Here is a 61961-nt window from a genome sequence, read left to right as displayed (position 1 = left end):
CAAATTTGAAAACCAACGGTTGAATTTGAAACGCTCATATGGCTTAAGAGTTGTCATGTATAAAAATATTTATCGATATTCCCAATTCCAATTAACTGTAAAATAATAAAATTGTATATAAATTATATACATATTTGATCACAAATATATATTTAAATAATCGCTTTGGATCATCGCTATAAGCGATTAGGCCACAGACATATAAAAGGATTAGGCCGCCTTTGCATATTTATTTGTTTTGTATCTAATGTTTCTAAATTGTATCTTTCTTTTTGTATGCAATAAAGTTTTAATAAATAAAATAAACAAGAAGATTATTATTAAGAATTCTAATAAGAAAACTGATTTCCACACTTGTATTTATTAATTGTAACAATTTTTATAGCAGCAACATTTTATTAGAGTTGTTTTTGACCAATCGACCACAATTCGATAAAACTGTCACGTATTTTGAATTTCCATAATTATAGTTTGCTATTAACTTAATAATTACTAAATTTACTTTTAAAGTTTTTCTTTGATATCCTTATATGTACTTTAAAAATAATGTTGTTTTTTCTTCTAAGGATTTTTGTTTTTAGTAATTATGAAATTTTAATCAACAGAATTCAAAAAAGAGAAATCTAGTTAATTCATTTTATTATATTTGGCTTCGATCGTTTATTTAACAGGCTTATCCTTGTAGCTTTTTAGCCTTTTTACTATACACGGGTAGTTTTCGGGTGTCATAGAGACAAAGAAGTTAAAGCTTAATAGACTTAACTTTATTATTAATCAAACTGCAATGCGACTGGACGATCGCATTGAATTAATGCAGTCGAGACGGTGATCTGAAAAATCCTGAATAAAATAAGAAGAAGTAGGAGGCGCTTTTACGACAGATATTGAGTAGTGGGACGGGCCTAACATGCGCAAAGACGAATTACCCTACATTATTACCATGTTACATTATTATTAACCTCTGCTACGACCGACACTTTCATACGGTGACCTTATTATGCTATGCGTTTGTATATTAAAGTTATTAAAACAAGTTTACAAGCAATCATGAACATGTAATTACGCAAAATGTTACGCCGCTGGGCGTGACATTACAAATCAGTCCGGTCGGTCAGAAGACAACACGTCTACTGTCTGTCCCTTTCTAAAGCTTGCGTTAGAGCGAGAGGGAATATCCGAGCCGGCTGGTGCTGATCGTATTCTGTCGAGGGTGTCGCTGTCGCCATTTTCGTTTTGACGAATATTGACAGCACGGCAGACAGACACGGACAGTGGCGCGGTCGTCGACGCAGCGTCTGCCAGACTATTTTTATTTTGATTGTGATCATATAACGAATTGTCTTAAATTATTTATAGATTATAAACGTTCGATTGTGATTAGTTCAGTATCGAAAAACTTATCGTGATAAGTGATATACTGATTTCGGTTCCGATATTTGGTGCTAACCTCTTTCTTTTTTTACTTGTGTTTTTGAGAACTGCAAGACGTGATCGATATGTGCAAGATGTATTACAGATGACTCTGCATCACATTTGACATTGCGTTTATTATCTGGTAAGTGTTTATTTGATAAAATACCATATTTTAAACTATTTATACGCGATCGTTTGTACGTTTTATTGTTCTTTTTTTAAATGTTCGATTTTTTCAGAATTATTAATCGATAAGGAGAATTTATGTTAATTTTAACGTGTTAAATATCAGATGTTCATTGTTGCGGTAGCTCCAGTTTGTTTACGAACTGTCACGGGCAGTATACGGCCTAAGATATATTGCCTGGGTTGGCGACTATGCGTGGAGTATTTGGTTGGAGTAATATCGACCTTACGATTTGTTGTTAAGGTTGAAAGCTGTTTAAAATAGAGTGCGATAACAGCCCGTGGAATTAATTTATCACACGCCGCGCTTGACAAGTTGAAAACATAAATTCGACCTTGGCGCACCACGTGGTTTCAAGTCGATTTGCTTTCTTTGTATATCAAGGTAATTCAAAATATATTTTTTTCGTTTTAGAAGTAAATTAAAAACGTTGTTATTTTGTTGGCACATCACTATTAAAAAAAAACGTCAATGTCAAAATTTAGGACATCTTTTTGTTCGAAAATTAATATTTATAAATTTTATGACGAAAATTGAAAGGCATAATTTATTGGTAAGTTACTGTTTTTGTTTTTTTAATGTGTAGTAAAGTAAGTTTTTTTTATGAGTAAGACCTGAGCATTATTCGAAAATAAAAATTTATAAATTATATTACTATTTTCGAAATTAAATATAGGTATTCAAGATTTATGCAAAATATGCACATACCTACATGATAAACATTTTATATAAATAAATGTATACAATATGAAGAATACTTAAGAAAATATTTATTTTATCGATCTTTTTGACTAAACTATTTTATTGCATAATTAAAAAAAAATATAATTTTATTACCATTATAAAGATTAGTTTTAATGGTACATGATAAAAATATATTTCAAACTGATGTTATCTGTCTATTTTGATTATTTTACAGATGTGTTTTTAATTATAATCATACACATTCATATGTTTATAAAGCTATCATTTGTTTTTAGTGTTAAATTAAAATGTTATAATTGGTACAATTCTAATAACATTTAATTTTTTTTTTAAAGTTTTTGGGCCTGTTTTGCCACTTGATAATGCTATTTGACGGATGATGGTATCTAAGAGATAAAAGTTTTTTGTATATTAATCTTTTTTAACATCATATTCCTCTATATTTACAAATTATTTGTATTTGCAAATAAGAATCAAACCGGGTCTTAGCTCTAAGGTCAAAATGGCTGATATTTCAAGTTATAAAATTTGGAAAATATTGTAATTAAAATGATTGATATGAGATAAAGAATAGACTTCAATGGCAATTTATATAAAAAATTTAAGCCAATGTCAGCCAGTGACTGTCATATCTAGTCTAGAACTATAGGTTTTTTATGCACTAAATTTGTTTTAAACATTTGCTTGATATTTGTCTAATTGTTATGGAGAAATCCAATACAATTTAAGGGTCTAGATTTGAAATAAAAATCAAATTCATTTACATGAGAAATGTAATATAAACTAAAAATAATTTAAAATACAATGGTGGACAACTTTAAAAAATATTTATACTTATACTGTAGATTGACTTTCAAATCCGATCATTCAATCTGTTCCAAAAGAATATATCAACACATACACAGTATATAACAGACATACAAACAGTGCAACTTTTTTTCAACCTCATTTAGCACTCCATCCCTTTTTGCAGTTACAAAAAATTGTGTTCAGCAGTTTTTCTGGCGCAGGTGGAAGTAGTTTGAACTGGTTCTAATGTATTGTTGACCAACTTCCAACCCTAGTCTGTAGGGTCTAGCTGATAACCAAGCCACACTTATAATAATATTAATAATATACCCAATACTTATTAATAATTACTTATTATAAATACTTATTAATAATATACCCAAAAAAAGATGACTGTGCATATTATGACGGTTACAACATTTATGAATATTTGAATCGTTATATCTCAGAAACGGTGGTTTGTAGGAAAAAAAGTATTCAAACATTTTTATAGATAATTTTATGATCTACAATTTTTGTCACAAGTATTTTTATGATAAAACTTACCGTTTTGCTGAAAATCGCCGAAAAACTCATTTCTGTTACCTTTGACCTTGAATAAAAAAATTCCCATACAGGAGAAAGATGAGGAACTTTCAAATTTTATTTATAATTTTATATTTTGATCATGATGTAGCTTCGAATGTCTAAATTAACCAGAATATTTTTATTATTATTGACTGTTCTGGCAAAAAGAAGCCAAAATTGAAGTAGCCCAATTTTATTTATTTATTTTTAAATAATTTGTAAAATATTTGTTACCTATGTTTTTAATTATGTCACCTTTCAGCATAATTAAAAATTTTATTATCTTTATAAGGTATTCTTTAATTTTTTTTTATAATTTTAAAAATATTTGTTACCTATGTTGTTAGTGAAGTCATCTTTTAAAAAGTTTAAAGAAAAAACAACAAAGACTGATGTATGATTGATTTATTTGATTCACTTCAAAGTTTATGAGTTTATCTTAGGTTTGATAGTTTTTTTTTTGATAATTTGAAATTTTTTGTAACCTAATGTTCATAAAGTTTTGTGTGCATATCGGGTAGGTCTGAGAATCGGCCAAAATCTGAGAGGGTTAATAACATAATTATGTGGTAAAACAATGTTTGCGGGCTCAGCTAGTATAATATAAATAAGTTCATAAAATTTCATTAGACATTATGTTACCATTAAAATAATAAAGAACAAAAATGTTTAGAACTAGCTTTTGTGACAGAATGTTTGTTTACAACATTAAATCTAAATTAAAAACGAATTTTTTTTTTTCATTCAAGCTGGCTCTATTTAGCAAGAAACTTAGCAGAAGTCACGTAATAACTTTTCAGTTAAATTATAATAACGTTTTTATCATAGTTGATTTAAAAGTGTAAGACTCAATTGTATTTTGGCTCGTCCATTTTCTCCTATTAAAATATACTCTTTGTCGCTTAGTGAATATGTATATATCAACTCCCCCTGAAAGAATTTTTTAAATATATACAACATTCAAAAATTCATAAATATAAATCTACCCTCTTTATAATGTTAGTATTGAAATACAGACACTGTAGATGAAATGACTATGTATTTTTAGATAGACTTTAGGGAATTCATAAAGACCTGTTTAGCTTTTAACTCCGATATTTTTTTGTTCTTTTCCATTTTTAACATCTCTTTGTTGCGTGTAGCTTCCTAGAATGAAGCTAGTTTTAAAATTATTAGTGTCTTTTAGATTTACAAAACAAGCTCGAAATTAGTTTTTTATTTAGTTTCAAAGCAGATTAAAATTACGTTTTTGCCCTAATGTTATCTAATATATAAAATTCTCGTGTCATGGTGTTAAACATTGAACTCCTCCGAAATGGCTCGACCGATTTTAATAAAATTTTGTAGGCATATCGGGTAGGTCTGCGAATCGGCCAACATCTATTTTTCATACTCGTAAGTTATAAGGAGGGGGGGGATTAAGCGGGTTAATAACATATATGGCAAAGAAACGTTTGCGGGGTCAGCTAGTATTTATTTGAAATAATTGTGTCAAAACAAGTCTATAGACACTTGTGAAACGGAAACTATGATGCTTTTGTAAATTTTTTTTGAAGTAGAACTTCTTTACGCACGCTTGACTTGGGAGTAAGCTGGTGAATGCGTGACGGGAGCGTTACGAAAAGTGTGATCGGGCGAGGCGAACGCAAGTTGAGAGGGAGATGTAATTTAGTAAACATAGAAAGAGAAGAGAGTAACGTTTGGTAAATTACTGTAGGGGCAAGTAAAGCAGTTTTACTTGAGTCATGGTCTGCACATTCGTTTTTTTTAAATTTAGGGCTTGTTACGTCGGTTGCCGTTAAAGCTATCTGATGTATGACGGCATCTAACAGATAAAAGATTATGAAGTATTTTTTTTTTTACCATTCCCCATGTATAAAATATATATAAAACCGTCAAAAGGCATGGGCATTTATAGCCCGTGGATGCTAATTTTAAATTAAAAAAAAAATAAAAAAAATGGTCTACTTTAGCTGCTGTTAAAATCTATTCGTAACTTAAGTGACAGGATAAACTTCATAACATTTAGTGAAATAGGCCCTTAGTAAAATAGCATTTTGTTAACCGACATCAAAAAAGGAGGAGGTTACTCAATATATATATATATATATATATATATATATATATTTTTTTTTTAATGTATGTTCGGGGATAACTTCGCCGTTTATGTACCAATTTTGATAATTCTTTTTTTGTTGGAAAGAAGATATCCCTGGTGTGGTACCGTGATAAGGAAACTAGGATCTGATGATGGGATTCCACAGAAATCGAGGAAAACTCGAAAATCCGCATAACTTACTCTGTATACCGATTTTGATAATTTTTAATTTAATCGAAAGCCGATGTTTATCATGTGGTCATATTTAAATTTCATCAAGATCTGAATACAACTTCGATTACTTGACTAATTTTTCGTCTACCTACGTCGTATTACTTGTCGATATAATTGAAGTCGGTTTTTCTTCGTTTACCTGTAAACACAATTATATTTTATCTATCCCGTATTCCTCCTCCTATATTTCTTTTTTGATAATCATTAATGCTAACATAAAACTAAAATGAACTTACTAAAATTCTTATTTGTTTAAAAAATTGGTTTTATTCTTCCCCGAATTACGTCTTGCTTTGGCGTAGACGATTTTAAAATATTTTTAAGATTTCTCTGGCCATTTTTATATATTTTTTGTGGTCTTTTAAGTCGCCTACAGAACAAAGGGAAGCTCGTAATTGAAAACGAAAAGTGTTAGCTAATTATGTTCATATTCTAAAGTAAAATTTTATAACAAAACTTTTTGGTTAAATTCGATTACAATCTTATTGTCCTTCTCTTACGTGGCGAAAGAGACTTATGCCCAGCTGTGGGATGTTTGGGTTCAGTCAAGTGTACAAATACTTATATAGATTTAATCTTATAATTTTTAAAAGATTGAACTCTTTCGAAATTATTTTTGATATATATGTATAACTAATTTTGGCTTCAGCCAAAACGTTATCAAAAAATGCTAACTCTGCATTGCAATAACCGCAGGACTTTAAAATTTTCTAACAGAATATCTTAAAGAACGTGTGGCGTTTAATAAAAAATGTATGCGTCGGTTGCCTACTAGCTCACTTTTAATGGACATTTCTGCAAGAAATTGCTGATGTAAAATTTCATTGTATGTTTAATCTTGTACAATATACTGTACTTGATTAACTGATGTCAGGCACATCAGGAAATATCCTGCTCGAAATATGGAGCAGCACAGTTAAATAATACGGTTTTCAAGCTTTGTTGTGTTCTTGTTGGTGAGTAAGGTGACCAGAACTCCTGGGGGGAATTGGGGGTAGGGTCGGCGACATGTTTGCAATGCTTCTGGTGTTGCAGGCTTCTATAAGCTATGGTAATCGCTTCCCACCAGGTGAGCCGTACGTTTGTTTTCCGACCTAGTGACATAAAAAAATAATAATAATAATATCAAGATGGTAAATAAAGTAGCGCCATCTATCGCTATTAGAAAACAATTTATTAGTCTTTTGACGTTATTAATTTAGTCATATTTTAGTCTATCGACGACCTTTTCTCGATTTTTGATAGATGACGCTGGAGCAACATATTATTTATTTAAGTGCTATAAAATGTGTTCTTTAAAGTATGTTATTTGGTTCTGTAATAACTGTATAATCACGTGAGGCTTAAAAGAGGGGAACTAGAAGCCACACTTCATATCTCTGCTTCTAAGCAACATATTAACTTGTAACTTTACACAAATTAGTGACGTTATATTATCTAACTATGGAAAAAGATCCAAAGGGTAAATTCCACCCCTTCTATTTTTTATATTTAAAAGGGGGGAACTAGAAGCCACACTTCATATCTCTGCTTCTAAGCAACATATTAACTTGTAACTTTACACAAATTAGTGACGTTATATTATCTAACTATGGAAAAAGATCCAAAGGGTAAATTCCACCCCTTCTATTTTTTATATTTAAAAGGGGGGAACTAGAAGCCACACTTCATATCTCTGCTTCTAAGCAACATATTAACTTGTAACTTTACACAAATTAGTGACGTTATATTATCTAACTATGGAAAAAGATCCAAAGGGTAAATTCCACCCCTTCTATTTTTTATATTTAAAAGCCCAAAAAAGGAGTTTAATTTGATATAAAAGCCAAGGGAGGTAGGGGGTTGAAAAAATCGCTAAAAAGCAGCACGTGATTAATGGACAACCCCTAATGTCGAGGTAACCCTTTTAGGAAAATTTGACAAAATATTTTCAGTTTGCTCAACAAAGTATAATGAACTCCTTTTTTTATTTTTTACGTACATTGTCTGTCTAGTTCATTCAGTTAATAGTTTTGCTATTTCGATTTTTGTAATTGTGTAACTGACTGGACCTATATTTTAACTCTTAAAGTTTACGTCAATTTTTTTTTTTTTTACGTCAAAAAAGATGACGTTGTAAGTAATAACCAGTGATGTGCCGGATCGTTAAAAATGGATATCCGGAACATCACTAGTAATAACTAGTAATAAAGGCATCAAAGAGTAAGTTATCTTTAAACGTGGGTTAAATTAAAATATTTAGATGTTATTAAGTGTTAGCGTCAAATGCTAGTTGAAAATACGTGTATGTCTGAAAACATTTGTCAATTCTACTACTTAATATTGTAATTGCCAAAGATTGGACCAATGTTTGTTGGTCATTCACGCAAAATAAATAGATTTAACTATAATGAAAGTTATTGGGTCTATACCATGATGCCCAGAATAATAACTATTTATGATATAATCTTGAAAATTCTAGGTTAAGCGGCTAAAGTAACAAAATGTGGCTAGTTTTTCATAAATCTACATTCCAAACACAAATTTTGATACTAAAATCAAATGACATGTACAAAAAATGAATGAAATTTTGATGTGTTTTTGTGTGTTGTTTTCTGACAAAAGATGTCATTTGTCCTTCTTTATGTTGTGATTTGTTAAGATGATATAATTATTGTAATATTCCAGTTCAAATATATGATTAATAAATTATTTTTAATAATGTATAATTAGTAAGTCAATTTATTTCCTGCGCGGTCTTACTTTGCTGTTGACTGGCAACAACCAATCAGAATTGAGTGCGGTGGGCAATGTCAGTATTTTTTAGTTAAAAGATCGGAAGAAGGTGGAAGAGGCTCTATTCGGTTACCAGAGAAAAAAGCCTAGTCAAATCTAATCAGTAATTATATCAATATATTAATACGTGAAGCAAAAACTTTGTACCCTTTTTATGAAAATTGCGCGGACGAAGGAGTTTGAAATTTCGCACACTTATAGTTTATGTACAAAAGGAGTGCAGAATGCTAATTTTTTTTAATTATGCATAAAAATTACATTAAATCAGTAAAAAAAAAGAAACATTACACACACTACCATGTATTTGACACACGCATATATACTCTTTTGTTTATTATTATAGAAAGTATAGTCTTTGATAACAGAACCTTAATAATGTTTAAACTTAATTATGGTCGACCACCTTGCGACCACTAATTTGTTATTATTTACTGTAATAAATAATGAACTCTATGATTTCTTCACAATTATAATTAGATACATTTACGGGACGAAGATCGATTGGTACATACATGGGTTACCTGATGGTAGAAGATGATCTATGATTTAGGGTATACTGTTTTTGTAAACATAATCTGCTTTTGTATGTATTATCTAATTTGCGTATACTTTGTAAGCTAAAGAGCGTTTTTTGTTTAAATGCGGAAACATTTAGTCAGTTATCTGGCTGGTTCGAAGAAATGTTTTTTTACTAGTTTTTATCCTGTTTTCGTCTTGATTAGTCAACCTTATAAATTCGCTTTTTGTTAACTATTAAGTTTTATTTGTGCTGGGTGTTTTCCCCAAAAAATTAATAACTATCACATACCAATAAAACCGACAAAAATAATTCGATAAATCCATATATGTGTGTGTATTAATATATATAAACTAGCTGTTCCCGTGACTTTTCCGCGTGGAATTAAAAAAAAAAAGTTATTTTTCAGTTCGCAGTGTTACAAAATAAATAAATTTATAAAATAAAAGTAGCCTAAGTTACTCCTTACTACATCAGCTATCTGCCAGTGAACGTCCCGTCAAAACCAGTCCAGCCGATTCAGAGATTAGTCGGAACAAACAAACAGACAGACAGACAGACCGACAAAATTTTAGTTGTATGTACCATGTATGCATCTATATGCATTTAGTAAAAAGCGGTTATTTTAATACTAAAAACAGACACTCCAATTTCATTTATTTGTTTAGATGTATAGATTAAATATAAGAAAAAAAATAATTGTGTTTACTCGTAAACGAAAAAAAAACTGACTTCAATTACGCCGACGAGTAATACGTAAAGAAGCGTAAGTAGACGAAAAAAAAAAATAACAAACGCAGTAGTCGTCACTACTATTTTCGAGGGTTTGCCCCCTTGATTTCTCTGGGATTCCATCGTCAGATTCTGGTTTCCTTATCATGGTACCATACTTGGAATATCTCCTTTCCAACAAAAAAACAATTATCAAAATCGATTCATAAACGACGAAATTATCCCCGAACATACATAATATATATATATATATATATATATATACGGTCGAATTGAGTAACCTCCTCCTTTTTTGAAGTCGGTTAAAGAACAAGGCATTACGAAGTTCGCTAGGTCAGCTAGTTATACTATATATCATTTCTAAAAACCACACATATAAAAGAAATCAGTCAAATAGAAGCGGTAGATTAATTATAAACAAATAGCAGTTTATTGTTTTTTAGTAACTATATTTTAATTGTTAGCTTTCTTTCGTTCCGTGTAAAATAATTGTTTTCTTTGATCTACTTTTTATCACTATCTGTAGAGCGGTTTTAATAATAAATTTCCTTTTAAAAAACATGCAACAAAGCAATACCGGCCTTTGTCATTTGTTTTAGTGTATTTCTTTAACTACTAAAGAGGCTCTTCAAAAGAGTTTTTAAATATATAAATATTAATGTTATCAGTATTTTTGATTTTCATACAAGAATTTTTTTTATTGTTTTTTTTTCAATCATCTTATTTCGATAATACAATTTATCAAAAACAAATATTATATTTTTTTAAACAAAACTAGCTGTACACTGCGCGCGTTGCTACGCTTTTTTTTAGTTTTTTTCTAGTCGTACCAACTCAGAAACCTTTGTGGGCTCATGCACAACACTTTGCTGAAGATTGTGACATGATCAGATGCATAGTTTACTATTCTATAAAGGACATACAGACAAACATTTATTTTTATATATATTGATGGGAACTCTGAAAATAATATAATAATTATTTTAAGTCTGTAAATTTATACATAAGTATAGAACTTATTAAATTGAAAAACATTATCTTACATAAAAAGTACCAATGCAAATTAAAAAAAAAAAATGAAATAACGTCGAGAAATTTTCGTCGTCGTGCAGAAAACCGAACGGAAAATTTAACGCAGCTTTCCCGCGAAAAAACCGCTTTGACAGCGAAAAAGGCGGGAACAGCCGCCATTACAGCCAAGTGACGCCTCGGCCGGCGGTTTAATTGGCGGGCCGGAGTTATGGACAGATTTTAATAACGTTCAACCTTAACTTATTGCTTGTTCCTCTTGATATTTATTTGTTTTCCACTGTCTTTATATGGGTTTTTTAAAGCATTGAAAAGTTAATTAGTGAAGTAATTAACGTTTGGAGAACTGGAGACCGTTTAATTAACTTCTTTTAGTTGGTGAGATCCTTTGATGTATAATGAAGTACGATCGCTTATTCTGGGTTGTTTTTAATATATCTCTACTCTATAATGTCTTTATGTAAATAGTAAAATTTACGTAATTTAAAATTAGCAATTAGTAGTAATTTCATTGTTAAAAAATTTTTTGGTTATTAAATTTCACCCGTTTACAGTTGTTTTGTTTCTGATAAAATTAAATACGTTTTTCCATATTAATACTAAGATAGAACCTACTACTTGGTTTTACTCGCCTATTTTTGGATGATTGTAACATTTGTTTGTTTATATTTATGAGTTTTCGTTTAACTTTTATCAGTTTAGCGGGATTAATAGATCATAATCTTGCTCAATTCAAGGAGAAGTGGACATTGATGCGAAAATTAGTTTTTGAAATATATTCGGTTAATGATAATGGAAATTAGCGTGGGTAATTAAGAATGAGGGAAAATAAAAAACAAGACAAAAACTTAACCAAATCGATAAGTACACTTTATTTGAAAACAGTTACAGAAAAGTCAAGGAATTATTTAATTTCTGGAAGTAGATACCTATAAAGTGCACGTTCTGATTCCTCATTTATGATACAGACAAGTTTCATAATGTCTTCAGTGATGCTAACACTGCGAACAGTGGGATCAGGTTAATTATTCTACTTTATGCCTTATCTTCTTGGTTATAAGGACTACGTTATAATGAAGTTGCTTTGTTCTTTGTTCTTAATGTCTAAGACTGAGCGTATGCTGAAGTCATTTTTAATACAATATTGACAAGAAAGATTTTGAAGTTATACTATTTTTTGGCTCGATCGATCAGGCCATTCTACGTGACATTGGCGAAATCATCTGTGCTCATTTGGTACTATTGAAAGCCATTTTAATCAAAAGAAGATTTTTTGGCGCGTTAGGGAAAAAAGATGAGAGTAAATTTTTACTATGCGCGCGCACACCGTCCCAAAAAACCGACAATCTGAAGTTAGCTAGCAAATGAAGTTATAACTTCTTACGTGCACACACTTTTTTTTTAAATATATATTATTATTAAAGGATGTCATACTTAGGATGGTAAATGAACGTACGGTCCGCCTGATACTAAGCGGTTATCTTAACCTATGAACGTCTGCAACACCAGAACACTCATTACTGACCTTACCCAGACCCACTCCAAGAGCTTTAGCTACCGTAATCATTAGATCAAAATCTGATGACTGGTTTTTGAGTTATATTGTTTTAAGCTAACGCGATCACGTTTCATATTTAAATTTATATTTGTTCGAATGCTTACCACGTTTATTGTTTTGTTGAGATACCTATATTTTGGCAATGTTTCAATCGCCATGACAACGGGGAGACTGATAATGTATATGATAGTTTTTGATTTGTTTCAAATAATGTGTATTTGAGTTTTTTTTCGACTACCCACGTTGTATTACTGTTTTGTGCTGCGTTGCAAGACACTACGTCCTATACATACCAGCGTACGCTTAGCATCATATTCAGATTCAAACCAGACGCCGATTTTAGGGACTGTGGAGTCGACACATGGAAAATTCTCTCTTCAATCTACATTAAGTGGAATCTTTTGCGAAAATCTAAAAATGATTGTTACTTTTCTGTTCAGCGAGTACGTGATACTATTTTAAATGGGTGAAATCTTATTTGATATATGAGGTAATCAACGGTAATTTTTTTTTTGGCGTTATTGTGTTTTCCCAATTTTTTTTTCAATTACTTAGAAGTTCAAGAGTTTTATTTTCATTACATTTTGAAACGTTGTTTAATAAAAGTAATTTAAAGTGAAACTTACCTAAGTTGGGTAAATTTGAGCATTGTGGAATTGGAAAAGCAACCTAAGTATAATCAAGAAATGCGTAATTGAAATTTACAAAACGTATAATTTTTTTATTCTATAGTCTTTATAATAAGCGCTCTGGTGTAGTGATGCGTGCTCCACGTAGGTATGCGTCTAAACACTGGTGTTTTCGGGGTTAGAGGCCTGTCCTTGTGGGTCCCTCCACCGTGCCTCGGAGAGCACGTTAAGCAGTCGGTTCCGGTTGTTATCATATACACCTGACAGCGATCGTTACTGATAGTAGAAAATATATCCACTAACTCGCAGTGAAGCAGCATGGTAGTTTAAGTTCCGATCATATTTCTAAAAGGAGAAGTGGGCTATGCCCAGCAGTGGGATGTTATAGGCTCAATCGTGATAGCCTTTAATTGTCTCTTTGTTGGTTAATGAAGTAGCACTAGTTAAATGCAGATTATCACAAGATATTTATTTCTGATAAAAACAACAAATATTTTTCTCTACCTAAAAACAGTACAAAATAAAAATCTACTTCCCTCGAAACCAGAAATACTTACCAGGATCTCACTCTCAGCCTTTCGGTACATATTTAACTCTTCTGATTTACACAGACATTAAAAGAACTACTACTATACTAACTACTACTAACGTAGATGCTTTTGTCACCGACTGAGTTGTTTGTTGTATCAAGCCAAGAGCTTTAATATAAAGCTTAGCCGAAATTAAAACTATTCCTGAACGTGTTTTGAATGTATATTATTTTGTAACAACCATTTTTCCCTTTTGCACCGGAAGCAACTCGCAATACGAATTCAAATTTGCAATTGTAGAGGGATGCTGTGTCTACTCTCAGAGGGTTAACTGCCTTGTCTCTTGACTCGGCTCGTCTATCGATCTGTTATGCGATTTGTATAAGGTATTGTTTGGGGTAAATTAAAGTCGGTTGTTGTTTTAACGTAATTTTGATCTTGTGTGGTTTTTATACAATATTTTAAAAACAATTTGGCAAATATGTAATTCAAGTGTACTATATAATCGAATCTATGGAGAATGAAATTGCGTGGCTGCGTCTAAAGCAATTCATTGTTTATAACTCATTCAATGGGAAATATTTAATTGTATTTATTGCAGTTACCACAATATACAACACGCTCAAGTGGTACAATAAGCGCCTCTGTAATGTAGTCATTTACAATTCTTATCTAACCTTATTTGATAAATAAACAATAGGTACTGTTTGACAGTTTGCTAACGAAATAAAAGATTTAAGAAATAATAATGCAATAAACCTAAAACATCATTTACCTACAGTTTGTTAAGCGTAAGTTCGAAATTACGAATAAAAAAATTATTTTTTTACCTTGAAGTTTATTCTACGATGTCCATCCAGTCGATGGACCCGGAGCTGCACGAGGTACAGAACGGATTACGTCGCGGTCGACCGTCGCCGCTATCGCTGGGTTGAGGGACCTTGCCGATGCAGCGGTTTCCCGTGGTGTAGTCTTGTAGCCCGTCTCGTTGGACGTGTTTAACGCATTCAACTCTCTGCCCTGGGAGCTGGTGAAGGCCGCGTTGAGGTACTTTGAGGAAAGGGCCTTAGAGTTCCCGACCTGCGGCGGCGGATGGGCAAAGCGGTCGGTGTCTTGCGGTGTTCCACATGGCTCGGTTTTTGGGCCGCATCTGTGGAGCTTCGGTTACAACTGCGTGCTTTGTGGTGCTACGTCGCCGGGAGTTGCCGTCATGTTACGCAGACGACACTCGTAACAACTCTCGTAACTCTCGTGTCCGTGCTGATGAAAAACGCGACGCAGACTGCCTTGCGATAGTCGGTGTGGCACAGGTGGTGGCCAAATTTCGGGCGTAATAATTAGCGTTAATAATTTTGGGTTAGACGTAGCTTTGCAGAAGATGGAGATCCTGGCTTTTCACAGGCCCAGAGGCGCTCCTCTAAGTCGATATTCGTCGGAGGTACTTCCATCGACGTCGGTTCGACGATGTTCGTTGAAAGTTCGATGAACACTTCTGGCGGCTAGCCCCGAAACTTGTGGCCACGGCCGAGGCACTCAAGGGACTGCTCCTCAATCTCGGGGGTCCCAGAGTTAAGTGCCGGCGCCTTTTTACCGGCGTCATGCTCTCGATCGCGCTATATGACGCACTGATATGGGTGGACTACCTAGCCCATCTGCCGCTATAACGCAGGACCAGCGGATGATGAATCGAGGGATCTGTCGTCCGCATTGCACTGTCCCAAGAATGGAGGTGATCTTAGTGTTTGAGGGAGTTTTTCAGGAGTTGTTAATCGCGACGGGCTGTTAGGGAAAATGCAAAGCGGGGTCGCGGAAGTACAATAGTGTCCCTGTGATTCGTCGAAGGAAGACCCCAGGGATTTGTGAGTCCGATATAACCTACGGGTCTCCCTGGCCGTGGTGTATCCATAACGGATTTCCCTTGTGGGTCAAAAAAAGGATATAATACACCTTCAACAAATTTTTAAGCGGCTATGGCGGTCAACGCCACTAGTAGTATAATTTAGTAGTATAACATAAATGTCATATTATTAAAAAAATCATTCTGTCAACACATTATTATATAACTAGACCTTTTACCAACACAGAGGTGACTCTAGTGGTGGCTTATTATCATGTTGGTTACATTCATTAATTTAAAAAAGTCAATTAAGCCGCCCTGTTGTTGTTTATTATACTTATAATATTGAGGTCTTGGGAAAAATTAACTGTTTTGATCAGGATATTTACTATTTACGGTTTTTTTATCGATTTTTAATATATGGCCATCCCGGGAGTTAATTAATTCAATGTAATGGATATTTCTGTCGTTAATAATTGTCAGAATCAAGGTCTAGTTTTCGATCTAAAAATTGCTAAAAACGTACAGGTTCAACAACCACCTTGGTGTAGTGGTGCGTATGCCATGTATGTACGTGCCTAAACACCGGTGGTTTGCGGGATCGATTCCCGCTCGGGTAGGATATTTGTATTTGTACAAATCAGTGGCGTAGCGTGCTTTTGAGGGCCCTGTATCAAATTTAGTTAGGGGGCCCAAAAGAAGGGTAAAGATTTCTCAAGAAAGAAACAAAAATGCCAGACAATACAAATACTCTTTATTGTGCACTATCAGAGAAAAAAATTTACACCGAAAAAGAAAATATAGGCATGTACAAAAGGCGGTTTTATCGCTAAAAGAGCGATCTCTTTTAGACAACATCTAGCATGAAAAGGACATAATAAAAGAATTATACGGCATGGAGGTGTACATACATAATATATACATATATATTTTTACTTTTAGGTAAAAACAATTATAAATAAAATTTCAAGAAGGTAGGATCACGGTAACCCGTGCCGACTTTCATTGATACATGTCAGTACTTACTCTCTAAGGCAGACGCGACCTAACGTGTCGATATGCTTGTGATTAGTTATTATTTGTCTGTCGACGTTCTTTTTCTTAGTTAAGTAAAAGAAATTAAATTCTTAATTCCTCCTATAGTCAGTTGGTACAAATTTTCATGCAAAAACATTGGCATCAAGTCGGCACGGCTTATCATTGTTCAATTGCAATAACAATTATTATTTGAGTCAATGAGGTCAAAGGGAATAAAAATAGAGGGTATGCATATTTGAATTCGCGAAATTTTTTTTCCCTTATGTCTTGGGACACCTAATATAAAACCTGATAGCCATCGTTACCTCGCATTGGAGCAGCGTGGTGGATTAAGCTCCGATCCTTCTCCTGCATAGACAAAGAGGCCTATACCCGGCAGTTGCATGATACATGCTGAAACATATCACATACAAGTTTATCAAAATCGTTCTAGTCTATAGAGGTCAATGTTATGTACAATGACGTCAATAAGAATACACAATATATGATCTTTTTTTCTTTTTACCTCTGCTACAATTACCGGCTACTAACAAACAAACAATACATAATTTGTCTAGCCCATTGGCGCAGTTTCTGTTCCTGGTGTTGTGAGCTCGATTCTCATCCCAAGTCTGGTTTTATAAAATATATATATATAATTAAAAAAAACTTAACTATTTCAATCGGCTAATAAAACCACAGGCATTAAGTTGTCTACCTTTCGACCGTGTGTATGTTGAAATACATTTATTTCCATTTCCATTGTTACGTTAAACTCACCAATTGTTTTTTTCTTCTTCTTGTCACTTTAAATGTACTAACTAAAACATATTTCGTACTACCGTCATAAACGGAATTAGTACGAAATTTCGAATGTAGCATCTCTTACCTTTTAAATACAATTAAAAAGAAATTCATTCTTCGAATTATTTATACCAATATATTTATTAATAAAAATGTATGTATTATAAGAGTAAGTTTTTGGAAGTCCATCTCGTATTCCGAGTGAACCGTGCAAGTCAATATTTGAGCAGATGTGCTTGGGAGGCGCGCGAAAATGTTATTTTTATGCGACCTACATGGAAATGCGGATGCCTAACATAGTGATGGGCTGGTGTCGATAGAATATGTATTTTATATCGATATTGGTGTTTATTCGAATACCGATGTTTGTTTTCGATATGTTTGCGGAAGTAAGAATAATATAATCTTCTTGGAGATGGTCTATGCCCAGCTGTGGTATATTGGATAAAAAAAATCTGTAAACTTTTTAAAGTAAATTTTGTGTGTATGTTTAAAAGGACAACTTGGATAAATATTTTATTTTGCTTTTTTTGGCCTCCTGTTTAATGGCATTAGTCGATGACTAAGCTCTTAAAATGCAATAAAATATTGTAGTTAGGAAAACATTTTTAAAAATTTTGAAATGTATTTTTTTTTGTGCGAAATTTAGGCTTAAAATAGTTCAAATTTATTGTTTAAATTGTTGAGAAAAAAAAATATGGTAATATACAAGAATTCAATTATAGCTGAAAAATTACCTAATATGTTTTTGTAATCATTTGCGTTTCAAAAACAATTTGTACCGCTTTAATAAATTAGTTTTTAGTTTGTCTGACATTAATTACACTAAAAGATTATTATTGTAATAAATGTAAATTGAAATAATACAGCAACTAATTATATATTTTTTTATACGACTAGGTCGGTAAACAAGCGTACGGCTCGCCTTATACATTTTATAATGAAATAAAATTCATACATAAGTTCAATGCTACTCTACGTTTTATTGTGTGCCTTAAAATAGTTTGTTCACTAACTGTAAGATAAATTTGGTCTGCTTTTTTTTTTGTTATATACGACGGAGTTATGATTTCCAGAAATTAATGAACTTTGGCCAAACATCAGTGATCATTAAATATTTACTTAAGAATTGTATGTAATGTCTCTCTATATATACATTAAGAATATCGATAAAACAATTACAAACGACAAACGCTTATCGATAGTTAAATATCGTTAATTCGCATCACTCGAAAAATTACCCTTCCCGCGTCCGAAGCATCGCCCTCAACGAAACACGAATTTGTTTCTTAATACATGCCTTTTCTATTATTTAACGAATATTATCATAAATTCCGTGAGGGTATACAAGATGTTTTTGTGTTGCTATTGCATTAACATTAGATATTTATTTTCATAACGACGTGTTGTTTTTATTTATGGCAACAAATTTGAAACGTTTATTTGTTTATGACAATATTTAGACATAATAAAATTTTCGGCCGATTTCTAGAGCTCTACATGTCAGTGGTTTTTATGAGGGCAAAAGAGACAAAAACAGTATTTTTTTTTTTAATTTTGTATGTTGAATAGTTGTTTGGGAAACACGTAAAATATGCTCCTAGAACATCAATGACATTTACACAATTGTTATACGAGGACTAACGAAAGTTACTGGTTTAGGTTTCATTTTATAACATCGTCTAGATGAATTTATTATTCTATAAACAATTGTGACATTGTACCCAAGTAAATTCAACGTGTACGAAGTCTTTACCTAATTTTTTATTAAAAATATTTTTTGTATCTGTGTCGATTCATTATTTTTTTCTATCTTAAAAAGAGTGTTGAATTAATGAATAGTTTATTGGTTAAGTTTTTATGTTTTACTGCAATTCATTTTGGCACATATAAATTCCTTAGCTTGCGGGTATAGATTAGCAGCGATCATACTAAAAACCTGTACCGTTACTGCTCCTGGGTACTTAAGCTGAAAGTTTATCGATACTCTATAATATTAGTAATATTATACACGCGAACCTTTGTGAGGATGGATGAATGTTTGTTACCGTTTCAAACCACATCAACTGAACTGATTGCGTTAATACTTGTGGTACATAAGTCGAGAATAAGAATTATAATTGGCCTGCTTTTTATCCTAAAAGGTCCAAAATAATATAAGTTCGACAAGGGAAACCGTGATCCCAGCTAGTGCATATACCATACCTGGTTAAATAATGTAATGTTTACACAAATGATATTCGATACAGCCTTTTCAGAACCAGCTGCCAAATATTGTTAATAAGAATTAACACAATTTTACACCTTTTAAAAAAAATTTGAAACACGTTCTTTCTACGTTAAGTGGTCGTAATTTCGTGCCGTGTGTGGCCGCGAGTTGTGGTGTAAGTCATAAAATGTGAACGAAACCGATTGCATTTAATTTAATTTTTTTTTATTCGTATCCAGCCTGTAACATCTCACTGCTGCCTCTTCCTCCATGTAATAGAATTTTTTTTAATGTAAATTAACTGTCTATTAATTTTTTCCTATTTTATACAGATAATATATTACAGATATATAAAATAATATACACAGATACCTCTACAATTTTCATAAAAGTTCCTTTTCAGAACTAAATAAAAAAATGGATAGTTAGTGTCTTTTACTTTGATTTACATAAAATAACCCGTGACAAGACTTCGTTGGTATTTTATTTAAAATCTTGTTAGTGTTTTTCAAATTGAAGATCATTGATAACAAAAATTTCTTTTTAAGATTCCATCAATGCTTTGAAACGACTTTTCTACATAACTTCTATAGCGTTTGTCTTTTCAAGAAAAAATACTTGTACGTTACACAAACTTTTGCCCGCGACTTACGGAAAATTGGAAATCTATCCTATTGGAACCTATATCTTTATCTGTAATAAAACTAGGCTTATTCTATTCTAGATACAATTATCTGCCAAATTTTGCGATTTATTCATAAGCTCTGGCGTAAGAGTTTCAATTCCGCAGCTTATATTGAATCTCGGTTTTTGCGGCGTTCAGAATTTCAAAAATCCCAGATCCCGCAAAATTATAATAAAACGCAGAAAAAAAAGTTAAAACGTTTTCAAGTATTTATTTCGGGATTGGAAGCCTGGAATTCTGGCGTGCATTAATAAAATAGTAACAAAATGAAATATACGTACGCCTATAACTTGCACCAGAGTCGGTTACTCATGTGAGTTATTAATTAACAAGCTCGAGAAATTCAAACTGTTATATTGTTCCGGCCAAATAGATTCTTAACACATTATTTCTCTACTAACTGTGTTCAAGAATTGATTATACCTGTAAGTACCTCTTACTCTCAGGTACAAGATACGTCGTCTGATATTTGCGTTTTTAACCGATTTCTAAAAAAGGAGAAGGTTCTCAATTCGAATGTATTTTTAACCGACTTCCAAAAAAGGAGGAGGTTCTCAATTCGACTGTATTTTTTTTTATGTATGTTACATCAGAACTTTTGACTGGGTGGATCGATTTCGACGAATTTTCTTTTAATCGAAAGGTGGTGTGTGCCAATTGGTCCCATTTAAATTTATTTGAGATCTAACAACTTCTTTTCGAGCTATATCTAATAATGCGTTTTTACTTGACGCTTTTTTCGTCGACCTACGTTGTATTATACCGCATAACTTTCTACTGGATGTACCGATTTTGATATTTCTTTTTTTGTTGGAAAAGAGATATCCCTAGTTTAGTATCAATGATAAGGAAACCAGGATCTGATGATGGGATCCCAGAGAAATCGAGGGAAACTTTTGAAAATCCGCTATAACTTTTTACTGGGTGCACCGATTTTGATCATTCTTTTTTTGATGGAAAGAAGATATCCCTAGTTTAGTACCATGATAAGGAAACCAGGATCTGATGATGGGATCCCAGAGAAATCGAGGGAAACTCTTAAAAATCCGCAATAACTTTTTACTGGGTGTATCGATTTTAATAGTTTTTAATTCAATCGAAAGCTGATGTTTGTCATGTGGTCACATATAAATTTTAACGAGATCTGATAACTACTTTTTGAGTAATCTTTGATAACGCGTAGTTACTTGACTATTTTTTCGTCGATCTACGTTGTATTACTCTTCGATGTAATTGAAGTCGGTTTTTTTTTCGTTTGCGAGCAAACATAATTTCTAAATATTTTTTAGCAGAATTTTTTTTATACGACTAGGCCGGCAAACAACAGTTCCCCCGCCTCCCTGATGATAAGCGGTTACCGTAGCCTACAGACACCTGCAACACCAGAAGTATAGCAAGTGCATTGTTGACCCTATCTCTGACTCTCCCCATGAGTTCTGGCTGTCTTTCTCACCAAAAGAGCACAATAATACTTGAGACCAGTGCTATTTAGCTGTAATCTACAGTAAGATTGAGGTACTTCCCCGGTTGAGCTGCTCCAAATTTCCAGCAAGACATTTCCTGTTGTTCCCTACCATATATTAATTTTAATTTGCTTTAATTTTATATTTGATAGATTTTTTTAAAATTATCTTTATTTATATTTTGTTCTATAAATAATATATGATCTTTACGCATGTAATCCAAGGAAAATATACAAAAGTAAAATATTTCAATAGTTAGACCCTAGAGAAGTTATTTGTAATATTGTCACGTGCGACGTTATATGGCGTATTTATTCTAAGCTCTTGATTTGTATCGAGTACCTCCATAACATATAATAATAACACTTTTTTATAGACACGGCTTGATTTTAATAAAATTTATCTGGCACTATGCAAGTGATAGGTTATCAGCAGGACGTAAAACAGTCAATTAGGGTTTACCACCTATTATTTACATCTAGAAACTCTTGTACATCATATGGTTGGTTGGCATATTACCATTAGGTAAACCCCGTTTTTGTATAATTTATTAATACACATATTGTCCGCTGTCTGGTTACGGCAGTATAGAATATAGCCACCCCCTCTCTTCCCGTGGGTGCCGTAACAGGCGACTAAGGGATAACACAGTTCCACTACCACCTTGGAACTTAAAAAGCCGACCGATGGCGGGGTAACTATCCAACTGCTGGCTTTAAAATATACATGCCGAAAACGGGTAGTAGCGTCTTCGGTGCGACAAAGCTAGCCTGCGGTCGCCAACCCGCCTGCCCAGCGTGGTGACTTATGGGCAACACACATGAGTTCACGCGTTTTGGCGCGAACTTGTGGAGTGTCCAGAAGTGGACTGCGATAGACTGAAGTGAAGTGATATTGTCGTTACTAATTGTCATTTTTTATTGTGAATGTATCGATTAAAAAAAATCTTTTAAAAAAGAGCTCTCCAATTTGGGTGCAGCCGTTCGGAATATATACGGGTACATACATTTCGGTGATTAATTTTTATTTATAACAGCAGTAGGTTCCAAAGCTGTACTCAGCCATAACTTTTTTTTGAACTTTGTTTAATTAATTATTTAATTTAATTGGTTGACGTAACATTTCCTAATTATTGACATTAAAAATTATATATTTAATTTAAACGGTATAATTACGTGTATGTATTTAGCCGCTTCAGAGACAGTAGACTTCAGAGACAGATGTACAGACGCATAGATAGATTATAAAACGTTTTTAATGATCATGTAAATTAAAAAATAAAACTGTAACGACTTGACAAAAAAAAAGAGTAAATTCTATTACACAGAAAAGTAGTATTCTAATTTTATTTGTTTTTTTAGTGTTTATCTAAATATATATATATATATATTACTTTTGTGCGTGTGTTTGTGACTGAACTCCTCCTAAACGGCTGAAACGATTTTGTTGAAATTTTGTACGTTTATTTCTATGGTTCATGGATGGATTGAAAACACAATTGAACTCGGTAGGTGGACTGCTATCATTATATTAGCAATAAAATTTGGTAGCTGTATTCTGGGCAGGACAACGTATGTTGGGTCCACAAGCATTTTATATATTTTTTGTAATTATAACCTTTTGGAATTCTACAGGTCACAAAAATTGTCAAATTAAATAAAAGAAAAGCGTGGGTTTTTTCCGCGTAAATTCCGATTTTGCGGGAATTCCGCGATAAAAAGTAGTCTTTATGTTGCTGCATAACCTTTTTTATATTCCAGTGAAAGTCCCATAAAAATCGGTTCAGCCGTTCCGAAGATTAGTCCGAACAAACAGAAAAACAGATAGACAAAAAAGCTTGAAAATCGTTTGTGTTTTAGTATCTTGTACCTAAATAACAACATGTATTTAAAAAAACACATTTATTTTAAAATCACCGACAGACACTACTTTATTTATATATATAGATTGTAAGAAAAAAAGCATCAAGAAAATTAAAAACGAAACTAGCAAAAGTAAATATAAGAATCCTTGCAACGTTCCAATTAAAATTTAAATACAATAGAAACAAAACACAAAAAAATATAGAATTAATTTAACAGTAGTAACACTTGAGAAACTGGACTAATTGGGAAGTGTTCAAGATTGCGCCGGAAATGTCTACTTTTTTTTTAAATTTTAATTGTCCTAAAGGGCCTTTTATTTCAAGTGTTCTTGAATTAAAAGTGGATTGTAATGATTTGTTATATTTTATTTGTGCACTTAATTCGTTATTTTTGTACCTACAAGTTGATAAACTTTCTTGAAAAGTTTTCAGTGCAGTGCCTTAGACGCAACAGATTATTTAACTTTATAAATAGTTTGAAATTTTAGTGATGTTTATCACAGTAAAATATATTCTTGTTTTATCGATATTTATTGTAACGAAACTTATATCATATGTTTAACACATCCACGCGGTCGTCTGTTCGTGAGGTTGGCAACTTAATACCTGTGTTTTAGGCAGGGTGATATATGTAGGTATTTATAGTATGTTTAAATAAATACATAAAACATGTTCAAACATCACACTTAGACTCGGGGTGGGCAGCATTGTCACTGCCAATTGCGCCTACGGCCCAACATAGTATAATAAAAACTTAAAAATTGTATTTACAGATAAACTTAGTAAAACAAATAATATTATAATCAAAGACAAAAAGCCGCCAGAAAAGTCTACCGATAAACTACCAGCACTAAACAAAGTCTCAACGCGGCATATAGATAAGTTAGCAATTCGAATGCCGCCCGCGTCTGGATCCGGCGTTCGAATTTTGAATATTTACAATACACGTATAGCGCGTGCTGGCTGAAAAGTTGGCGCCGAATCGAACGCGTTTGTTTTGTTAAGTTGGTATAAAAAATTGCACAGATAAAATTTGCTATTGGATGTTTTTTTATTAATTTTGGGCAGTATTTGAGTTTTAGTCATTGCAACACAAAATTTGTACATATAATAAAATGGTAAGAAAGTCAAAACTGTACATTGAATATTTTTTTTAAAAGAATACTTGGGGTGTGATCTGCAATCGATACCGAAGCCAAAAATATAGTTTTTAGAATTTTTGTCTGTTTGTCTGTATGTATGTCCGGGATAAACTCAAAAAGTACCGCATGGATTTACTTCAAATTTGGCACGAATATTTTTAAGAAGTCGGGTCAATATATAGGCTACATATTATCATGCTATCACCTACCGGGAACGAGCAGTGAACCTTTATTTCCTCAACGCATTCTGTAGCAACGTGTAATCTAACGACGCATATTTGATGTTGTTGTTATTATGTTAATAACCATGCTATATAAGCTAGCTTCACACTATAAAAATCACGCAATATAAGTAACTAAGCCGATAAACATTCAATGAATATAAGTAGACAAGACAATTTTAAAGCAGCGCCATCTATGATATTTTTCTGTAGATATGAAATGTAAAGAAGAAACGGGTAAATGAATGTTATTTTAAAAGGTATAGTCGTAGGTATTTTTGGTGCTGTATAGCGTTCACGCAGACGACGTCGCGGGCAGCAGCTAGTTTATAAACAAAAATTGTTTTTACTTTTCTGTATTCAATTTTTTTAAATTTTGATTTGTATTTGATTCTTAGATATCACAAGCTACAACATATATATAGCCTTATATGAAAGAAGAATTACATAAGATATGTATTGTTTTTTTTTGTATTTTAAATTTATATTTTCTATAAAACACTAATAATTATAAGCATTAACATGCCTCGACGTCATCGTCAGTATGTTTTTTACTGCTTGAAATTATATTGTGGCGCCATTTTATCATTATTTTTGGCCATTATTTAAATGAATAAAAACTCTTTTCACTTGATGTAATAGTAAAATAAAAACAATTTGAATTAACATTTAATGTAATGTTTTTAGTAAAATGTCGGTCGATTTTTTTCCTCCAGGCATAATTACAGTACGGACAGCTAATAGGCGATAAATTAGAAATTTAATTATATACATTTTTAATGGCGTAAATGTTTATTGCTTAAGGCTGTTGGCCTAGAAAAAAAATAGATTTCAAAATGTGTCCATCTTTGTTTTTACTCTCGACTTCGGTCAAAACTAAAAAAAAATAGCATTAAATTAGATTTTTTACGATTATATTTAATATTTTAGGTTTAAACATTTTTATTGTGATTTATGATTTGGTGAAATCCTAGGGTAGATAAAGCCGATCAGTTTTCAATGTAACGAATTGAATGAGTTTTAAATTTTTTTTAATGTATAAACTAAAATAAAATAATACCTTATTTATTTAAATTAGTGATCGCCCAGTGGTCGAAAATCGACCATAACAAATTTAAATTATAAGTTTGATAATTATTAAGGTTCTGTTGTCAAATACTATATATTTCTGTAATAATTAAGGAAAGGGTATAGGAGCGTGTGTATCAAATACACGGTAGTATGTGTGATGTCTTTTTTATTGATTTAATGTATTTTTTATGTATAATTAAAAAATATATATATTAGCATTCTGCACTCCTCTATATAAACTACAAGTGTGCGAAATTTCATACTCGTCCGTCCGTGCAATTTTCGTAAAAAGGGGTACAAAGTTTTTACTTCACGTATTAATATATAGTTAACTTATTTTAAATATTTTATCGTGTTTGTTGTTAAAAGTATAAACTTTTTATTTTTTATTTTAAATTACTGTTATATTTTGTAAACAGGGTATAATCAATGCTAAATTACGTACCAACCTAAGGCCTCTTCCTTCCTCGATAAGAACACAATAGTGAATAAGGCTGACTATTTTAATACTTATACCTACATCAATAATTGTGTTTGCTCGCAAACGAAAAAAAAAACAGACATCAATTTACATCGATAACCAAAACAATCTAGGCAGACGAAAAAATTTTCAAGTAAATACGCATTATTGGAGTTAACTCAAAAACTACTTGTTAGAACTCATTCAAATTTAAAGAGGACCACATGACAACCACCAGCTTTCGGGTAAAAAAAGAATCATCAAAATCAGTACACTAGTAAAAAGTTATGAGGTAAAACAACTCTGGTGCAACCCAAGTGGGGAAGTACCTAGACCTTAATGAAGATCATAGCTAAATAATATTATTTTCAAGAAGTGTTGTGTTCCCGCGGTGAGTAAAGTGACCAGAGTTCTTGGGGAGATTCGGGGTTGTGTCGGCAGATCGCTTGCGATGCGTCTGGTGTTGCAAGCGTCTATAAGCTACAGTAATCGCTTACCATCAGATTAGCCGTACGTTTGTTTGCCGACCTGGTTGTATAAAAAAATAAAATAAAAAATACAGTCGAATTGCGAACCTTATTTTTGAAGGATGTTATCAAATTAATCTTATACTTGTCTTAATTATTTATCTATAGTTACAGTGAAGGTATCAGTATCACCGATTGGGAATGTAGATTCTGCCAAGAGAGATCAAAGAAAGATGAAAAAAACTCTGCAGTTACTCTTTAAAACAAAAAGAAAACACACACAACTGTGAACAATTAAGTATACGCCAAATCTATAATACTAATATTATAAAGCTGAAAATTTGGTTTGATGGTTTAAACGCCCTAATCTCAGGAACTACTGGTTCGAATTGAAAAAATGTTTTTATGTTAGATAGCCCATTTACCGACGAAGGCTATAGAGTATTTTTTTCTCAAATAACGCATGTAAAATCGCAGGGTACATCTAGTATAGTGTAGTATATTTTCATAGAGCAGATCATTTATTTCTGTGCCTATTTGTTTCTGCTAATATCACTCAAAGGAAAATACATATTTTTGCGCCTGTTTTCCTCGCCCTACTCTTTGCTTACGTAATTATGATGTTAGGTTGGTGGTGTACTTAGTAACTTGGTATTGAAGGGGAGGATAAAATATTTATTTAAGTAAAGAAAATCAAGCGTGAAATCCCCATATATCCATATATATTTATATCTTTATACGCATATTTTTAGCCGATTCAAAAAAAGGAGGAGGTTCTCAATTCGAATGTATTTTTTTTGTGTATCTTAACTTCATAATGTTTTTTACTGGGTTTACCGATTTGGATGATTCCACTTTAATCGAAAACTGGTGATTTTAGTGTAATACCATTTAAATTTGCTCAAAATCTGACGACTTTTTTTTAAGTTATTCTTAACTAGCGATCCGCCCCGGCTTCGCATGGTTGCAAAAACTATCAATGTTCCTCTATTATATTACGCATGTATTATACATATAAACCTTCCTCTTCAATCACTCTATCTGTTAAAAAAAACCGCACCAAAATCCGTTGCGTAGTTTTAAAGATTTAAGCATACATAGGGACAGAGAAAGCGACTTTGTTTTATACTATGTAGTGATAATGCGAATTTAATTGATTATTTTTTCGACTACCCACGTTATAGTAGGTACTTGGGGTTATCAATTGAAGTCGATTTTTTTTCGTTTGCGAGCAAACAATTATTACATTCATATTTATTATGGAATAATAATACAAGACAGGCAGCAGCGTCTTCGGTGCGACAAAGCCAACCCTGCGGTCACCAACCCGCCTGCCCAGCGTGGTGACTATGGGCAAAAACATGAGTCCACGTTATTTTTGGCGTAAACTTGTGGAGGCCTATGTCCAGCAGTGGATTGTATAGGCTGTAATGATGATGGAATAATAATAAAGATCATCAACAAACATTATAGTATTTATTTAAAAGTGTAAACTTATATATTTTTACCCTGTTGAATCCCTACCCTAATTTCAGAGTATACAAAACGCTTGCCCCTTTTTTCATGGGAGATATAAACGGAATATAATTATGTAACCCCTGCTTTCCCGTTACACGGTTCTCCGTGGCGTTTCATTGTTATCCCGGATAATATGTGTTTTATAAGCTTTTACTAGACACATTTTATATCATATAGTAATTTTATTTCTCGTATATAGTTCTTACAAAAAGATATAAAGGATTAAGATCCCGTGTGTTTAAAGTATTAAATAAATTAATTTATGTTGGTACTAGATTAATTTTTGTTATTAAAAAAAATGCTTAATTAATTTTTTTTTTATAGAATTCCTAATGTGTGGGTAACACAAAAATAAAATCGTACAAATTAAATTTTCTTTATCATTATTTTTTTTACAAAACCTGGGGCTTCTTGTCGGTTTTTCTCTGCAGAATCTGCATTCCGAACCGATGGAAGCTTCACTTCTAAAAATGATTATAATTTTAATTTGTATAATTGTGATTGCAGGCAAACGAAGAAAAACCGCCTTCGATTATATCGACAAGTAATACAACGTAGGTAGACAAAAAAATTGTCGAGTAAATACGCATTATCAAAGATTACTCCAAAAGTTATAATCAGATCTCGATGAAATTTAAATGTGACCACATGATAAACATCGGCTTTCGATTAAATTAAAAATGATCAAAATCCGTACACCCAGTAAAAAGTTATGCGGCTTTTCGAGAGTTTCCCTCGATTTCTCTGGAATACCATCATCAGATCCTGGTTTTCTTATCATGGTACCAAACTAGGGATATTTCCTTTCTAACGAAACAAGAATTATCAAAATCGGTTCATAAACGATGGAGTTATCCCCGAACATACATAAAATATATATATATATATATATATATATATATACGGTCGAATTGAGTAACCTCCTCCTTTTTTTGAAGTCGGTTAAAAATGATGTTTCGTAGGTGCTTACAAAATCAAAAATATTTTTATTCAAGTTAGCCTTAAGACTACAAGTGAATTTGTAATTTTACAAAATATTATTTTATTAGTCATTTATAAATTTTCTACTACGACTTACTTCCTACGACTAGCATCCAGCCCCGGCTATGCACGGGTATTTAACGAAAATTTCCAAAAAAAAATCCCTATTTTTTTTTTGAAAATATAATATGGCACATGTAACCCGTGGATAGTGTAGCTTCCCAATGAAATAATTTTTCAAATCGGTTCAGTAGTTTCGGAACCTATTCAATGCAAACAAACAATCAAATCTTTTCTCTTTATAATATTAGTATCGTACGATTTATTTTTTGTGTTACCCACACATTAGGGAATTCTAAACAATTTTAAATATCATATCAAAAATCGATCGTTCCAGCGTGGATCGAACCTGCATCTCCGACTTACCGTGTCGGTGCTGTAGTCAATTAAGCTATGGAACGATGTACCCGTTAGATCGAAATTTAATAATATGATGATTTTTTTTATATACGGAGACGAAGGTTCGATCCCCGCGTGAACGGATTTTTGATATGATATTTAAAATTGTTTATTATAGATAATGTTAAGCTAGCGCCGATACGGAATGTAGATTATTATTTTTGTATTACATAACTTATTTATCGAGGAAGTTTATAGGTTATAACATACTTTAGTACGTTTTTTCTTCAAATAAATGCGGGTACTTCAAAGCCAGCAGTTGGATGGTTATCCCGCCATCGGTCGGCTTCTTAAGTTCCAAGGTGGTTGTGGAACCTTGTTATCCCCTAGTCGCCTCTTACGACACCCACATGTGAAATACACAGGCCGAAGACGAGCAGCAGCGTCTTCGGCGCGACAAAGCTAGCCCTGCGGTCACCAACCAGCCTGCCCAGCGTGGTGACTATGGGCAAAACACATGAGTTCACTTTATTTTTGGTGTAAACTTGTGGAGGACTATGTCCAGCAGTGGACTGTATAGGCTGTAATGATGAAATGCGGGTACACCTCGAAGGTAGGTACAGTTAGTATATAAATAAAAATTTATCCCCGAGATGTAATGTACGCGCGTAACTTTCGAACGACGTTATCAGAACCAGGTTTGTGTAAAAGAAAATTAAAATAAAAAATCGATATATTCAGGAATAACACATCTCAGCATAAAGTTCGCTCGGTCAATAATTCTGTTCCTACAAAAACGAAAAAAAAAAACTTATTCAATTACATCGACAAGTAAATACGCGTTATTAGAGATAACTGAAAAAGTATTAGTTATATCTCGATTAAATTAAAACGAAACTACGCGACAAGCACGACCTTTAGATAACAAAAAAGAATAATTAAAATCGATCCACTCAGTAAAAAGTTATGAGGTCGAAATACAACGTAAGTGAACGAAAAAATAGTCAAGTAAATACCCATTATTAACGATAATTAAAAAAGCACTTGTCATATCTCAATTATATTTAAATAGATTATTCGATTAAAACAAATCATCGAAATCGATCCACTCAGTTATAAGTGCTGACGTAACAAGAAAAAAAAAATACCACCTATTTGAGAATGTCCTCCTTTTTTTTAAATCGGTTAAACAGTGTGTGTTAGTGCCGACACACGACTGGAGTTCCTTAAGAACGATATAAATCTCGCGTCACGTTGTTTGTCTGCGATGGACTCCTAAACTACTTTATCATTACAGCCTATACAGTCCACTGCTGGACATAGGCCTCCACAAGTTTACGCCAAAAATGCGTGAACTCATATGTTTTGCCCATAGTCACCACTCTGGGCAGGCGGGTTGGTGACCGCAGTACCGGCTTTGTCGGTTACTAAACTACTTAACCGATTTTAATCGAATTTGCACACCGTGTGCAGTTTGATCCAACTTGAAAGATAGGCTATATTTAATTTTGATATATGTAATTATTATATTTAAGAAAAAAAACTATACTAAGATAGCCGATACTAAGTTCGTCAAGTCAGCTAGTATTCTATATAATGAAGCATTATAATTATTTAAAACGTCACTGCTGTTTCGTTGTTCCACACAATTTCACTTCTCATATATTTATACCACCGACCTAATATTAAGGAGTACTCCTACGAATATAATATCTAGTTGTATAATCTCCAAGATTTGTACGTAAACATTTTTATAAACAGTCTAAGAAATATTAAATCACCCCCAAAATGGGGTGAAACGAGCCAACGTTGTATCTTATATCAATCCTGGTAACATTTGTGATAAATGCGACGCGTTAGGTTTTTAATATCCGTTTTTATTGCCCCGAGTTCGGTGTTACTACTATTTAGTTGTTTGTTCTCTTTGTTTATTGAATTTTTATAATGTAAACCTTTTACGTGAATCGAAATTCCTAGTGAGTATTTAATTATATCTATCTTCTATCTGCTATCTTCTATCTATTATCTATCTATACATATATAAAAGCGAAAGGTCACTCATCACGAAATCTCCGAAACTATAAGACCTACAAACTTGAAATTTGGCAGGTAGTCTCCTTATACTTAGGCATCCGCTAAGAACGGTTTTTACGAAATTCGACCACTAAGGGGGTAAAACGGGTTTAGAAGTTTGTATGAAAGTCCTATGTTTTTGAAGTAAGAGACTTGAAATTTAAAATTTATGTTCTATAGATAGTGAGAACGTGTTTAAATAATGTATCTTTAGAAATCAACTCCCTTTTGGGATTAAAACGGGGTATGGTAGGTTGACTCACTCATCACGAATTCTCCGAAACTATAACACCTACATACTTGAAATTTGGCAAGTAGGTTTTGTATAGGACGTAAACATCCGCTAAGAACGAATTTTACGAAACTCGACACCTAAGAGGATAAAACGGGGGTCGGAAGTTTGTATGAAAGGCCTATGTTTTTAAAGTAAGAGACGAAATTTAAAATGTATGCTCTATAGATGGTGAGGAGGGGTCCAAATAATGCATCGTAATCTATATATATATATATATATAAAAGCAAGGTCACTGACTCACTCATCACAAGAACTCAAAAACCGCTGGATGGTCCATCCATCCAGGATGGACAAAGATTAAATTTGAAATTAGATTATAGTTAGTAGACGTCCGCTAAGAACGGATTTTGCGATATTCCGCCGCTAAGGGGCTTTGATTGGAGTTGATAGTTTGTATGAAACATATACAGCAGCTATAAGTTCGCCTGCTAGGTTATTTATACTGCAGCCTGAAAATAAAACTAAAAATGTGGTGTATAGAGAGGTTTTATAAAAATAACTATTAAATTATACTAAATTGTGCTTTTTAAAAAGTTACTCAGTGTGATATAAGCATTTCAAGTGACTGAAATAAAAAATTGTATTAAGCATCTTAATAGCAATACATATCTTCATAACCACGTGGACGTAGTCGCGGGCAACAGTTAATGTATTATAAAACAAAGTCCCCAAAAATGTATGTGATCGATTCCCTCAAAATCTACTAGACGGATTTTCATGCGGTTTCACCAATGGAGAGAGAGCTTCAAGAGGAAGGTTTACGGAACGGCTAAGCCGATTTTGATGAGAGTTTCACTAGAAGTTTGCCGGGAAAACTTTGTGACACACTGATTTCAACGCGGGTGAAGCCACGGGCACAGCTAGTATATATATATATATATTACTTACAATTCTTTTAATTTTGTCAAAATACGAAGAAAATAGTACAATACTCTACTTTCGACCATTCATACCGAGGTACCGAAACTACCATCTGATGTTAAAAGGCTATCGTCGCCCATAGATCATCCATCAGTCCTTACAAGTCCACTGCTCGACGTAGACCTCACCTAATGCTCGCCAATCCATTCGGTCCTGTGCCCTCTGAAACCAGCGGAGCGCTGTTTTAACCGACTTCCAAAAAAGGAGGAGGTTCTCAATTCGACTGTATTTACCTTTTTTTATGTACATCAGAACTTTTGACCGGGTGGACCGATTTCAACAATTTTTTTTTTAATCGAAAGGTGATGTGTGTCAATTGGTCCCATTTAAATTTATTTGAGATCTAACAACTACTTTTCGAGTTATATCTAATAATGCGTTTTTACTTGACGCTTTTTTTGTCGACCTACGTTGTATTATACCGCATAACTTTCTACTGGATATACCGATTTGGATAATTCTTTTTTTGTTAAAAAGGGGATATCTCAAGTTTAGCACAATGATAAGGAAACCAGGATCTGATGATGGGATCCCAGAGAAATCGAAGGAAACTCTCGAAAATCCGCAATAACTTTTTACTGGGTGGTTCGATTTTGATAATTTTTAATTTAATGAAAAGCTGATGTTCATCATGTGGTCACATTTAAAATTTTATCGAGATCTGATAACTACTTTTTGAGTAATCTTTGATATCGCGTAGTTACTTGACTATTTTTCATCGATCTACGTTGTATTACTTGTCGATGTATTTGAAGTCGGTTTTTTTTTCGTTTGTCTGCAAACACAATTATCTTTAGGTCGTCAGTCCACCTGGTTGGAGGGCGGCCTGTATTTCTTTTGCCGAGACGTGGTCGCCATTTTAACATATATATGCCCATAGATACCTGTATCATTAGCTGAGATGCGGGTTGCTTTAGGGTATTTTAGCATCTTTACGCGTGTGTTTACTACCTTTAGGGAATTTTGTGTTAAATATAATGTTTATGTAATTCTTCTTCATTTATTCTTCTAGATGCGGTGGCGGTGGTGATATTGGCGGGATGCAGGGCGGCGGCGCGCCCGCCACTGACGTCGATCAGGCGCAGTTCGAGGCGGATAAGCGCGCTGTGTACAAGTTAGTATTGTTACGGGGCTGCGTTATTAAATTCGCGGTATTGAGTAAAAATAAAGACACAAAGTTATTTTTATTTTCGATATATCCACTTGCAAGACGGAATACATTTTTCAGACCTTTTAGTTATGTAACTTATTTATACCATCGTAAAAAAAATTTTGGCTTTATCCAAACAATATGATGAAACCGCTTCCTTAACCTCATCTTCAGTATAAAATTTCTTACCACGCAGTTCTTTTTTTCATTTTTGGAAATAGGTAATAATCAGTCGGGGCCGGATCTTGATTGTAACACAAATCATATTCACACTGATTCATTGTGATTTGAAATATCCAGCCGCCAGCGCTACACGACTCTTATGAACGGGTCATGCAATAACAGAACACGTTTGGTCAATTTTCTCTGTCTTTTTTTATCGCTTCTTTTGACTGTTCAAAAATTAAAGCATAGTATAGTATTAATTAAAGCATAGTATACATTGATTGTGTGGAATTTTGAAAATTGAAGTTACTGATACCCTGCTTAAACAAATTATACCACTTGTAAGGCCACTGTTTTTCCTGGGTAAGACTCCTCGTAAACCAACGAGATCTCATTCAGTGTGGTTTGAATAGACTTTCCTTGCTTGATAAGAAATTTCATTACCTCGCGATATTCGATTTTCACCATGCTTTGCACTATGTTCTCGATTGAGTGGTCAACGATAATTCAAGGACTAATGATCCGATTACAACAAAACTTGACATATATACTAATTATGAGTCACTTGACATGTTAATACTATAACGAACCCGCTTACCCTTTTCTAAAATTATCATTCTGCGAACTTAAAAACGCACCCTCATACCCGCTTTCGATTCAATCGTCATCTAAGACACTTCAGACCGTGTGGGTCTTGGCCGGGTCAAGTATTCTTTTCCAGCACATGTTTTTCACGGTATTTTCATTGTCCTCTTAGCTGACATCGGTTCCATCATAATTTAAGGTACTTAAGACCGATTAGGAGTTGGTTATTCAAGAATTCTTCTCAGAACAATACTCTTGTGATATTGTAGTGATACCTATACAGGTACCTAAGATATAGGTAGCCAGAACTTCGGGGGATGCTCTACAACGCGCTTGTGTGGCATCTGATGTTGAATGCGTCTTTAGGCAATGGTAAACGCCATTATCCTTACGTTTGTTTGAAAAACTCTCATCATCATCATCATCATAGCAGCCTTTCGCAGTCCACTACTGGACATAGGCCTCCACAAGTTCACGCCAAAAATGGCATGAACTCATGTGTTTTGCCCATAATCACCACGTTGGGCAGGCGGGTTGGTGACTGCAGTGCTGGCTTTGTCGCACCGAAGACGCTGCTGCCCGTCTTTTTCAGCAGTTAGATGGTTATCCCGCCATCGGTCGGCTTTTTAAGTTCCAAGGTAGAGTGGAACTGTGTTATCCCTTAGTCGCCTCTTACGACACCCACGGGAAGAGAGGGGGTGGCTACGAGTATATTCTTTGGTGCCGTAACCACACAGCATTATTTTAAAACATTATTGAAAAACTCTAGGGTATAAAAAAGCAAGCAAACGGTTTCGCTAAATATTACTATATTAGAATTTGATTAAACAAATATAAGCCGTATGTATCCCTTATAGTTTTGAAACACTGCGCAACGTTCATGGCATTTGGAGACTGTTGCGCTGGTGGTAGCGGGTTCGATCTCCGCACATAGCAAATATTTGTATTGGCGATATAGGTGTTTGTTGTTGTCTGGACTTTAAAACTTGTGTTTTATGTTTCCGGACCCCAGAAACAGGAGTTAACCGTAGTGGGGACCGTTGAGGGTCAGATATTTATATTATACTCTTAAAATACGTATTAAATTACAGACATCCCCTGTTTCCACTCCTGGCTCTTTTGCTTGAGAGATGCGAGCAGGCAACTGCAGGGGCGGAGCCCCCAGCGGCCGACGCCTTCGGTGCCGACCTCCAGGCCTTCGTGCAACACCAGAGGAGGGACAGGAGACCTTTCCTCGTCGACGACCCGGAGATCGATGGTCTGATGATTAAGAGCATTCAGGTGAGAAGGAATTTATGTCTTATTTTATTTAATGATTTTTTTTTATAAGAAAAATGTCGAGCTTAATGTTGCATTTGATTTGATGTATTTAACAGATACTTTTCTCGTTATCATATTTACCTATAAAGTTATTGAAAAATTTGTCTAATCCAATTTTATCGTATATATAATGTTATCCAATTAGTCATCAGTTTTTAATTTTTATCATCAGTTTAATTTATCAGTAACTTATCAATACTAGTCTTATTAAGATGTATTATAGATATAATTATATTATCTATTTTTATCTATGACTTCTAAACCTACTGAACCAATTTTGCTTTACACTTATATTATTATGAAGCTATGTTATTTGGAAATATAAAAATAATTGTGTTTGCTCGCAAACGAAAAAAAACCGACTTCAATTACATCGACGAGTAATACAACGTAGATCGACGAAAAAATAGTCAAGTAACTACGCGTTATCAAAGATTACTCAAAAAGTAGTTATCAGATGACATAAACATCAGCTTTCGATTACATTAAAAATTATCAGAATCGGTACACCCAATAAAAAGTTATTGCGGATTTTCAAGAGTTTACCTCGATTTCTCTGGGATTCCATCATCAGATCCTGGTTTCCTTACCATGGTACCAAACTAGAAATATTCCCTTTCCAACAAAAAAAGAATAATCAAGTTATGTGGTATAATACAACGTAAGTCGACGAAAGAAGCGTCAAGTAAAAACGCATTATTAGATATAACTCGAAAAGTAGTTGTTAGATCTCAAATAAATTTAAATGGGACCAAATGACACACACCACCTTTCGATCAAAAGAAAATTTGTCGAAATCGCTCCACCCAGTCAAAAGTTCTGAAGTAACATACATAAAAAAAAAAATACAGTCGAATTGAGAACCTTCTCCTTTTTTGGAAGTCGGTTAAAAATCATTGATCCAGTATTTACGTTTCCCCTTTCAGGTTCTAAGGATTCATCTTCTAGAACTAGAAAAAGTCCAAGAGCTGTGTAGAGATTTCTGCGGGAGATACATAGCGTGCTTGAAGACTAAAATGCAGAGTGAGAATTTACTTCGAACGGACTACAGTACTGGTTTGTATTGATTATTTAAAAAAAAAACGAGCGTGCTTTAAACCACACGACTGAAGTCAAACTTACGAAACGTAACTCTCTCTCTTTCTATCTTCACTAACTCATATTTCCCTGTCAACTTCCGTTCACCTCGCCCGATCACACTTTTCATAACAGTTTGTTCAATCACAATAAAATATTGCCTATGTCACTCCTGAATAGTGTAGCTTAGACTTTTCGTGATAGGATCAGTATTTGTGAAGATTACCCCCTACAAACAAACAAAGTTAGAAACTTTACCTCTTTATAATATTATTATTAGTATAGATAAGTGTACGAAATTTCATACTCCTCCGTCCGCGCAATTTTCGTAAAAAGGGGTACAAAGTTTTTGCTTCACGTATTAATAATTGTTATTATCATGGCTTAGTTATAATAATTAAGTTATAATAATTTTTTAACTCGTTTGCCAAGCAGAGGTTGGTCTTAATAAAATTTGCTATTTATTGCCAAATTTCTTGGCACATTTATTTTGTGGCAACAGGTGTGCAGTTAGTACTAAATATGCAGATAGTTATCACATTCATTTGTATCAACTATTTTGTTACTCTTAGTTTTAAATATACACTATCTGTACCCCAGTTTGGTCTGCCATTGTTATCCCTTTTATGAAGCCCAAATTAAATATTTACTCCATGCTCCATGTCCAACTAAGGTAGGGCACAGCAGGAATTTCCTGCTCAAAATATGGAGCAGCCCGACTGGGATAGTACCTCGACCTTACAGAAGATCACAGCAAAATAATACTGTTTTCAAGCAGTATTGTGTTCCTGTTGGTGAGTAAGGTGACCAGAGCTCCTGGGGGATTGGGGATAGGGTCGGCAACGCGATTGCGATGCTTCTGGTGTTCCAGACGTCTATAAGCTACGGTAATCGCTTACCATCAGGTGAGCCGTACGCTTGTTTGCCGACCAAGTGATATATAAAAAAAAATGTACTGCGTATTCCGGGTATCAAAGTTATTTTAAATCTAATGTTCAGGGTTTCATGTTTGTGTGTTTTTTAGATATCTCCTTTACTTACTTTACATTGTTTTTTTTTTTTAATATTTGTTTCTTTAAAATTTCAGGTGGAGTGGAGAGTAACAATAACTTGTCCGGACCAATGGATGACCACTCGAGTACATCAAACTCGCCGCAGTATCAGGTGACTAGCTATATCATAGCTATATTTCACCATTTACCGTATCAGTGCATGGCATATAACAATGTATATAATGTAGTTTAATAAATAAATCTAATAACAAAAAAAAAAAGAAATTAAACACGAGCAATCAAAATTAAAAAGTACAAATGCCTTAAAGAAAATCAATTAAAAAAAAAATTGTTTTAACTGTTAAACCGTACATTATTTATGTTGCACTTTTTATCATATCCATTGTATTTTTTTTCTGACAATAAATATAAACAAAAAAAATTAGTCCCGATTTTTTAAGCTGAACTGAATCATCCCGTAAACGTTCCACTGTTGGATCCTTTCTCCATGAAGGAGAAGGGTTGGAGCTTAATCTACCACAATGCTCCACTGTTGGTTGACGGATATATTCCCGGTTATGAGTAACGGTAGGGAGACCCACAAGCACTAATACCAGTCTATATGGTACCCCCTAGTCTATTACAGCGATTTTTTTTTTTTATGTCACTAGGTCGGCAAACAAGCGTACAGCTCACCTGATGGTAAGCGATTACCGTAGCTTATAGACGCCTGCAACACCAGAAGCATCGCAAGCGCGTTGGCGACCCAATCCCCAATCCCCCCAGGAGCTATGGTCACCTTACTCACCAACAGGAACAATACTGCTTGAAAACAGTATTATTTAGCTGTGATCTTCTGTAAGGTCGAGGTACTACCCCAGTCGGGCTGCTGCATATTTTGAGCTGGAAATTCCTGCTGTGCCCTACCTCAGTGAAATGGCTTTACATACCCAATAAATGTTTATAATCACAAAGCTGAAAGCCTATTTTGTACCTAAACTGCTTCTGTTTGACAAAATTTTCGTATACACCAGAAATAGTATGAAATAGGGTCACCCTACTACTAATTGCCGGTCATTTAAATTAAAGATCGAGAAAGTTCTGGGTTTTTTCTTTGAACGATCGTTCGTACTGTAGTTTGTTGCGCCGAAATAAATTTAAAAGGCAAATATTTTGTCATTTATATTTTTGACTTATTAAAAAAATGTCCAATACTTGGTATTCTTAACGTTGTGAATGTGAATTTAACATCGCTCTTGTGATAATTCTTCTTTTTTCTTATGTTTTAATGCTTTTTCGACTCTATAACCTCGAAACCGTCGTATTTATTTTATAATTTGGTTGTTATTTTTCTATGGCCATTTTATCCTAAGTGTGCTGGTAATATGGTCATAATTTTTCAGACTTCTATGACCATACGTGTTCATATCTGCTAACCATTTCTGTTTCACGGGCACATACCCCTTCAATGAGTCAATTATTCCATATATTGCCTTCGTATCAGACACTTCATTAGGAGAAGAATCACAAAATAAAACGCTAATAGAAACAGCCTTCAAAGAGTCAAAGTCACCTCTATCAGAAACATTAAAACCTTTAACATGTACTATCAAAACTCTTAAGGCATTAAATCCAATGTTAGAAATTGACAATCCTGGAAGAAAACGCTTACCACAAGAAACTTTCAGCTAAACAATACTGTTCTAAACTAGCATTGAGTTCCTATTAGTGTGGCAGAGAGATGGGCAGGGTAGAGGGTTAGAGTTAGGGTCGGCAATGCGCTTGCTATGCTTCTGGTGTTGCAGGCGTCTATAGGTCTCGGTAATCGCTTACCATCAGGTGATCCGAACGTTTGCTTGTCGATCTAGTTATATAAAAGAGAAAGAAATAAAGAATGGAGAAGAAATATAAAAATGTAATCAAAATTCACGAATTTCGTACATAGAGGGTGGTATAATAAATGTGGATGGCGAAAATACACCTAGAAAATATTGTTAATATAATTGTACAACATGTATGGTATAAAACAACAAAAATCAAAGATTGTATTCTTTTGTTTTTCTGGAATAGATGTATAAATATGTAAACCTTTTCGGAAAAAAGGAAAGGAAAATTGTAAAGACAAGGAAAATTAGGAAAAAAGGACGAAAAAATAACATGCCATCTTGTAATTTGGCTATTGATATCTGAGATGGATATGTCGAGAAGATGGCCACTAACGTAAACATAACGTGAAGTATTATTACAATGAGTATTTATATTTCTAACAATACAATTGTCGACGCGTTGGCGCAACGCGCGTTCTTCGATCCCCGCACATGACAACTATTTGTATTGGCCATACAGATGTTTGCCGTAGTCAGGGTGTTTGTGCTGTTCTTGTACGTCTTCCCAGCGTACATCGGAGAGCATTATAAGCCGTCGGTCCCGGTTGTTATCACTTTCATCTGATAGCGGTCGTTACTCATAGTAGGGAATATATCTGCCAACCCGCATTGGAGCACGTGGTGGATTAAGTTCTTATCCTTCTCCTACATGAGGAAAGAAGCCTATACCCAACAGTGGGATATTACAGGCTGCAGCGTAGCGTAGCGTAGCGTAGCGTAGCATAGCGTAGCATAGCGTAGCGTAGCATAGCGTAGCATAGCGTAGCATAGCGTAGCATAGCGTAGCATAGCGTAGCATAGCGTAGCGTAGCGTAATGTAATACAATTGTAAGCAACACCTGTATATTCATAAGATTAAATAAAAGTTTAATTAGAACATGTGTTTTTTTATTTTTATAAATATTAAATTATACTTACAAAATACAACCTTAAACACCTCCAACAACAATTTCATGCCTCTCGTTTGTATCCACTCTGTATATACTGCCGTGCGTAGATAAAAGGCAGTGTAACTGATTTTAAATTTATGAGTATAATTTAAAAATACCTTGGGGAGGCCTACGTCCAGCAGTGGACGACGAAACTTTATCCGCCACGCTGCGTGGTGGCGGATAAAGTTATCGCTAGTGACCGCCCGCAGTCGCCCGGCCCGCCGCCCGCCGCGCCCGCCTTCCCGCCCTTCCCCGTCGCCGACCTGCCCTACGCGCACCGGGAGCCCCGTGAGTATCTTACTACTAATTTAATTTGACAAGAAAAAAAACTGTAACACTAACCTACGATCTAATTAAAAAAAAAAAAAAACTTATTTTTTTTATTCCTTATTTAAATAGGTCGGGGTTCAATTTAACAAGAAATAAACTGTAACACTAACCTACAATCTAATTTTAAAAAAAAAAAAAACTTTTATTTTTTTATTTTTTATTCCTTATTTAAATAGGTCGGCGAAAAAGTTTCTTCGTATTTTATATAGAACTACAAAGTAAGATTTTACGAACTTTGCTTACATTTGTTAATATATATGTACAATTAGGTTTCTTTTATTGAATTCATATGACACCCGTATATCGATTTTTTTGTATAGCATTTTCTAAATTCCAAAATTAGTCAAAACTGTTTTATGGTCTTCAATTATATCATAACTACTTAAATGTCGATTTAGCTGAATTTTTCAAAAATGTAATTGGGCGATCAGAAAGATCCATCGAAATATCATGACCGATAACAGTGAAATCAAGTTTGTGCTACTTACTGTTTACCCTCCAGCGCGGGGGCGCCAGAGAGTTATGTCAGACTCCTACTGACTAACAACCACCACGTGTGAGCAGTCGTCCACCTTGGGCGAGGGGGGGGGGGATGAGGTCACGCTAGCATTCGCCACATCAACTCTTACTGACACTGCATTAGGTTCATAAGCGTGACAAATTATTTATCGGCTTGCGTCGCATTTGTTCCTTTTTTTAAAGTAGAACTTTAAAACGTACTGAATTATTCAAATGAAAATGAAAAGTGGCGGAAAACTGTTTTATTCCTTTTTAATTTCATTTTTAAAATATTGCCCTTTCATGATATCAAAACCAGCCAGTTACAAACTAGAAAATAGGAAAAGACTATTTCCCCGAGCTATTATTAAAAATCTATTTGATTAATTTCCTTCTTTGAGAATTAAAATTACGATTCAAAGGAGAAATACTGCCAGCGTTCTTGGCACCATTCTACGCAGATATGATTTATACCAATATGAAAAAAACAAACAATCTTATTTCTTGCGAATTTAAGATACAAAAACAAAATAATAATAATGATAATAACAGAACTTTATACATTTCAATTACCTTGTAAAATTATTTAATAATTTTAGTTTTACAAACCTCTTTTATTTTAAATTTAAACAAAATTTAAAAATCAATCATAGACAATAAATAAATTATCAAGATATAAATTTTTAAATTTTCATAGAATTTATGAACACTTGATTCTACGCGACTTATCAAAATTGTTATTTTGAAACTCCCGGTATTAAGCCAACGGCAAATCATGTAGAATCAAAAATTTAAGATAAAAAAATGTATTAATTAAACAGATTATAAATAATAATTGATATAATTATACCACAATTGTTTGTTTATAATTAATACTTAAGCTTCGCATTGTATGATTGATAAATATGTTCACAATACTGTACAATTTTGATGATAAATTATCTTAACATTTTAGTTCATTAAGAAAATATGTAAAAAATATTTTCAGCCGGTCTCGTGGTCCAAGGTTCGACTCCCATCGGTCAAATCGGAGCCGGGCTAATATCTACGGATTCCTTTACGGGTAAGATTATATCTAATTTAAAAAAAAAAATCTCGTGTCACAATGTTTGTTACAGAATTCCTTCGAAACCGGTTGACTGTTTACAATTTTTTTTTTGTGTATTTGGTAGGTCTAAGAATAGGAGGGATTTTTTAATATCCTTATAAATATATTATAGATTTACTAAATCTATAATAAATAAAAATTAATGAACGGAATGTCGCATAACTTCCGAATGACTCTGTGTTAGTTAGGTCTTATTAAAAAAAAGTTATCGATATATTTAAAAAATGGCGGTCAACTACCTTAATATAAAAATAGGTACTATATTTTTTATACCACTAAGGTGTCAGACAAGCGTACCGTCCAACTGATTAGTATGGATGGTAATCGTTTACCTCAATGGACGCCTCTAACACCAGATGTTGTTGGGACCTTTCAGATACTTCCCACCCACAACCTGTGAAACCAAAAGTTAGAATAAGATTAGATATTTTTTTTTTTTTTTTTATTATATTTTATTAAAGTTAGATAATCACCAAGCAACAAAAAATATACACATAAGCGTCTGTCCCTAAGGTAGGCAACGTATTGGCTATATTTTAGTTAACAACCGATTTATGCATATTACATAATAATAAATACATACATATATGAGTAAACGTATACTACACCCACACTCACTGCAGGAATTGACCCCATTACCCCCGGGACAGAAAGCAGAGTCACTGCTAATTTAACCACCGGGCTAATCAGAATAAATGTATAACTTAAAAACTACTATAAGGCCCTGTTGCACCAGTTGTAGATAACGCTATTTGACGGATGAAGATACAAATAGTGGGAGGTAGAATAGGCCAGTAGGACCTGATTCTCCTCAATTAATGAGCTGCAACTTTAACGTTAATATATTCGAACAGAAATATCTTATAAATATAGTAGAACTCGATGGTAAAAAAAAGGATAATGAAACAAAAACTTTTCACTATCGGATGCTGTCATCCGTCAAATAGAGTAATCCACAACTGTTGAAACAGGCTCTAAATCTAATATTTATCCTCCCAGGTACGAACTCCAACTCCTGTTCATCGGTGTCAGGCTCCCCCCCGCCCCCGGGCGGTGATGATGAAGAGGAGGGGGGTAAACGAGGAGTGCTGCCAAGACACGCCACGCAAGTGATGAGAGCTTGGTTGTTCCAGCATCTTGTGGTATGGGTTTATGTTGTTTGTTCAAAACTGGTATATAAACAATGGATTCTATGATACGGGACTTACCGATATTATTATTTTGAAACTCCCAAAGTTAACAAAAAAAAAAAAAAATAGAGTGTGTGCTTAATACGATGTGCTTAATACGATGTGCTTAAGTGTCGCACGGCAGAAGTGAAAACTTAATTGGCTATCGCAATCAAGCAATAACGTAATAAGTCCCGAGTTCACCCGATCGAGCTTTTCCGCTCAGCAGCGAAGAGCAGCTGTCTATACCTTTCTCGCTCGGGTTCACTCGGCGATCCCGAGTTCACCTGATCGAGCCTTTCACTTCAGAGCGTGACGTATCAGCCTAGATTACTACCTACAAAAAAATGTGTGCGTGGTGCGCGAAAAGTTTTCACTTTAAAAAAGAAAAAAAAAACAGTTTCAAAATAATAATTATCAGATCGTTCGTATCAACAGAAAATGGTCACGATTGCTTTCGTTTTCTTTATCGATCGTAGTTTCTATGCATTGGACCTTCAAAACTACTGCAAACAGTGACAATACACGTACGTGTGAATTTAATTTAATAAATTAAAAGTTAAAAATGGATAGCGACGATGATATTTGTACGCCTCCGGATATTCTAGAATTGGCAACAAAATTAACTCACAATCTTTTGCCAGAAAAATCTAGAAAATTATATGAAAAAGAATATAATAACTTATTCCGACTCCGTCTACGAGCTCTATTGCTTGCCCCGCGACCGCTACAGCTGTAGATCAATAATTAACATTAACTTTCAAAATTGTACCATCCAAAATTTGAATAATTATTATAAATAAACTATTGTCAGCTTTTACTCTTGTTGTTTGATTAATTGCATTAGTGAAGATAAAGTAGTGTATGCAACTGCATATAACACGGGTATTAAAACACTCGTTACTATTATGAAACTCGCTGCGCTCGTTTCATAAACTCACACTCGTGATTTAATACCCTTCATTATATGACAGTTGCATAAACTACTATTTTTTTTTTCTTAAAATAGCATAGAATACTTTTTCTTTCTTTTTCTCTTTACAATTTAGTATGTACAATTTATTATATATTGTTTTTTTTTGTGTATAAATCATTTAGTCATTAAGTCTCTGCAATGTTTGTGATGACCCAAATAAATATATTTTTCTTCCTTTCTTTATTGATATAGCCCGTATCCCCCGTTATTGTCCCTTCAGCACGCGAACCTTTATTCTAGAGATACTACTTGGCATAGTTGTATGCAACTAATACGGCATTCCCCCAATAGTCGAACTTCACATAATCTTAGAACTACCGATATCCACTGTGTCATGTAATACGGCCTGCCCCAGCACCCCTACCCCACGGAGGAGGAGAAACGCTCGCTGGCCGCCCAGACGCGCCTCACGCTGCTGCAGGTCAACAACTGGTTCATCAACGCGAGACGACGCATCCTCCAGCCCATGTTGGACTGCCAGGATAAGCCGGGTATACTCACTTATCTATATATTCACTAATTGGGACTATAAAACGTCTAGTTACATAATTTAATCGTTAAGACTGCCACGAATAAAAACTTCTGTTAAATTAATATTCATATCAATAAAACTGAGGCACAGCAGGAAATTTTCTGCTTAATATATTGAGCGGCCCGACTGGAGTAGTATGATTTATTTTGTTGTACACCACAAATATATTACAAACAAAGCATAAAGATAGTTACAGACAGTGAAGTACAATGGGCGGACTTATGGCTAACTAGCCATTTCTTCCAGACAACCCATACAGAGTTAGTTTAATTTAGTAGTACCTCGACTTTACAGAAAATTATAGCTAAATAATACTGCTTTCTCACGGGGGGATTGGGGGTAAGGTCGACGGGGGCAAAGCGCTTTCGGTATTAAGGCGTTTAAAAACTTAGTAATAATAAGTTGTGTGTGATTGGATATTTCTTTAAGAGTCATTAATCAAAACGTTTTTCGTTGCAGGCGGAAAGAAGAGTAAAAACGGATCGTCAATAAGCAAAAGATACTGGCCCGACGCTCTCACCAATGCACAGTTTACTGCAGGTTAGTTACTTAGATCAATAGATATATAGCGGATTAAAAGCCGACCGATGGCGGGATAACCATCCAACTGCTGGCTTTGAAATACACAGACCGAAGACGGGCAGCAGCGTCTTCGGTGCGACAAAGCCAGTATACTGCGGTCACCAACCCGCCTGCCCAGCGTGGTGACTATGGGCAACACAGATGAGTTCACGTTATTTTTGGCATGAACTTGTGGAGGCCTATGTCCAGCGGTGGACTGTTATAGGCTGTAATGATGATATATACCGGATATGATAGAGATTAATTAGATTCTACGATTTCTTGGGCTAAAAAAATTAATCATATTCGAATCCGAATTATTAAAGACAACTCGATACTACAAAAAGACGACGCGATACGTTGGCACAACGATCACTGGCTTATGGTTATTGAACTGGTGGTTGCGGGTTCGATCCCCGTTCACGGCAAACACTTGTATGCGTCATACAGATGCATGCCGTGGTCTGGTCGTTTGTGCTCGTGTATTGTGTGTGTTCCCAGACTTCTGACACAGGAGTAAATCCTGGTAGTGGTGTTGAGTGTGATGCTTTTATTTGTTTACTAGCTTCTGCCTGCGACTTCGTCCACGTGGAATAGTAATAATTCTGTCAGACATGATTTTTGAAAAACTTTTACTATGTAAGCAGGGCACGCAGCGGAAGCTCTCAAGAGGAAAAATCTCGATTTTGAAATATTCTTCAATGGTGCTTTAAGCGTCATGATATTATAAAGCTCAGTAGTTGGATCAGTAGTTGCTGAGATTAGCGCGTTCAAACAAACAAACAAACTCATCAGCTTTTATAATATTAGTATAGATTTAATACATGTGTTCGATGCATATCCCTTCATATAAAAGCTCATTAATAACGTTATGACTTATATGTAAACCGAATTTTCAGGTTCAGTGAATATAAAAATAAATAAGTGAATAAAGTTTAAATAACTTTAAATAACTTCACTTAACACCAAATGCTTTTCCTTCCTAGGCCTACTCTCATCATCAGAAGACGAGGATCAGGAAGGTGAACAGTCTGGCGATGAACAAGAGTCGCAGAGTGAAGAGCAGAGTGAGACTTACCCACCCATACAGCAAAGTATGCATTGAGGTAAGTAAACAAACAGCAACCATAATTTACTAAGGAACTGTTTCAATGGATGCCATTAACTGAGGTAGGGCGCAGTAGGAAATATTCTGATCCAAATCTGGAGAGCCCGACTGGGGTAGAACCTCGACCTTACAGAAGATCACAGCTAAATAATATTGCTCTCAATCAGTGCTATGTTCTTGTTGGTGAGTAAGGTGACCAGAGCTCTTGGGGGGGGGGGGGGGGGGTATCCACAACTCGTAAAAGAGGCCCTTAAACTTAGCAGTTATTAAAAATAATCTTGTCTCTTTCCAGCACTATAAAGTTAGCGCAGGACAGCACGACACAAACAAAAAGACAAAACTGTGTATACCATAGATAATAAGTAGCCGTAATGACATGTATACGTAATAATTACCTCACTATTTTAAACTAATATTCAATAGTCGCTTCTGTGTCTCTTACGTAAAATAGACAATAAATAAAAATCGATTTTAATAAATAAATTATCGATTCGTAATATCGATTTAAAATCGATAATATTGTCTATTTTATGTGAATGTAAATTTAATAGTATTAAAAAGCAATCTTCTGCGCTTTTCTATGTTTATTTTGAGCTGTTTGATTTTTTTATTGGGGAGTGATTTTGATGAAAAAATATCGCAGAAGATATTTCGGAATTGCGTATTGTTTTCTCTTTATTTTTTGATATGGCAACCTTTTAAATCAAATCAAAATAACTTTCTTCTTCTTTATCTTCTTCTTAAAATGGCTTTCAATAACAAAATAACTTTATTCAAATAGGCTTCGAAAGGGCTTTCGAATCTTTATTTTACATATTAAAATTTTAAAGGTGATTATTATTTTTATAAGTAAATCTACCACAGATTCAGAATGTAGATTTTACAGAGTAGAATCGGCAAGAACTTCCGCAGTTACTTTTTCAAAAATAATATATAAACTGTGTTTTAATACAAAATCAGTAATACCTTGCATGAAAAACAGCGCGACTAAGTCCACATATTTATTTATTTATTTATTCTTAATGTACACCGAAATACAGACACATATAAAGAAAGATACATCTTTGTCAGCTATGTAATCCTGCACCGAATAATAAGCTTTATCTATTAATGTCTTTTTAATAAATACTTTAAATTTATGTGGAGATAATTTCATACCATAACCAAGAAAGGAGACGTAATTTTGTACAGTCGAAAAACACACAACTTACAAAATCATACATTTGCAGAAGCAACAAATATTTTGTAATTTTACTGTATATATATTCTAATTAGTTTGATCATGTCTAATTACCTATGCTAAACTTTTAAACTATTGTTGCCATATCATAAAATAAAACCCAATAATTTTACACAGCTTTAATATACTGAAAAAAAAAGAAATTTATTTACCGCTTAATTATTCTGTATTGTCAATTTTTTGACCGGTTGTGAATAATGTAGTTTTATTTTTCAATTTCACCGACTGAACAGATGAAAAAATAGTAATAAGGGTATTTTTTAACACGAAAACAAGAAAAAGAGAACTATAGACAAAACCGTCCATAGACAAATTGTATTTATTTGTATATATGTTTAATATACTGTATTATTTTAAATTTTTTTTTCTTCGTTTCTACAGCCGCCATACTAGTTTAGACGTAAATTTAGAACAAACGGACAATGTATAACGCGATTAAATCAAAAATATTTTCTGTAACTCCCAAATACTAGTCCCAAATATGAGATATGAGTTGAAAATATCTGTATCCTAAAGAGACATAAGCACAAAAGAAATTAAAAACTTATAATATAACTGCGTTTGCTGGCAATAGAAAGAAAAAAAAAAAAAACGACTTCAATTACATCCACCAGTAATACAGTCAACCCTCCTATTATGCGGCGAGTGCGTACCGCGTAGTATGGAAACCGCGCTATAAGAAACTCAATTAGTACAAATTACATCATTCGTACCGCGTTATATGGAGACCAATAAATTCCAAAGACAAGATAAATTATAAATTATTTTTATTGAATTGAAGAGTTTATATAAGGAAATGATACAAAAAATGAAACAAAAACAAAACTAAAAAACTGTTTTCCAATAAAAACAAGAAAGACTTTTTTAAAATTATGTATCTTTCAACGCTCATCCTCGCTGATATGAGTCGCCTAACTCGTCTTCTTTCAATGGGCAAAATGTCTTCCTCACTTGGTTCATCTTCACATTGGTTTTCGATTGTAGCTTTTTTTTCTAACTCCACTAAAACCTCTATAGGGAGCTAAGCATTTTCTTAACTCTCTTTTAAACTGCGCTGCGCACCGTTGAATAATCAGTTTGAATGAAATGTAGTTCTAATTCTTTAGCCAAATTTAGCCCTTTTTTCACATCTCGTAAATCGAGATTTGGCATTCGTTTTCCTTATTTTCATTTACCAATGCATTTGAAGTGGGTGCATCAATTAATTCCATCAGTTCTTCTTCATCTAAACCTTCTTCCCCGAGTACTAGTTCCCTTCCATCCTGATGGTTTACTGCAAATTCTTCATCGCTTAAACGAGAAGCAATGTTTACTATTTCTGTAACTGGGAGTGAAATTGTAGACTCATCTTGTATTGTTTCAACCATTTGAGGTAAAAGAGGTTTCCTATCTTAAAACTAATCCTTAAATAAATCTTGAGTCATCCAAGCTTTCTTATTAGATCGCTAGAATACAGACAATTGGGTCTTATCGTTTTTCATTACATGGGGAGTTGAAGAGTGATTTATTGTTATTGGTTTTATCATCAGGCTCCCTGATAGATTGCTGCACACGTGAAGGTTGACACGTTCTTTTGAAGGCTTAAACCCGTGAGCACGCCTTTGATTTTTCGAAATCAAGGTCCTGGATGGTAGTTTTTTCCAATATAATGCCGTCTCATCGCCGTTAAAAATCTGATCAGGTGAATAACCTCCTTCATTGATAATTCTAGCCAGTTTGGGCTTAAAATTTTCCGCAGCCTCAGCATCTGCTGAGTCCTGTTCTCCTTGAAATTTAATATTGTGCAATGTGTACCTTTTTTTAGTTTCTCAAAGCAACCCTTACTCGCGACAAACGAATGATTTTCGGGCTCTGCATTAGAATGCCCAATATTCCTTAAATGTTCGTAGATTTACACAGTAAAAAATAAAGTATGTCAATCGAGATCAAAAATGACTAACTTTATTCTAAAAGCAACGCTATATAGACCTTTTCGTTCACAAGATTGCTACAAGATGACGCTAGTAGTATTTTGATATTTACAACAATGACGTTTATAGGTTTTTGTTTTTTTTTTAATCGCGTTGTACATAGTAAATGTTTGTTGTTAGCTATAATTGAACTATACGATCGAAGTAAATAATGTATACTCAAAAATATAAAAAACAATTTGATTCAAAACTGTATACGTGGTTATAACATGAAATTTTAAATGAAAATTAGAATGTAAATTTTTATGAATCGGAATAATTACGATTAGTATTCGATTGGGAATCGGTTTTATATCGGTTTCTTAAGTATTAATTATATTGTAAGTTTAATGTTGATAAATGCTATTGGTGGCAATAACATGATTGAAATTAATGAAATAATGTAACAGAAATTGGCAAGAGTTTGGCAAATGTGACAAAAGTTGGCTCCAACATATCCAATAACAACTGGTTTTAGCAATATTAAATATTGTGTTGTTTTATAACGAAATGTCGTTAAAGCAAAACTTTTCTGAAATTATACTGCAAGCTATTTACGAAATCGATTGTCAAAGAAATCAGCATCTTAAACAAAAGAGATGGTAAATAGTTATGTACTGTATTAACCTCGTAAGACTCAAATATCTAATTTAAGGACAATAACATACAGCTATATAAAATTATGGCGTAAGATGTAATTTTTTTTTTCAAATAAAGAAACGCAACAATTTGTAATAAATTTTAACATTATATGTGTCATTTTCAAACTTAAAATCGTTGCGTTCCCAGTGGCATGTGTCTGCGGAAGAGGGTTTAAGGCGGCAACTACTTTTAAACAAATTTTTGTACTTTGGACTGTTATTCATAGGTACTAAATTTAGGTTGGACCTTACGAGGTTAATTACATTACTAGTGACTAAAAAGTCCTAGAAGTCAGCTCCAAATAAAAAATATTTGTACGATTATAAGACGTATCAACCCAAATCAAGAACGTCAGTCATACAAACTTTTTGGTATAATTATTAGCCAAATTATATAATATTTAATATTATATTTATTATTATTAGCCAAATTATTGCATATGATTTTAACGGAATAATATAAAATATATGTAAGATTTGTTGTTTTTTAAACTGTACACACTACACACACGTCTGGTACATAAATGTGCTCCAACTCTCAGCCAACGCCCAACACCAAGGCCCACCATTAATAAAGAATTGTAATAACAACAGATAGTATTTTGAAATTGACTACAAAATACTTGAAAACTTGAAGATTTGGCCATATTTTTAAACCCCAAGTGCCCAGGTATTGGACTACGTGCGGGGTCGTTATGTGGGTTACTTATTTGATATCTGTTTTAGATGTGGAAAATCTAATTAGTAATCATAAAATTGTTATTGATTTTTGTAGCTGATATAAAATATACAAGTAATTATCATTAAATAACTAATAGTAAGTATTATTTATTTATTATTTTTGTGTAATTTTAACTTCCAAACGACTGCGTCAAATTGAATAGTTCATTTTTTTTTCTTATTTTAGAACAAGGTAACTAAATAAAAAAATTAAGCCATTCTAGAAAAAATGGCGGCATAAAGTTCCCCGGGTCCGCTTATATAATTACATTTGTCACATTTGCCATACCTTCTGTTGCGATTGTAAGAAGCTTCTTCCATTATTTTGTATTAAGGAGAGAAATCGTATTAATATATAGCGTAAGTGATATTTTTGTTAAAGTTTTACTTATATTCTCTCGGCCTATTATGTGACTAGCCTTACGTTTAGTGTGTAGTGTACCGACATCTTTATTGACATAATCTATTCGAAGTGACATTACATTGTATAATTTATACATAATTATTATTTTGTAGTAAAAAAAAAATATGTGGCCATAATCTTGACTTATTGTAAATTAATTAATATTATATAATTACAATATTTTTAGTATTAATTTACTGTCCATTTTTACAATATTTCGCTTTATTATGATAAGGTTTCGTTAAGGAATTTACCAGATTTGTGACTTTTTAATCAACCTATATTAAAAAAAGTTCAGTTTTAAAAAGTTTTAATATATTTTTATGTTGACTTTTTAATTTATCTGTGATCCTCTTGTGAAAGAAAATAGTTTTGCCCTATAAGCTTGATTATTTTAAACAAAGTTAAATATGTGTATATTCGACGTGGCTAATATGGATATAATAAAAATGTCGGTATTTTCGTCTGTTATACGATGCAACGGATATACGTAATTTTTAAATGTGAAAAAAAAATATAAGAAATTTTTTTATATAATAATTTTTAATTCATATGTACCTATGTCTTAGGTTTAATGTATTTTTAAACTGTTTTAACGGCGTCCATCTTGAAATTAATAATTTTTTAAAATCAAGTTGGACTTTTTAATTGCGCATAGACTATAGATTACATAATCTGTATTTGTACAGCTATCAGACATAGACAAGATGGTGTCGTGTTTTTTTTTAAATTTTAACAGTCGTGTAGTCTATGTCTATGTGAAAAATGTCCAGAGCGTAGTATACCATAGATTAAAAAAACGCTTGTTTAGACTTAAAATTCGAGTTGATTAATTATACCTATTATAATAAGGCATAATATTTTACTAGTCAATAAAAAGTCTAAAAGTCAGTCTCGCTGTATTTTTTTTTTTTATTATTACGGAAATTGTAAGGTTTGTCATTGCTTTTTCTACTAATTAATTGGCGGATAAATTAAAAATTTGGTTAAAAAAAATATACGTATTTACTATTAGTATTATCCTCATAAAACTATTATTTACAATTAAAAAATAATTTTGTGAAACCGTAAGTCAGCCATAGACAAAATCATAATACAGGTTACTAAAAATAAAACAAAAATTACGATTAGAATAAATTTCGCGCCAAAATTAGTGTCAAAAGTTTTGACAAACCTTTTAATTATCATGTACAGTTCGCTGCAAAATATAATCTTTTTCGCATGCCATATGTTTGTTTTATTTTTCACCAAAGCGATAAAAGCAAAGAGTCCGATGTATTATTAAATTAAATTAATGCTTGTGCTATGGATTTTTTTTTATTTTTTTTTTTATGTCACTAGATCGGCAAACAAGCGTACGGCTCACCTGATGGTAAGCGATTACCGTAGCTTATAGACACCTGCAACACCAGAAGCATCGCAAGCGCGTTGCCGACCCAATCCCCAATCCCCCCAGGAGCTAGCCGATTGGTATAACTGCATATATATTTTTCGATAAGCATACATAAAAATATATATATATATATATATATATATATATATATATATTACACCTAGACTCAGGGCGGGAATCGAACCCCAACCCCCGGAGCAGAAAGCAGGGTCACTACAAACTACTCCAACGGGCCGGCCAATATTTTCTTAATCGTGCGATGTGCCAGCCTCAGGACGTCGCGCCAAACTTCCTTTTTCGTTCCGTATTAATGACTGTCTAAGACATATACCTATAACGTGTTATTTAACTGGCGTCCTTCCGTTTGGGGTCATATAGATACATGGAGGCGTACCATAGCCAAAATTATACGTGAAAATAATAAAGCAATAGTAAAAGTACAACTCGTTACTACGTAACTTTAAGATCGATAAATTTGAAAAATTAATGTTTAGAAGACAGGAAAATAGGATATAAATAATCGATTTTACTGTAAAACTCAGGTGACTCGGTCATTGACACGACACTAACATACATACGACGATAATTTTATAAATATTATATTATTTATTTACTAATTTCATGATCTATATATTAATACGTGAAGCAAAAACTTTGTACCCCTTTTTACGAATATAACGCGGACGGAGGAGCATGATTTTAGCACACTTATGTTTATATATATATATAAAATTCTCGTGTCGCGGTGTTTGTAGTTAAACTCCTCCGAAACGGCTTGACCAATTCTCATGAAATTTTTTGTACATTTTGGGTAGGTTTGAGAATCGAACAACATCTATTTTTCATCCCCCTAAATGTTAAGGGTAGTCCACCCCAATATTTTTTTAAATTTTTTATTTTATTATGATTTGGCGTTGAAAAATATATACAACCCTAAATTTTCACCCTTCTACCACCAACCCCTATTTTTAAATAGCGTTTAGCGGCAAGACAACTTTTGCCGAGTCAGCTAGTAATTATATACATATATAAACTATAAGTGTGCTAAATTTCAATAAAATATGAATATATATATTCATTACGCTATCATACCTCTTTATGGACCACCTCCTAGTTGTGCAGAGTAGGATATATCCTAAAAAAAATAGGTTGTCTATGGTCAACCTATATTTTTTAATTCGTTAAGGTATTTTCACTCAGCTAACGCTATGGTTTTATATTTTTAAGTAACAATTTTACTTGTTAACGTTGTCTGTCTGTCAGCGTCAAATCAGTAATAGAAAATTAAAAAAAAATATGCCGCATCAGTGCAGACGTTCTCGAGTTTATTGCTAAGCAACGTATGTAGTGATTTATTATTATTATTATTATTATTGTACATAGAAAATATGATTGATGAATTTTTAATTTTAAAGTTCTAAAACTTGAAGCGAACGCTTTTTGGAATTTGGAGTTTGTAATAGCAACCACAAAGAAATATTAAATAAGGAAGAAAGAGAACTACGTAAACTTAATTTAATTTTTATTTTATTTCAGAAACATAGGAAAACATACCCGTAAAAATTGCCAAACTCACAGTTATTCCTAAGGTAGGTAAGTCGGGAGTGTTATCGTAGTAGGTAAGGTAGGACCTACCTAAGATAAGTAAGATCTAATTTGGAGAAAGAGGTAGTCAATCAAATTTAATATGGACATAATTCGAGAAACTGCGATATCTTATCCGACCTATGTTATCGAGGCGTGATCGTTAGCTATGGGCGTCATAGGAAAGTTCACGGTCACAGAACTGGCAATGGAAAAAAAAATGTCCTGCGTAGTATTTGAAATTGACGCAATATTTGAAAATAAAATTGTTATTTTTATCCATTTGTCCTTAAGGCGTATTATAATTAATAGTAACTAATTGGACGACTTTTTGAAGTTATGCTTCTTTTGGCGCGGTAGGGAAAAATTATGAGAGTAAATTTTTACGATGCGCGCGCACACCGTCACAACAAAAACCAACACCCTGAAGTTAGCTAGTCAACGAAGAAGAAGTTAACAACGTGAATTTAGCTGGCTCGTTGGAGTAGACGGGTCCTGGAGTGGAGACCGCGTCTTGGCAAACGCAGTGTGGGACGTCCTCCGGCCCGTTGGACCGACGATCTACGTAAGATTGCCGATGTAGGCTGGATGAGGATTGCGGAAGACCGGGGTGTCTGGCGCGAACTTGGGGAGGCCTATGTCCAGCAGTGGACTGCGATAGGCTGAAATGATGATGATGATTGTGCGTGAAGGGGGTTTTAAAAAATTCAGGAATTGAAATAAAAGACTGAGATCTTACTTTGAGCAGAGCTAGCGATATATATTAACTAAATAATTTTTGTTCACCGTCACTTCCGATCAGCTGACGCCTTACCAAATAAAAAAGCAATCGCGTCTTGAAGCGAAGTTGAGCCTGATGCTTCAACATGCCCCCGACCGTTGTAAGCTTGCCTTTGAACAGGATTTCTCCAATATTCTCGAGACGACGAGAAGTTGAGCCTGATGCTTCAACAATGGCGATGATTTAGCTGGCAAATGAAGTATAATTGCTTACATGGGTAGGTACATAAGTACACACACTTTTTTATTTTTTTATTTTGTAAAGTATACCAGAATTTTGATGTTGGTTGAGGTAGGACACAGCCGGGAATACCCTGTTTAAAATGTCGAGCAGCCCGACTGAGATATAAGATTATGGCCAAATAATACTTGCCGTTGTGTTCCTGTGGTGAGTGGCTACATTATTAGCCAGAGTTTCTGGGGAGGATAAGAGGATTCGCTCTGACGTAGTTGTGAAATTTGTTTTCTTTTGTAATTGATTAACTTCAATTTATTTTGATTATTTTTTTTTCTAAGCTCAAATCGACTCAGTTGATTTTGATTATTTTTTTTCTAAGCTAACATTAAGCTACGTTAGTATTATTTATAGAAAAAGAAAGACTAATATAATAAGATAAGGGCCAGTTTCATCAGTTGTGGATAAAGTTTATCCTGCACATAAGTTACGAATAGGCCTCTATCTCCATTTAGGAGAAGGATATGAACTTAACCCACCACGCTGTTCCAATGCGGGTTAGCGTATATATTTCCTACTATGAGTAACTATCGCTATCAGGTGTACATGATAACAACCGGGACCGACGGCTTAACGTGCTCTTATTAGGACCTGTTTCTCCTCAATTAAGAAACTACAACTTTTAGATTCATAACTGCAAATGGAATTATGCCATAAATATTGTGGGATTCGATGGCGAAAAATAATAATAATATATCACAAATTCTTATCCATAGGATACCGTCATCTGTCAAGTAGCGTTAAAACTCATAGAAGCAGGACAGTAGTCACATAAGGTCAACGCAGGAACATCGAGGACATTTCAACTAATCTCTAATATAAAGCCTATGCAAATGACCAGTATGTAGTTAGTTTAAATATTAAATAATGAATCAACTCTTGTTTACTTTGACCCGGATTGACGCACGCGACCCCGAAGGCTTTTATGACACTATGACGGAAATGAGACAAAGGAATTTAGGTGATTTACCTAAACAATAACAAGTTTACGCCGTTATTTGTAAACATAAACATTTATTTAATTCCTAGAATTATTATAACCTAATATTATAATAAAAAGGTTTTTTTGATAGTGATTTGCGCAAAATCGGTGGATTCCGAAGTTAGTCAGTCAATAGTAGGGTGAGGCATAGCGTGTGTGTGTGTGTGTGTGTTAATTTTATTGATTTTTGATAGGTTTAATTGATTTGGTTGAGAATAGTTTTAATGGCTAATTATAGATAAGTCAACGATATCTTGCTTTTTTTAATGGCTATTAATATTTTTTAATATTATACCAAAAATCGACCGTTCCACAGAACCTGCATCTCCGACCGACCGTGTCGATGCTCTAGCCAATTAAGCTATGGAACGATGTATCCGCTAGATCAATATTTTTGGTATGATTATTTTATATTCGATCTAAGCGAAGTGTGGGTAACACAAAAATAAAATCGTACGGCTATTAATATTTTTTATTCGACTAGGTCGTCAAACAAACGTACGGCCTACCTGGTGGTTATCGTATCGTTATCGCCTGCAATACCAGAATCACGGCGAGTAAGGGAAAAAATACTCCTTGCAAGCAGCATCTATGTGATCTTCTGAAAGGTTAGGTAATTTCCTAGTTGGGTTGCTCCAGATTTTGAGCAGTTTACACCCTGCTGTGCCCTACCTCAATAAAAATAAATTAATTAATTATTAATCCATCAACGTTTATTCATTCATCATCATCACTCCAGCCTGTCGCAATCCACTGCTGGACACAGGTCTCCCCAAGTTCGCGACAGACATTATGGTGCGAACTCATTCGTTGCCCATAGTCACCACGCTAGGCATGCGGGTTGGTGACCGCAGGCTATATATTCTTTACTGCCGTATTCATTCACTAACGATTGTTATTATCTTTTGGATCATCTTATTCTTATTGGGTTGAGTTGTCTACCCTTTACCTTTTTTTACGATAGGAAATGCATTTATATGGGAAAGTAAACTGGTGGAGACATTGGTACTCCCAGCTAGCACAATTTTTTCTTTCAATAAGACTATTCTTTGCAGCGAACACACCCACGCCAGGCTCATGCATAGCCACTCTATAATCATCTTCTACCTGTAAATCGATGCTTACCTCACAGATCGCCTACGAGACAAACAAATGTGATAAACTTAAGACCTACAAGAAAATATTATTTATTTATTTCAATCACAACTTACAACTATCATTACAGGTTCTACCCAATTCGATAGTAAAGCATACGTAAATTAACTTATATAACAAATAAAATATAACGCTATCCTTGTGAATTCATTCAATGTACGTGTAAAAATATCCGTCTCCTCTGCTACAGGCAGTTCAATAAATTAGTGCGACCACGAGATACAGCCAGCAGGTGAGGCCGACGACGTCGCCACATATATCTGTCCGGCACACGCAAACACAGTAAACATAATAATATCCGCGTAATGTACCTTACCCCTAATTAACCTAAATAAATATAACACAAGTGCGAGCTTCCGCCTGAATAGTAGCTCGTTGTATCCCACATTATTTTTATAACATGTTAGCTGTGATCTTCTGTAAGTTTGATAGAAAAAATAACTACTTGAATGCAGTATTATTTGACTGTGATCTCTAAGGTACTTCCAAGGTACTACCTCAGTCGAGTTGCTTCATATTTGAGCATGAAATTTCCTGCTGTACCCTCACTTACTTACATACCCTTCTGTAAGATTGAGGCTCTTTCCCAGGCAGGCTGCTTTAGATTTCGTGACAGTTAAAAATATATATTTGAGAATTAGAGAAATATAATAGAACTATTTGGATTTTATCAACCAAATGATTATTGTTTTTTTCCACGAGACATATTATTATTGAATTTAGTATCATAAAAAATAAAATGACAGTCTATTAAATAATAATATAATAATATTTGTTTATAATGCTACTCCATTAAAAAATAATCTGTATCGATATGTATAAAGGTTAACTAAAAGCTCTTTAAATTACAATCTGTAACTAATCGTCTCTTATAACTCACACATGTATCTATATAATGTATTTTCATTTACACAAGTATAAGCATATATAAACGGTTAAAAGGGTGGCTATGGGCAAAACACATAAGATCAGGTTATTTTTGGCGCGAACTTGGAGGCCTTTGTTCAGCAGTGGACTGCGATAGGCTGAAGTGAAACACATATAAAAATGAATTGGCTAAAGTTACGCGTAGGTAACTTCCGAATAACAAACTCATTAAATCTTTTACTAATAACATATAACTAATACAATAATATTGTTTATTTTCTTTTAATAAAAGTTTGTTAGTCTTTGTTTCTATAAAAGAAAATAATAATAAAAAAAAACAATATATTCACATAAAAAAAAAACCTACTAACTAAGGTTGTCTGGAAGAGATCGCTACCTAGCGATAAGACCGCCTTTGTACATTACTATCTCTATGTGTAAATAACTGTTTTATGAAAAAAAAATCTGAGTGATGTGCAATAAAGTTTATTCTATCTACGAATTAAACAGGGTTAGCTGGATAAAAAAATAAATCGCTGGCGCCATCTTGTGCATGATGCGTTTAAAATTAATATCAAGAGTCACAACATGTACTATTATATGTAATTAACCCATAACACGCATTACTTATAATTATTTTACTAGGAACTACATTGTTTTGAGCGAATTATTTCTAGATTGATTAAGTCTATGGTAAGGTGATTATGGAGTCAAATACATTACGTTTTACGAGCTTACGTTTTTGTCTCGTAATATATGGTGACGACGCCTTGGTGCAACGGTTACAGCACTGGGTTGTGGCTGTAGTGCTGGCGGTTGCGAGTTCGATCCCCATACATTACATTACGTATTGGCCATATTTATTTATATATTTTATTAATTTATTCTTAATGTACATCGAAATATAGATACATATAAAGAAAGATACAAAACAAGATGTACAAAGGCGATCTTATCGCTAAAAAGCGATTTCTTCCAGATAAACTTTAGGTACTAGTCACGATACAGTAGCAGCGGTTAGAAGTGTGCACATGTTAAGGAGGAAAAATCAATAATAAATAACGTTAAAGAAATGGTTTACATATTTAATACTAAAAATATGAAGCATTATCAACAGCATACAAACTACGATATGATAGACTGACATAAACATAAAAAACTTATATATAAATAAATAAATATTTTGGCCATACAGATGTTTGCCGTGGTCTGGGTGTTTGCGCAGTCCTTGTGGGTCTCCCCGCCGTGCTTCGGAGAGCACTTTAAGCCGTCGGTCCCGGTTGTTATCATGTACACCTTATAGCGATCGTTACTCGTAGTAGGGAATATATCCGCCAACCCGCATTGGAGCAGCGTGGTGGATTAAAATCTAATCCTTCTCCTACACAAAGGAAGAGGTCTATGCCCAACAGTGGGATGTTACAGGCTGAATGCATATATTCTTTTTCTATATTAATATAGTCATTATTGGCGTTTTTGGTAGGCCGATAGGAATACATAGGGAATATAGGATGTAATATATAGAAAACTTAAAAGCATTCATTGTGTTAGTAGGGATATTTATTGCTTTAAAAATTTCGTTAATTTTCTTCAACGGCTTTCAAAGGTGTCAAGAGACATATTATATTTCGTTATATTATAACGTAAAATGTAAAATTCAAAAGCCTTGAGGTCACCAAACTGTTGTATGTAATTGTTATGTTATTCCTCCCTTTTTTATATTTCTCATCGGCCCTTTGGACTCAATAACGACAATACAAGTAACTAGACGAAAAAATTGTTAAATACTTATTATTAGAGATAGCTCGAAAAGCACTCGTCAGAATTCGATAGAATTTAAATGGGATCACGACAAGCATTAGTATTCGAATAAAAAACAGAATTATAAATATAGGAACGCTCAGTAAAAAGTAATGAGGTGACAATATATAATACCTCCTTTTTGACGTCAATTTTTTTAACTTTATTTATCAAATAAACAATAATGTAACTTATGAAAATGCTATTTAGTAACCAATGTAATATGTATGTAAGCTCTGTGGCTCTGACATTTAAAAACAAATTATAGTAAGAAAACTACAATGTTATAAAATTACAAATAATACAATCTTATAAAATTATTAGAAGCATGTACGATTTTATTTTTGTGTTACCCACACATTAGGAATTCTAAACATTTTTGAATATCATATCAAAAATTGACCGTTCCAGCGGGGATCGAACCCACGTCTCCGACTGACCGTGTCGGCGCTCTAGCCAATTAGGCTATGGAACGATGTACCCGCTAGATCGAAATTTTTAACTTTTTGATTGTTTCGCTTAAACCGAATATAAAAATCATCATATCAAAAATTTCATAAGCATAATTTTGAATAATATCAATAGATATTTATTGGGTAACTACCCTGCAAGACAGATAATGAAGATGGCGAC

The 61961-nt window shown here is 33.6% G+C and overlaps 1 protein-coding gene across 1 annotated transcript; it reads left to right on the top strand.

Annotated features, from left to right (window-relative positions):
• Positions 1 to 1229: 1229 nt before the first annotated feature.
• On the top strand, positions 1230 to 47576 carry LOC123668177 (homeobox protein PKNOX2-like). Its single transcript, XM_045601967.1, has 11 exons — positions 1230 to 1555; positions 34203 to 34304; positions 36182 to 36371; positions 37337 to 37466; positions 38575 to 38651; positions 41507 to 41585; positions 43114 to 43188; positions 44233 to 44375; positions 45734 to 45869; positions 46370 to 46450; positions 47458 to 47576. The coding sequence occupies exons 2-11, from the start codon at positions 34231 to 34233 to the stop codon at positions 47574 to 47576; spliced, it is 1104 nt and encodes a 367-aa protein (XP_045457923.1). The 5' UTR covers positions 1230 to 1555; positions 34203 to 34230.
• The last annotated feature ends 14385 nt before the right edge of the window (positions 47577 to 61961 follow it).

The sequence above is a fragment of the Melitaea cinxia genome, chromosome 30, assembly GCF_905220565.1.
Source record: "Melitaea cinxia chromosome 30, ilMelCinx1.1, whole genome shotgun sequence".
Taxonomy (NCBI): domain Eukaryota; kingdom Metazoa; phylum Arthropoda; class Insecta; order Lepidoptera; family Nymphalidae; genus Melitaea; species Melitaea cinxia.
Note: the sequence above shows the minus strand (reverse complement) of the source record. Positions and strands in the feature narration are given on the sequence as shown.

What these genes read in the sequence shown, in the direction of transcription:
- LOC123668177 (XM_045601967.1), top strand. Translation starts at nt 34,231, where the DNA reads ATGCAGGGCGGCGGCGCGCCCGCCACTGACGTCGATCAGGCGCAGTTC. An exon ending in GATAAGCGCGCTGTGTACAA is followed by an intron (nt 34,305 to 36,181) that starts GTTAGTATTGTT and finishes ATTAAATTACAG; the next exon opens with ACATCCCCTGTTTCCACTCC. An exon ending in TGATGATTAAGAGCATTCAG is followed by an intron (nt 36,372 to 37,336) that starts GTGAGAAGGAAT and finishes TTCCCCTTTCAG; the next exon opens with GTTCTAAGGATTCATCTTCT.